The sequence below is a fragment of the Ostrinia nubilalis genome, chromosome 26, assembly GCF_963855985.1.
Source record: "Ostrinia nubilalis chromosome 26, ilOstNubi1.1, whole genome shotgun sequence".
In the NCBI taxonomy this organism is placed as follows: Eukaryota; Metazoa; Arthropoda; class Insecta; order Lepidoptera; family Crambidae; genus Ostrinia; species Ostrinia nubilalis.
Genome location: NC_087113.1, coordinates 2,541,831 through 2,613,919, shown reverse-complemented (window position 1 = coordinate 2,613,919; position 72,089 = coordinate 2,541,831). Strand labels below are relative to the sequence as shown.

At 38.7% G+C, this 72,089-nt stretch overlaps 2 protein-coding genes and 1 long non-coding RNA gene across 3 annotated transcripts; all 3 read left to right on the top strand.

Moving 5' to 3' along the window:
- The first annotated feature begins 42,489 nt into the window (after nt 1-42,489).
- LOC135084674 (tubulin-specific chaperone E) lies at nt 42,490-53,111 on the top strand. The gene is made up of 8 exons (XM_063979447.1): nt 42,490-42,926; nt 44,627-44,733; nt 46,203-46,382; nt 48,309-48,502; nt 49,093-49,310; nt 50,396-50,527; nt 51,457-51,613; nt 52,238-53,111. Exons 1-8 carry the CDS (start codon nt 42,579-42,581, stop codon nt 52,549-52,551), a joined length of 1,650 nt encoding a protein of 549 aa, XP_063835517.1. The 5' UTR covers nt 42,490-42,578; the 3' UTR covers nt 52,552-53,111.
- A 779-nt stretch (nt 53,112-53,890) lies between these two features.
- Nucleotides 53,891-68,017, top strand: LOC135084362 (uncharacterized). The gene is made up of 9 exons (XM_063979140.1): nt 53,891-54,381; nt 55,992-56,091; nt 58,327-58,933; nt 59,221-59,389; nt 63,921-64,064; nt 65,182-65,325; nt 66,244-66,387; nt 67,077-67,220; nt 67,863-68,017. Exons 1-9 carry the CDS (start codon nt 54,030-54,032, stop codon nt 68,015-68,017), a joined length of 1,959 nt encoding a protein of 652 aa, XP_063835210.1. The 5' UTR covers nt 53,891-54,029.
- A 156-nt stretch (nt 68,018-68,173) lies between these two features.
- Nucleotides 68,174-70,502, top strand: LOC135084680 (uncharacterized). Its single transcript, XR_010259924.1, has 3 exons — nt 68,174-68,206; nt 69,315-69,428; nt 70,329-70,502. It is a non-coding gene; the product is annotated as an uncharacterized LOC135084680 (long non-coding RNA).
- The last annotated feature ends 1,587 nt before the right edge of the window (nt 70,503-72,089 follow it).

The following is a 72,089-nucleotide window of genomic DNA, read 5'->3' as shown; positions in this document are numbered from 1 at the left end:
TTGAGTGTCATTTCGTCCAAAAATAACTTTATTAGTTACAAATATGGCAAAGAAAGTGCCCATACCGTAAGTCAAAAGTAATTTCCCGATCTGACCGCACCGTGGGTAAGAAAGACTTATGGCAGTGGCGTGCCCCCATTTGATTGAGACAAAAAAGTTTTGAAATTAGCTGAATGAAGGCGCTTGAATGAAGAATGTTTGTAGTGTAGGAGCTAGAGCAATGCTTTTTATTTTTATGTAGGTATTTTAAACAAGTACGTGTACAACAGGAAAAATAGGATAATAATGATAAGCGATTTTCAAGTTGCACATACCTAATTGAACAATGTAAGTTGGTATTGACCAAGCAACAATAAATTATTGTAATTGAATTTATTTATTTTATTTGGTGCACAAAACAGGGATACAACCATAACATACAAATTAGTAGGTATGCTAATATCATTTTCGACTGTCTCTTTAAATTCTACTTATGATACCTACCAGTGTTTATTTTTTATAAATCATATCATAAAAGAACATGTACTTCAAAAAGCATCATCATTTGTAACTTATCGGTAATACATTTACATTCCTTAATAATTTCCATAACCAACCTAACATCAAAATTTATTTTATTTATTTATTTATCTTTATTAAAGAAACGTAGGTACAGCCTTGTTTGACACATGCAGCTTAAAATTAAGTGGGTTACACATTGGCCTTTAAAATTTCTTCCACTGTCCCCTAGCCTATGCCCGTATCAAGAATTAGGTACAAATCCAACGCGTGGGTACACGACAAACAATGCCTACAACGGTACCTTCTCTGGGAGGCAATCAGTGTTGTTCCCACGATTATTTTCTTTACATATGTCGTACAGAAGATGCAAGATACTGTCCATTTTGCTGGAATTAGCACAGAATACTTTGGTCTCAGTATTTTATGGTATTAGTGGGAATGTTGGTAAAAGAATTTAATTAATTGGCTGTATAACATTATGGCGAATGTGGACGCGTTATAAGAAACATTTTGGCAAGCTGAAGTTGCAATGGGCCAGCTTTATAACGAAACGTAGAGTAGGGTTCTCTAGTGGAGAGTCTGGAGACCACGTCTCTGAAAGATGCCTTGAAGGACTGATGACCACAAGAAGAGCTGGCAGAGACTAAACGAAAATCCCGGGAGATCGTGATCTTATGAGCTCCTTGAAGGAGTCTTACGTTGACGACTATTATTGTATTATGTATGATATGTAGGTATGTATTGATTTAATAAAAGCGCATTATGAAAAGCTCATTTATACAAGTAGGCTCTTAAAAAGCACTTTTACACGTCCCAGTATTAACCCTACCACTGCTTAAGGACAATAAATGGACCAGTGTTGAGAAGAAGCAGCGCAAGAAACTCTGTCACTATTGTCAGCCTCTTTTTCAAGAGTTTACAGATTATAAAATAATATACATAGTATTACATAGTTATAAATATTTATGCGAGCTAGGCAGTTAAACATCCCAAAAAAAAATATCTTTGAAATAATAATCATCGACTTTATAGAAACCCATTGGAAATGTTTGGAAATTGACAATTTCTCACAAAGCCGATTGATTACTTTTGTAATTTCACGTGTATTTCTAAAGTAAATTCGTCGTGATTATGACAATTTGTCACGAAATAACGTGCGAAGAGTGAAGAATTTTCACATGCTTTTTCCCGTGACGAGTCGACAATAACTCTTATGAAATATCTCTCAATATTGTATTGATTGATACTTTCAAGTAGGTACCTACCTATTTGAAACTCCAAAAATCGCAGGCCGGAATCTATGCTTGCTTATGTTTTAAAATCTAGTTTTGTTACTTGAATTTATTGAGAACATGAAATTCCGTATTCGGGTCATAAATTCTTCTTTTTCTTTGCTTGGCCCATTCCCATTTTATTTGGCTCCGTATAATTCATGTGTCTCCAGGCATTCTTAATTAAAAAATAGACTCAACTACTTATTAGACAATTAAAATTAGCCTATAATTATTATGTCGCGATAGTGAACTAATGGTGGTGTCAGAATATCAATTCTGTATATTCTGAATGTAAAAAGAAACGCGATTTTACTTACTTTCCCAGCTAAAGTTAAACCTTGCTTAAGCTTAACTTAATCCGAAGTCTCCTAGGTCGAAGCTAAGCGGCTTAACCCATCAGGCAAGTTTGCTTAGCAAAAGAAAACTTGGATTAACATCTTCTAATCACGATGTTTACTAGCTTGTTTATTAGAAAACTTCCATTTACAATTTTAGTTCTTAAGGTTAAAAAATATTAACGTGTTCTTGCAAGGAAAGTGGTCTCGATTGCTAACTATGTATAAATATATACCACCTGAATGCGAAGTTATTAGGATTCTGTATATGAAAGGGAAAATCCTTAAAGGATTTATTATTGTCAGATTGTCTGTCTATCAAATCTGGCATGAGAATCAAAATCTATGAAACCTACTATAGATGACCCACGCTGAACTGTCCCACCAAACTCAATGACAGGGGGGCGCTACCATCGTTCAACTATATGGTTTCCAACATGGCAAAAATCGGAACCAGCGATCCGGTATTGACGGTGGCGCCTCACTGTCAATGTCATGCATAGGACAGTTCAGTATTTTGGAACTATAGAATCATGTATTGTAAGAAACAATTAGGTATTAAAGTCTTAATATAGCAAAGAGACCCCTCGTTTTGCAGAATGTTCTTTTCAAATTCAAATTCAAAACGTTTATTGCATGTCACATTACAATTTATATGTTGTTGCAAAATAGCACCTAAGGTTAGGTTCTTTTCGACTCCGCGATCCTGAGTTCTATTTCCAGGTGCGACACGCATATACGGGTAAGGTCCCATTCAAGGTAAAAAGACAATTAAGCTTCGAAGGGCATATTAAACTTTCAACGGATGTAAAAATATATCAAACGATAAAATAATTTTGCCAAAAACAAAGAGTATCAGTAACCACACGCATGCAATCGAAGTCGTCATGTCAAATCATCATTGACCTTCAAGCAATTGGTTTCATCAATGCGCGGGAGCAGGCAATCAGCTGTCTCATTAGAATTTGGCCCAACGACAATAATACAGTTTATTTATTTATGTCACTGAATAATTCAGCAGTTTAGCAGAATAATTGAGGAGTCTAGTTGACAACTACAACTTGAAATTATTGAATTTCAAGACGCAACTTGAAAGGAAGACATAATTCTAGTCCAAAACGCTCAATTTGTTTTTAAATAAATGATTTTAGTAGCTTTGCAAGAATTGCAAGCTATAAATAGTCAAATATGTATAAGTGAAAATAAGTGACGTCGTGGAGTCTTTTCCTAAAAGTTAGTCCTAGACGTAAATTATCTACTTCTGCTATTAAAATTTAAAATTGCTAATAACATAAATTAATTATACATTTACGAGTATCACATGTCCTCCATGCGTTGTATAAACATACAACAGATAACAACAAGAGGAAACCCGGTTATCTACCACAAACTAATGCTTGTTACAAATTGTTGTATTGTTTTCATGCTGTATTATTAAACATTATCTTTGGCAATTGCGTTTTGTTGTTATTGGGCTTAGTAGTAAACTATACAACGTTACAAGTTAAGTCGATGAAGCACATGATGTCGTGCCCTTAGTGTCTGAGCAACTGCACGCAGGATTTAATGAATGCTGCTGACAACGCCACTCTTGTAGCGGAGTTTTGGGCTGACACTGTGTAGGTTTGTTGTCCAGAAGAAGAATGGCAGTACGCACATTACACCGATTTGGTATCGGCCGATTCCTCAGATCCAAACTATCGGTGAACTATGTACACAGAGTGTCTAAAATGTAGAAGGGCAAAAAAGATAAAATTCAAGATTATGTTTAGTCACCAAAGGCTAACCGTTCTTCCACTAACATCGAACTGTGCCTTGAAAACTACCATCATCTGTTGGTAACGATGACCTCTAGAAACTCTAGATTATTCTAGGAACGCTAAAAGAACCGATACAACAATTTGCGGTGCATTCAACGCATACAGCCGTCTCATAATCCGTTATTACATTTTATGGTGCGTCAATGTGCACATTCTTTGCTAGGCTGTGTGTGTCATGGTTGACAGTTACCATTATTATTCCCACCTTTAGTTACCACCACTGCAATTCCTGTGTAGCCAGGATCTACAGCTTGACCGCTAATAAAAATACAACCAGTGAAGGTCAAGCTTGTCCCGGGGGAAAGTTAAACTGTCATTGGACCCGCAACGATTTTAATCAGAAGAACATAGGAGTTCGAAATTAAGAAATTAAGGATAGACTTCCCCCCAGTGCAGATGCCAACATGGCACATCAGTATTTTTTTATATTTTCCTTTCTACGTTATGTGTGTTCCTTTTCTTACTGTTCTTATATTATTATTATGTGTCATTTAGTCTCCACTACAGGAGCACGACCATCTCTAATTTACCAGAGTCAAATGGAATAGATTTGGCCTACACTTCCCGAGCTGGCAAGACGGGTTGGGGAGGCCTGATGTTGGCTTGGATATTTGTTCCTTAGTCGCTTTTTACGAAATCCTCTAGAAGACATGAGTTGTGATAGATTTCCTTTCATATTTATACAATTTTCCGTTTAAACTGGGGTCAACATTCTTGGAATTTTATTGACCGTCATAGGCGTCCGATAAAAAATATACCCTCATACTTAAAGCCGCTGTCTAGCCATATTAAGCCCGTATTTTAATTACATATGTTAAACAGGTAAATGAGGAAGTACATCGAAGGTCGTCTGACTTAGCCTAACAGATTAGCAGTTAAAATGGCAATGGGAAGGAAACTCAACTCAATCGATGGGGAAAAGAAGCTATTGCCATAAGACATTCTCTACCAGTGCCAGTGCACACTAATCCAGGGTTTCTTAACCACAGGCCCCTTAGGAAATCAAGTACAATTTTAAGGACCCCCTTAATAAAAAAGCAGCAATTATCGATTACGAGACTTTTAGTGACATTAATTTATGCTTGTTTAAAGGTCCCCATATATGCTCGCTCATATGCTGGGCTGGGGGTCCCCCAGGGGTCCACGGATCACCGATTAGGAAACACTGAGTCTAATCTAAATTACCTACAAATAGAGAGACGCGCAGAACTGCAGAGTAAAGGGCAATTTCCCACGACAATCCTGTCTTTCAGTATACAGGATCCCGCAAAACTGGACTGTCGTGTGAATAGCCAGTTCCTCTGTGGGCGAGGATTCCGGGTTCTGGCCTGATCATCACTTACCATCAGTTGAGATACAGGCCAAGAGCTTCCCCGTTGGTGATAAAAAAAAATAGAGACAGCCCTACGCAAGCCATTCCATTACATACGCTCCATCAAGGAATGTAGGTGGAAAAGATTAAAACATTCTGGAGTAAATGTAGTGCACAGCAAAAACTAAGTTTTCCTTATTGCACTAAATGCACACAACAAATATCAAACGCTTGACTCAAGTACGTGTTGTTTCAAATATTTGAATCCAATTAGAGACATGAATCTACGCTTGAGTCCAGTTTTTGGCATCGATTTATAATACGGGTCTGAAAATTTAATATAAAGATAAAAACTGATGTGACTTTTTTACTACAAGAAAACAATTCAATTACGAAGAGGTAATAATTTAGTTTAATTTCAGAGGTTGTAGGTAGGGGCTGTCTGGATCTACTGAACCGATTTTGAAAATTATTTTACCAATAGAAAGCCACATTAGTTTTGAGTGTTATATTAACCCGAATTATCAAGCTTCTGTGACAGAACGAAAATCACGCGGGCGGAGCCGCGGGCAGCAGCTAGTTGTAAATATTTTTGTATTTATTTTTGATGCACTGATGAAAATACAGTACTACTGAAAATGCGTGTTTGCTATGCCCTTACACGTTTACCTTAACCTAATTATTATTGATCGTGAACCAAAATCCTGTAGAAACCAACGCCGCTTGCCACATCAATAATCGTTCAGCAAAAACATAATGACACTTCCTTGCTTCTACAGATCGCGTTTTTCCTGTATTTTTTTCTATTCGTGTATTATTTCTATTATTCTGTTAAATAATTATTTGAATTATATTTTTAGACTAGTTTATTATAATATTAATCGATCGAAGTAAAAAAGAGAACCCAAATTATTTTAAAATATATTCAGGACTTTTCGCATTAAGGAATAAATAAAAATTTTGAACAATAAGGTCACTGGCTGATTCATCACGAAATCTCAGAAACAAGTGCTAGGAGAACTCAAATTTTACATGGGGATTCCTTTTAAACCGGAACTAAGACGGGATTTTGCAAAATCAAGCCCTAAGGGGGTCAAACGGGATACGGCCGCTAGTATCCTATCATTTCCAAATAATCTAATTAAAGATCAAAATAACTGGATGAGAGATTAGTGGAAGAACAACTACGTGTAGCTGTGTAATTTTAGTAACTTCTTGTGAAAACATTTTACAATAAAGTCTATGAGAAATTCAGCACTTGAAAACTATATGGGTACAACATGCCAAACGTATTTTTTGCGGTGAACTAAATGTTTACAGTGGCTGAGCAGTTTAATTGGGCAAATAAGAAAGTCCCATAAACCGGGGTAACGGAGAATTTTACCCTTTTTATGTTTTCGCCGTAAAATGCGGCATTTTATGGCGAAATGGCTTTAATATGACTTGTGATGTCAATAAATATTTCTTTTCTTCTACAGCATTAAGGATTAAAATAATACAAGAATCTTTCAATGGTAGTACTCTGCTGTCGGCCATTTGGTGTAGTGGTTCAGAACGGACAACTATGCCGAGATGTCCCGAGTTCGATTCCCGGCTGGGCAGAAATTGAAATGATAAATTTTACAGGTAAGTATGGGTGTTACTATGCATAATATATAGGTATGTATTAAAAAAAGTATTTAGTAGTATATCAGTTAAGCTAGCACCTATAACATAACCCAAGCATATTAATTGCTTACTTTGGGGCTTGACGGCGCTGTGTGTGTCCAAAGATATTTTTTTCCCTCTTCATTTGGCATAAACGTTTGCAGTAAATTAGCCCCTATCAGAAGTACATAAGAAGCCATTATAAACATAAGCTCTAGCTTTATGTGCTATCCGTAACAATGTTAGTAAAATAAAGTTATGTTATGTTTATAGTCCGTATCGGTATTGAATTTATATTCTTCCGCGGTTTTCCTTCTATTCATGACACAATTATAGTACATATTTGCTAAATAACAAATGATAGTTGATATAGGTACATTTTATATAAATAATTCCAAATTGTCCCAAAAACTTTTTACAAAAATTCGATTTTCTTTTCCATAACTTTTACTTACAACAGGTCACGTTTGACGTTTGACAATACTTTTTCGCGCAAATTCATATTATTATTATTATTTAATAAGAAATATTACATCATAACAAAAGCAAGCCTAATAAAACATCTTGCTAATTATTATGTATTCGTATAACTGTCACTAGCTTTATAATTGCAGGACAATTGGCAAAAGTCCCATCAACAAACCGATATCAAATTCCAATTAATATGCAACAACACAAGGAATGCATTGTTATGCCATAACCCGTCACAATGGCTCTTTGTCACAATCACATGCACTCGATAAAAAAGGCAATGATCTATAAAGATCTATAGATCATCGATCGGCGCGACTGCGTGCGCGCACGTACGACGCGCAACTAGAGACGTTGATGGGAAAATTGTAAACATCTGGCGAGAGCGGGACGGAGATATGGCGAGAGACTGAGACAGGTTGAGATTCAACAGCCACGCTATGTGATGACGTTTATAAATTTCCTGTAGAATATTACAAAACAGAAGGGTCACTTGTTTTCACGTCTAATATTTCGTACCAAATATAAAATAAAAATCTTAAGTGTGATATGCAGTTGGTTCACATAAAATTATAGGCCAAATATTAATTTTTTTTAGTGTGTAGACACTGTTTACATTTAAAAGTCAACAACGCCTTGCCGCGGCAACCATGACAACTAATTAAGGCAGACTTAGATTAATCAAATACGTATCCAAATACGTTGTAAAGATTGTTTTAGTGTGTCTTGTTGGTTTCCCATTAAATAAGTAATTAATACGTAAATTAAGTCGGTAATTCAACTAACTAGTAGCGATTTTAAACTAGACAAAAGCTGACACCAGGTTTTAACTTCACAATGCGAGCTGACACAAATCCCAGTTTGAAACCGCTTTTACGGGCAACAGTTTTCTCAACTTGCTAACCCAATGCTCAACTTTATAAGCTGGATAGACGTGACCAGTCAGTACTCAGCTGTAAATCTGTAAATATTATGACAGTTCTGTAAACGTTTGTTGTATAAGTTTGACATAAAATCGCATGTTCATGAAGGAAAAATGAATATTTTCTTCATATCTATAAAAGCGAAAGGTCACTGATTGACTGACTCACTCATCACGATATCTCAGACCTACAAGTGCTAGGAGTCTCAAATTTTGCATGGTAGGTGCTCACTAAGACGGTATTTTGCAAAATTCAACCCCTAAAAGGGGGCAAAAAAGAGTCCACGCGCACGTAGTCGCTGGCGGCCGCTAGTTTATATTAACTATAAACTGATATCAGAGAGACAAATTAATGATGATAATAATAATATGTAATGACAATTAATTCTTTTAAATTAGTGCTAAAAGTTAAAATATCATAAACATTAAAGAGGTGTCACCTCTGTAATATCTACCTTCACACACTGCTCTTTGACAGTATCATTTGACATGTAGAGCTGGTGTAATTTTATTGAGATGAATCTGCGGTGCGATCCGATGTCACTACATATTAACTACTCCGTTTGTAGTTGTTTTAACCCTTTATAAAAGCCCTGTTCCATAAAATTTACACCTTAGTGTAGCGTGTCTCTTCCTTTTCGACCTAATAAGTGTATTAGGAGAGGAGATCCGTAAACGAACTAAAGTCACTGATATAGCCCGACGGATTAGCAAGCTGAAGCGGCAATGGGCAGGGCACACAGTACGCAGAACTAACGGCCGATGGGGCAGCAAGGTTCTGGAGTGGAGGCCACGTACCGGAAAACGCAGCGTAGGACGTCCACTCACACGGTGGACCGACGACCTAAAGGTATCGGGAAGGTGCTGGATGCAGCACCAACCGGCCATTGTGGAAATCATTGGGGGAGGCCTATGTTCAGCAGTGGACGTCCTGTGGCTGAAATGATGATGATGATGAAGTGTATTAGGTCGATAAGGCACGATTGTTTTAACATACTGTGCCTTATTATAGAGGCCTTTAATCCGTACTAAGTACATGCGAAAGTAACTGTCTATCTGTAACCTTGTCACACTTCACTGAAATGAAAGTTTGAAAAAGAGATAGTTTTGGGTGTCAAAAAAGAGGATAGTAGAGTTATGCCCGTTTTCACCATCAATCCCTAATTTTTAAGTGATCCCTATGAAAACAAAATTACCATCGGGGTCACTTAAAAATTAGGGATTGATAGTGAAAACAGGCATAGTAATGGATGTCTAAAAGCGCTTTTTGAAAGCGTAATTTGCAGAAAATATTGACTTTTATCCCGATATTTGAAAGTTAAAAAGGGAAAGTTATACCTTGAAGGAAAATTAATAAAATTAATTTCTCCTTGCTAACATTTCTCCAATCTAATACTTAAGTACTAACAGGCTGTTAAAAGAAAGTAAATTTAAAATAGAACTACCTTAGGTAAATAATGTTATCACTAATTGGAGTTTAATTAAAAAAGCCATAATAGAAAATCAGCTCCATTACGGTATCTTACTCCTGCTTTTCTACGATTAAAAAAAAATAGACCATACTTCAAACAGCTTAAAGTTCAAAATCGTCTAGAGAATTTACAAGAATGAGCGCACACAAAAATGAACTTTATCACATTGTCATAAGGTGCATAATTGGATGACATGCAATATGTCACAGTATTTAGGTTACAAAGATAAAACAGTGGGACGCAGTAATCGGAAGTATGCGATTACATCATTCCAGGCTCATTTTGTAATGGGTAGGGTTCGTAAAAACGACGGTATAAGAATATACGCTGCTGACTGTACTATGCAGTCGAAAAATAACTTCTAAAATAAGAGTAGGCGCACACCGTTGATTTTTAGTTGGCCGATAGTTGTGCCCGATTTTAATTTGTATGAAGAATCGGCCAAATCGAATCGGCGTAGTGTGCGCACTCCCATACATGCCCATACTGATCAACTGCCCGACTAAACTATCGGCCGACGAAAAATCAACGGTGTGCGCCTACTCTAAAAGTTCAAAAATAATAAGTGTTGAAAATTAACTTCTTGTGTGTTCAAAAATAATAAGTGTTGAAAATTGTCTCTCTCTAAAAGTTCAAAAATAATAAGTGTTGAAAATTGCAACTATGGTCAATATCGCAAACGCGGTCGCCCCAAGCAAACTTGGCGGCGCACTGTGGCAGACAAGGCGAAGAAGATCGGCAAGACTTGGAGCGAGATCAAGCGCGAAGCTCAAGACCGAACGAGATGGAGGACTGTTGTGGACGCCCTCTGCCCCATCTAGGGGACATAGGACCTTAAGCCAAGTAAGTCATTGCAACTATAAAGTGTTGAACTTTATGTGAAGACCCCCGTAGATCTGAAAATGTTCGTACAACTTACGCGTAGCACTAGTAATGGAACTGGAATATACCTGTAACAAAAAATACATATTTTATTAGAAAAATATTAATGAAACTTAAATTTTAACAAAATAAACATAACTGGAATAACTACATGACGGTGTATCAACAAAACTATGATTTAGATAGAATTCAGCTGTCTTTAATAACGAAAACAATAAGTAGGTATCATTAGATAAAAATTCAAATTTTACGAAAGTTCACTACAATAAAAAATACTATTATAAATTATTTTAATTTTTTTTCATTCAGTAGAACAAAAGTCCTACATGGCGTTCAAAATAAAGTCCTAGGCTGGGTTGCACCATCTTACTTAAACTATAACAAACGTCAAAAATCTGTTAAACTTCATACAAAAACACCGGTTATCGTTATAGTTACGGTTAAAGTTATGTAGTGCAACTCAACTTTAATACAGTTTACTGAAGTATACCTACCTACTTTTAGTTTACGTCTGTCTGGCAAGTCTACGCGATTTACCACTTAAAATGTTTTCAATGAATCCCAGCCAGTCCCAGACGGCATTTATTATTTACAGCGATCCCAGACGAAATCTTTCAGCGGTAAATAAAAGACAACAATAGCTTCGAGTGAAAGCCTAGACGTTCCCGACCGCCATTGTGAATCTTCGAATATATAGACTCAGTTTATTTTCAGGAGAGAAAACAATAATCCTATAGAACTGCATCAGGTTCTGCACGACGCTTCGTTATTTACCAGGTTGGATATATTTACAGTCTTCTAAGCCTTGCAAAGAATGTATCTTTTGGTTTTTTTTTTTCAAATCAATTAAAAAGGAAAGCGCAGCGTTGGACGTCCACACACAAGGTGGACAGACGCGTCGGTCATAGTAATCTAATATCTAACGATTTCATAAAACATGGATGTCCGCATCTAAGGCAATATTACACACTGTGCGACGACTTCATAAAGGTAGCGGGAAGGCGCTGGATGCCAGCAACCGGCCATTGAGGAAATCATTGGGGAAGGCCAATGTTCAGCAGTGGACGTCCATGGCTGAAATGGTGATGATGAAATAAAAGATCCTATTTGCAACTAATCCCAGTCTCGCTCAAAGATTTGTAGGCTGAGTCAAGAAGAGGGTTTGCTGGAAATTGGTTCTTGATGATATCAATAAAACAATCAAGACATGTAGCTCCAGACAAACAAGGGGCTTTTTGTTTTCGAACAGATTGCCATAGTGCAGAAAATACATAAAAAAATGCAACTAAGACATAATATCAACAACAACCCAGTTGACCCAGTCTAGAACAGGTATGACTTAAGGTCCTATGTCCCCTAGATGGGGCAAAGGGCGTCCACACTCCACAACAGTCCTCCATCGCGTTCGGTCTTGAGCTTCGCGTTTGATCTCGCTCCAAGTCTTGCCGATCTTCTTCGCCTCGTCTGCCACAGTGCGCCGCCAAGTTTGCTTGGGGCGACCACGTTTGCGTTAAAACAGGTATGACCACAGAATAAGTAATAGTACCAAGGATATGACACAAGCACAAGTGGAGTGAAATCCGCAGAGGCTGAGTTTTAAAATTGTACAACCCCCAAATTTTATTTTACAGAGCCGGCAACAAAACATTTCCAAGTTGCCTTTGCAAAGGATCAAAGCCACAAGTAATGCAGCTGTTGACACAGTAATATTTAGCAGAATTCGTCAGCGAATCGCAGATTCAACTAGGTCAGACCACCGAGCGCTCTAGACCTAGTGGGGTACCCAAATTGAGTCTGGAATTACAGGGAATATAGGTAATAAGAAAATATACAATACCAGTAAAGTCTGTGTTGTCTAGTAATTCGACTGTAACAATTAATACTGAAATGTATAGGTACGCTATGTATCCGACTGCTGACATAAAAATAATTAAAAGTCGCGTCGTGGAAATCAGGGCTAAGGGGGACGTAATAACAAAAATGAGAGTATTTTCAATAATCATGAATTTTGTTTAATACCCTTTCGCCCGAAATCTTCGACGTGATCACGAGATGACGAGATCAAGCTATTTTAAACGTCTCTTTCACATAAAACCTTCGATCGACGTGAACAAGCCCCTCTAGACAAAGTTTTATGTGTCTGTCGCAGGCAAATTGTATGATTCCGCATTTTACAAACGGCGTCGTCAGTTCACAAACGCTCGCTGTTCTATGAAATGCCGAAGGCAAAATGTAAATTGCCTTGGCACTTTATAATATGCCACAAAATATGATAGCCAATTCAATTGCCGTTTACAAAATGCCGCGGCAAATTGAAGAATTTAGTTCTTTTTCTTACCACGCGAGGCGCTGCCAATCAAAACAAGAAAAATGGCGTCGAGTAGTGGTGTTGTGTTACAGAAAAATATTGAAAACAGTGCAAATTCTACGTATTCAAAGGACTTTTCACAAAAAACTATTGTTTTAAAGACATTTATTTTACGATTCAAAAATAAGAGCAGTGAAAAAGCCGTGGACAAATGAAAAAGTTTTTGAGGTTATCAGGCATGTAAAAAACGCTAAGGTGACAATGGGATCTGGTGCTCGGAGGACTGCTGCGGAATATTATATGGTATAAAAAATATGATGTATGAGTATTGGCGATGTGGACTATCTTATTCTGAAAAAAGACAGCCCTGAGAACCCAACGGAAAAAATGCCTATGGAAGACTATTATGATATGTGAACGCTAAAGTGTAACCTTGTTGGTGATCTAATAAATAAATATTGTTAGATATTCATAGTGACAGTGGACATGGTAGTCGAGACAAAATTCAGTACCAAATTAAAGATCGATATTGTCTATTTGAATAGAATTTGAATTACTGAAATAAGGTCCGATTTATCCAACATGTGTTTTATGATGGTCACCCTATTGCAACAATCATAGTCGTAATTTTATCAATTGAACGAGTCGCCAATTTGCCTTCGGCATTTCACAGAACAGCGAGCGTTTGTAAACTGACGACGCCGTTTGTAAAATGCGGAATCATACAATTTGCCTGCGACATGTCCATTTTAATTCCGAAATCACTTCGCTGTCATTTTTTCTTGTGATCTCCATGAAGCGATTGCCAAATTGTCACCAAGTCACTAGAGGGTCATTCCATCGTTTCGGGTGTTACGTTCGTACACACATATTCAACAATTTCATGTATTTTGAAATAGTATTTTAATAATGTTAGTGCCTTAATCTGTCCGTTTTTAGTTGTTTTATCTTAATAATAAAGTTTGTACAGCTTAGAATGTAGGATAACGAAATATGAGTCGAAAAGTGTGCGTTTCGGGCGTTACGAGATTTTGCCTCTATGTTCTGACTGTTGCTGCATTTACTCGAAATTTAGCGAATTTTCTTAAGGAATCGTACCTAAAACTTACAGGACTTCTAAAGTATGACATTTACAAACCATGTAACATACAATCACTGTTAAATAAAACGTTTTACTATTTTTTTATAAATTTTTTCTTTGTTTCGGGTGTTACAATGGTTTTGTTTCGGGTGTTACGAGTACGAAAATTCAACTCGTTTTATCGATAAAATCGGTGTTTAATTAGTCTCTAGGTACTACAAAATAAGGAGTACAACAAATAAACACAAATAGAGCGAATTCTGGTTTGAAATTACGAAGCAGCTTTTTAAAAAAAATATACAAAGTTCAAGTTTAATTTTTCCTCAGAATATAGCTTTTTCTATTGTTTTTGGCTTAAAATAGCATTACTTTAATTTCTAATTACGATATTTATTGGAAATGTCAAACATCGACACTTTTTAGCAATACCTTAATTTTAGTGTTAAGTCGACATTTCAAAAAAGTCTTAAATTAAGAAATATGACTCCTTTTCCGATGCCAGCGCTAGTGGGAGGTCAAAGGACCCTCACAGTAGTACTTTTTCACTTCTCCAAGCAATATACACACATTATCGACATATAAATAAAAATGTAATACCCGAAACGTTTCGGGTGTTACAGTTTTTAATCAAGAAAGAAACATACTAAATTAGTATCATGCTCAGATATTAGTTACTATTTGAAATCATTACTACCATGACCTTACTTTTACCAAATATTGTTACCCTAATCCATGTGTAAGGTACAATAATAAAACAAATAACTGTTTTTCTGTTTCGGGTGTTACATCGCCGAAGTAACAAGAAAACACACTTAAAACTTGATGATTATCAATTTTTTTGGGACTATGACGCTATCTCCCAATACTATGATAAATACCCTCGAATCATATAGTGGCAAAACGTTTCACAGATTGATAGTTTTTTTTTAAATCGTATTACCAATAATTAGAGAGAAAATGATCATTCAGACAGTTGACTTAAGTATAGACTTTGAAGACTAATAACTTAAAAATTACTTGTTTCTTTCAGATTTTTTTTGTGGCACATTATAATTTGGAATGTTTACTTTCAAAATTCATCAGATTTAATGCGAAAAGAACATATTTAGTTTTTCACCCTCGGTAACATTTGTCATGGAATGACCCTAGAGCGTGCTGCCGTTATGAACAAGTTTAATTTATCCCACTCTGTGTTATATTTTGTGGTAAGATCTAGGGCTTAGGGGCACCAGTTGGCCACCCTACTGGGTGCTTGGATGAATTTAAACCGCCATCTCTCATTCATGGACTGGCCGCATTAACTGAACAGCAATTAAGGGCGGCTTTTGAATCCGTAACCGTAGTTTTAAATTTAAGCCGCTTTGGATTTAGGACGAAACAGATTTTAGAGCTAAGAGATACATTGCTTTGTAGTCTAGATTTATTCTGGATTTCGAACTGAGTGGCAGCAAAAGCAAATTATTAATTTACTTGTATGCTTTAGAGCTCTTTCAAGAATTTTGAGCCGAACGTTAGGTGTCTGTTTGCAGGAAAATTGTGTGACAACTGTTCTGTGTTGCAGGACTGCACACGTAAAATTGTATAACAACGCCTTGGTAAAACAATCACAATTACCAACAGTTTTTGTGGTCCTGCAAACGCACGAGTAATTCTAGTCCATTGGTTCCGAAAGTGGGGGGCGCAAAGACCTTTAAAGGGGGGCGTGGGCCATCTGTAAGAAACCTGCGACCGCTAAGAGAATGCATTCCAGACTGCTCGATACTGCGCGGAATTTTTTGTATGGTCGAAAGGGGGCGCGTCTCAAATAAGTTTGGGAACCAATGCTCTAGTAAGCTTATAACGTCTTATTTGGAATAGCCCTAAGACAATTTTATTGTGGCAGTGACAGAAAAATCTACCTGTTTCCATTTATGTGGCCCTAAAGAATGCGCTGGATGCAAGCAGCTACCAGTCAATATGGAAATAATAATAAATAAATATCCTTGGACATATTACACTGCGCTTCTAGTCCCAAACTAAGCAAAGCTTGTGTTAAAAAGGATGGAGTGGACTGTATTATAGAGATAGGCCTGCCGGTGGTGATATTAATATGCAAGAAGCAAGGAAACTCCAAAAAGGGCCAAAACAGTAGGTATATTGCTCAAGCTCAAAACATTAACAGAACACGAGAGTAGCAAAGGCAACTTCAAAATCAATCAATCTAAAAAACTATATAAAAAAAAGTATTAAAACCATAAACAATATCAAAAAAGGATTGCTGGCCAAACTGCCAGCAACAGCTTGTAATATGGGTACTAGACAACGTATATGTTATAAACATACTTAAATACTTTTTTTTTGTAAATACATACATATTATACATAGAAAACACCCAGTCCAATACAAACAAATATGTTCAATGTTCATGCACACAAATGTTTGTACTGTTGTGCGGGAATCGAACCCGCAACCTCCGGAATAGTAGTCCGTTTCGAACCACTACACCAAACGGCCGTAAGCTATTACAATCTGTAATTTGATCCGGCGATCACAATTAGTCCAATTTGCGGTAATCTGATGATGAACGTTATTATCCTACAATTTACCTATTTGTGGCGAGATTAGGTACCTTTCCTTTTTGTTGACGGAATCAAGGTTCATTCAGTTCAGTATCAAAAAAAAATTAAATACATCACTTACTTAATGTATGTTCTTTATTGAAATTTATTCCATCTAGGGCAGGACTTAGCTCGTAGAATAACCGCAGAAAAGTTCTCGTCGAGGACGTAGGTACACCAAGGATATCGTGAAATACATAACCCTCCTTCTGGCGCAGTCGTGTAAAAACTCAGGAGTCACCAAGACCCTGGCAGGACTAGAAACCCTTGGGGGAGGTCCATGTCCAGCTGTGTACGTCTTTTGGTTGAAATACCCACCCTGACTCCTGAGTTCCTGACATATTGCAATAAAATTGAAATTTTTGCCGAAGACAGCATGGCGAATATAAGAAATACTTGCTAGGGCTTCGGCGAAGGTTTTCCGCGTCATTAGAGGCAGTAAGCGCCATGTGGCGAAATATTGGATTACAACAGCTGTTTTGGTTAACACCTGTAGTGAGACAGTCCTGTTGTGTAGTCTGGGAACTGGTGCAGTCAGCGTCAAATGGTTCGTGACACCTAAAGTGGCCAAAAAATCGACAACACAACCTTATTCCAACTGTAACAAAGACGTGTTTCGAACTTTTTCACTACTTTGGATGTCTGGACCTATTTGACGCTGATTGTATTAGGCTAGTTTGCACCAACTTACTTTAACTTTGACAAACGTCAAAAATCTGTCAGACTCCATACAAAAAGCACCGGTTATCGTCACAGTTACCGTCAAAATTAGGTGGTGCAACTCAGCCTTTGCATTAAATAATACCTCGGTATTATCTGTGCTGTGAGGCGGCTGAAATAGGAATTTCATTTGATTGTAAAAAAAATGGTTGACTGTGGGAAGCGCGGCTAAACTTTTTGTAAATCTGCGATATTCACGCGAGCGATGCCACGGGTAAGAGCTAGTAAGGTCATACATACATGATCACAAACAAATTAATGTGTCCCTATCCCTAGTAATTATTACTAACTAGCTTTCCGCCCGCGGAATTTTGCCTGTCACAGAAAAACTTAATCGCACGCGTCCCTTTTTCAAAAATCGGGATAAAAACTATCCTATGTCCTTTCCCGGGACTCAAACTATCTCTATGCCAAATTTCATCAAAATCGGTTCAATGGTTTAGTCGTGAAAGCAAGACAGACAGAGAGAGTTACTTTCGCATTTATAATATTATAGTAGGATTAAATGTTGGTAGCGACCTCTAGGGCGCAGCGGTGTCAACGTCAATGTCAACATTACCCGATCTAAACATAGATGGCGTTAGCAACACGTTCGTAGTGTTCGTACTAGAGGTGGGCGCCACGCCGGCGCGCCGCCGCCGCCGCGAATTTTTTCACGCCGCCGCCGCCGACGACCAGCTGTCGGCGCGCCGATACTGATACTGTACCAACTATTTGCAATTTATTCCTCTCCTATACTGTACTAATTTGTGTTTCGAACGCAGAAAAACTATTTTTTTATTGAGTTGAGCGGCTATTCTAGTTCAATAAAGTCCTAGTAACACTACTAACGGTACCGATCTATTGTGATCGCCGCTATTTTCCTTACAGTTCGTCTCCGAGTCCTGCATCCATTAGGAATTGCAGTATCTTTTGGGGGGCGATATGTTTTACGTCTTGTGGGCTTAGGATGTGTTTGCCCAGGTGTAAGCTCCGCTTGCGCATCAAAGGTCCGCAGTCGTGAGAATGTGTGGTGGCGTTTCATCTGCCACTTAGCACATCCTGCGCGTTCTTGATTCGGACAGTCCCATAGTGGACAAGTGCTTGTTTAAGCTGCAGTGTCCAGTGAGGGCTCGAACTAAGATGCGCATTTTGATCCTACTCAGTCCTATGATCTGCTTAGAGCATTTTCGGTCATAGGCTTTTATGAGAGCTTTGGAATGAGTTAATCCTGGCGTGTCTGACCATGCCTTAAAGGATTTGTTTAAATAGATGTTCTCCAGGGTCATTCAAGCGAGACTTTTGGGAATGCCACAAAAGGGTTCTGTACCATATTGTGTTCCCTCCGCTCGTCGCTTAGTTCGTCAGCATTTTCATTGCCACGATTCCCGCGTGACCTGGAACCCATTTCAGCGTTACTCTGTTACGTTCTCCTAGGGTTTTCAGTCGACTCATGCAGTTTTCTACCAACTTTGAGGTGATTAAGAGGCCTGACTGTCTGAGTTAATGTAAATTATGTGGTTGGCATAATTTTTTCGCAACTTAATGCCGTTGATATACTAATAAATTGATTGAATAACTCAATACTAACTATATTAACAGTTAATCAAGTACATTATTCAAGTTGCTGCTTGGTCTAGTAAATAATTGAACGCGAGAGGCGTCGGTCCCTCTTGCTGTCAAGAAAAAAATCCCCGCCTTCGTCTGGCAGACAACCCACACTATTGGACTATACTTTAAGCGAATCACACACACAGAGTGCAAATGGGAACCACAACCTCTGGAAGGCAACAAAGTACCTCCCTCAAAGTGTTCTCCGCTTATTAGGTCCGATAATACATGAGTGCGAACTCACAAGAAAAATCTCAGACCTTTGCTACATGACAAGCCGGTTTATACAGGGTGTTAGGTAAATGGGTATATGAGCCGACACTAGCCCATGTTAAAATGGGCATATAAATGGTATGGTGAAGTCAGAATTTTGATATCATCATTTTATTTTTTTAAATTTTCATACAAAATAAATTTTATAAAATCCAATTTGTATGAAAATTAAAATAATTAAAATGAAGATATCAATTTTCTGACTTCACCATACCATTTATATGACCATGTTAACATGGGCTAGTGCCGGCTCATATACCCATTTACCTAACACCCTGTATAAACCCATTGACACGGATAATCCAAAAAATCCACAATTCAATCAAAAAATAAGATCAAGCATTGAACTTGATCCGAGACTTGCAGCTATGATGCCTGCCTTTGATTCATCCGACCGATTTCGTTCATAGTGACCACTTCGACTTAGCTGTCTTAGCGGCGCTGGTGCGCCCGAAGATGACTTACCTAGCCGATATTCGCGGCAAACTCCTCGCACATTGAGAGTTTTACATCATCGCGTTTTGCGTCGAGTTCAGTTGTGCGCTGCTCCTTGAATTCGCGGACTCGCCCCTACACAACACAATCTCCCGCCATTCTAGGTGCTGTGCTGCCAAACCTTCCCATTGTGATTTGAGAGGGCCCATTTTGCATCTTTTCGTATGCTGCTTCTGGACTTTGGATCTTTGTACTTGACTATCTGAGGAGTTGACCGCCATGTTTCCGCTTACTCTCCTCAAGTTCAAAGTAGAAGATTGATTCCTACTACGCTAATTGAGGACGAAAGATGCAGGAGGACAAAGTGACTGACGTAGCCCACAGAACGTCTTTGGCGCAGGACGTCTTTCGGCTGAAACGAAAGTACTAACGCTAAGAGAGATGGCTAAACTAAGGAAATAGCAAAAATGAACCCTCGTAAAGCACTTGCATTTGATCTGATCACTATGAAGTCCATGGTATTGACAATGATCACACTGAGTGAGAATCTCGCAAGTCTCTTAACTTTGGAAATGATCCATAAGACTGGCAAGTCGCCTAACAAATTCTCTTATCGCTCAATTAATCTGACATTTGTATTGTTAAAATTATGGAAAAGGATCATTCTTGCTCGTTTATTCCCTTGCCTAAGTATGACCCATGTAATATAGTATACCCGACCATAAATTTTGGCAGAAACCATACCAACCATAATCAGTACAATGTTTGGAAAAGAAAGAATCCTGTACGTCTGCTTTCGCTGCGGCTTCAGCTGGGTTTATCATAAAGGACTAGGTACTCTATGAAATTAAAAAGTACCTTCTAGCACACTTCTACTACCTGCTGATGGATTCTTATCTCAGTGACAGACAGTTTAAAATCAAACTCGGTGACAAAATCTTCTCTTTTTAGCTGCAGAGCTGGAGTACCCCAGGACTCTGTACTTGGTCCGATACTCTATTTAAATATCTACTAGTAAAGTAGCCCAGACACCAGAAAGCTGCGGCCTTCTTCAAATGTAACTGTGATCTTAAAGTGACTAGACTGTTGCAAAGTCAGCTGATTGGCTGACCAAGTGGTGCATGTAATTAAGCCTCGAAGTCTCACCATATTATCATTTAAGACGTGAAATGTATCCTCCGGCCAATCTAGACCTCGACCCATTGCTGCAATCAACCGACATTAACATCCTGGACCGTAGGATAACATAGAAAGACCATAAATATAAATAAAACAGAACTGAATATAATATTCCACCAACAGTCAGCTAATCTAACATTAACTATGTGCCTCCAAAGAGCTCAAAAATACATGTTAAGGGTACTTTTATCGGCAGAACCTGATCTCAGCCAAACCCGCTATCCAAATATCAAAGTATCTATGAACAAGAGAGCTAATTTACTAGGATAAACCACTGCTCTAGTGGTTTAAACCCCAACCAACTGCAAATCACCTGATTAGTCTTGACGACAGATACTAAAAAAGCAGATTTAAAAAAAATACCCAATGAACAAAGGTCAAACAAGGTCACGCCGCCGACGCCGCCGCCGCCGAGGTCAAAAAGTCGGCGCGCCGCCGCCGGCCAATTGTATATCGGCGCCCACCTCTAGTTCGTACGTAGTCAAGCGGAACAAAGTAAATAGGTGTACATAATAAATATAACAATTAAATAATTCTTTCCACATGATTGGATACCTTATTTATTATTAACACGGTTGGGTGCGATCAGTTAATTTATTATTACAAATCTGTGACGTAAGATGTGCAATAAGTCCGTAATATAGCTCGCATCCTTGAACTATACCGGTGCAATAGCAGATAACATCTAACTTTGCTTGTAAATAACTTATGAAGCAGTCATAAATATTGAAGAAACGATTATGTTTTAATATTATCTTGCAGTTATACTATGTATATTTTTTCTGCATAACCCGAAGGTAAACTGGATGGTAATGCCTTGTGGCATTAAGTTCGCCTAGTGTTAAAATTTTAATATGATTTGACTATACTTACTGGTGCTCTTAGGTTTTTTACAAAATAAAACTTTAAGGCTGAGTGGCACCACCTAAGTTTAACCGTAACTATAACAATAACCAGTGCTTTTTGTATGAAGCTTGACCGATTTTTGCAGTTTCTTAAAGTTAAAGTAACATGGTGCATTTTGCCCGCGGCTTCGCCCGCGTGTAATTTAGTTTGTCACAGATCGTTATAAATTATAGCCTATTATGTTAATCTGGGTTATAAACAATAATACTGTAAAGTTTCATCAAAATCCGTTCAGTAGTTTTTGCGTGAAAGAGTAACAAACATCCAGACATTCAAACTTTCGCATTTATAATATTATAGTAGGATAACCTCCTCCCTTTTTGAAGTCGGTTAAAAATGACCCAGTCTTCCGCTTATGAAATTGCCGTAAACTATCAGATAAATGTATACAGGGTGTTAGGTAAATGGGTATTTAGTTTTACTTTTCAACTTTTTTCTTAACCCACGAAACAATTTACGCAATTTATTTATCACCCAAACACCTGATACCTAAGTAGGTAGAGGCTTCCGGCGACTGGGACCGCAATTAACTGGGACCGCGGTCCCAGTCGCCGGATCCGTAAAAAAGAAATAATTTTCTTCCGGCAACTGGGACCACTTATAGATAACTTAGAAAAATATACTATTCAGGCCAAAATCGGTACAGTCATACGAAAAATTTCTAAATTATTTATATGAATATGATTGACTCGTTCTAGATATGATTTTATACTATGCGCTTAGCAATAAGTAGATTAAGCTAGGCCATTTTTACATACATTAATACAAATACTAATATTGGACCGAATAGACACAGTAAAGCATTTTCTACCAGTAAATTATTATTTACTGAATTTCATGTATGTACCTAGTACAACATATTTTAATGCTTATTATTTTTCCCCTTAGAATCTACTATAAATCCACTATAAATCTACTATAAGTACTATAAATCAAACGACTGATTTTTTTTTAAATCAGTATAACCAAGCTATGGCGTATAATTTTTTCCCCAGACACTTTTATTCATTAATGTACAAATATTTCAAATAATACAATGTATTTTATCTTTTCTTTCAAGCGTTATGAGATGACGAAAGAAAAACAATAAAAGTATTCATGTGGACAATTAATCCCGCGGTATAAGTTTTGAGCAGTATGAGTTGATTAAAGCCTCGTCGATTTAAAGGTAAGGTAGCCGTTTTTAAACAAATATTTCATATTAATAAATGATGTTTTTAAATTAAAAAGGATTTTTCTTCAATTATTTATTACACCTAAAAAATTTTCGTTTGACTGTACATTTTTTGATTTCAGTTATCATTTGCGAGTGGTCCCAGTTGCCGGAAGAATATTATTTAATTTTTACGGATCCGGCGACTGGGACCGCGGTCCCAGTTAATTGCGGTCCCAGTCGCCGGAAGCCTCAGTAGGGAGGTACTTAATTCAATTCAAGGTCCCGCTAACAGTTAATTAAAACGTTTACATAACCGAGCTAATTATAGCTTTAATTTGAATTACAATGCGAGTGTTGCATTCGGTGTCGGAAAGCCGGATATTGCGAATACGGGGACATGGTGATGAGCGGAGCGATTGGCGGGTACATAAAGGTACAAGTCCAAGATGAAATGCAGACCGCAAACTGCAAGCCATCACGGATTCTATGAAATTCCCTATATGATATGCGGTCAACCGGGTGTCGCCTTCTTTTATCGCCGAATTTTCTTCCCAGTTCCAGGACAAATGGAAAGGATTTGGTAGCAATTGTCATCCCATCCGGTCGGTGTCGCGGGAAAAAAAGTTACCAGTTATTCCCTTTGATATGAATGAAGCCTCCCAATAGGTGGACTGATGATCTGTTGAAGGTCGCGGGAGGTGGCTGGATGCGGGAGGTGCCTGTAAGCGGGCGGCGCAGGACCGGTCGTTGTGGAAATCCTTGGGGGAGGCCTTTGTCCAGTAGTGGACGTCATTCAGCTAAAACGAACGATTAATGAAGTAGGTAAACAGTGGGAAAAATGTCACGGGCATGACAACTGGGTAGAGTGGGCAGTTGAGGACAGCCTTAGAAAGGATTAATGGGAATAAACACGCGATGCCCGCTTCCCGCTCCGCTCATGCGCACATACGCTTCCGAAAACGGCGCACGACTACAAAGATTAGTGCCGAATGTGGCGCAGCGCCGCGCGGACGGATGGATCCATTACGGTGTGGTCACGGCCCCTAACTGTGCATGTTTGGTGCAAAATCATAAGAATTTTTGTATCAAAATAATTTGATGGTTGATAACCTAAAATGACATCATTACACAATTAAAGAAAAAAACTGTAATCTAGCCCTGAAAGTCGTGCTACTTTTTATTTTGCCAGAATTTATATTTTAGTAGTGAAAGGGGCAGGAGACTCGGCCTGCCCCTTTCATACAAAATTTATTGGGACAATCACATTTTGACGGAACTAGGGTGTCTAATCAAGCTTATCCCTTTATTATTGTCGCACATTCCCCGTAAGTAGGTATGTCACGTAATAATGTGAAATGTAGATTCACATACGACAGTCAGGAAGAAAGAAGAAGAAAGAAGAAAGAAATAATTTATTTGCTTAAAAAGAAGGCGACAAAAATCAACGGTATCAGTCTACTGCCGATTCCAAGGTCCGGTCGAAGGAACCCTGTCGTTCGCTGAACTACTGTGGCTCCTTACAGAAGAATTTAGCCGTGCAATACAAATTACTAATATTCTTATACAGGGTGTTAGGTAAATGGGTATATGAGCCCACACTAGCCCATGTTAACATGGTCATATAAATGGTATGGTGAAGTCAGAAAATTGATATCTACATTTTAATTATTTTATTTTTCATACAAACATATTTTGTAAAATTTATTTTGTATGAAAATTAAAAAAAAATTAATGATGATATCAAATTTCTGACTTCACCATACCATTTATATGCCCATGTTAACATGGGCTAGTGTCGGCTCATATACCCATTTACCTAACACCCTGTATAAAAGCTTTAAATGTTTATTACCAAATCGCTTTCGCTTATTCCCTACACCAACTCCAACCGCGTCGATCACTGAACAGTGGCGATAAAATTGCCGATGCGTGCAACACTCCCACGCACCGCAACAAAAACAGCGACTGAGATCGGCAACTATTGCTAAATATAACCGACTAATGAGCGTGACGGTATTGTAATTGGAGATTTATTCTATCGATCTACTTTGTAATCGATTGAAATGATAAAAGTTGAGTAATATTGGCAAGAAGTTTACATTGATGAAGACCGTCACTATTAGACTAAGAGCTGGTGAACGCCAGACCTACGTCATTTTATAAAAGCTGAAAGTTTGTCACCGTATGCTCCCAATATAGTATTGGGATTGGTCTGGCTGATGTGGAAACAACTTCCAATCATTGCCCAAATATTATACATTAAAATCAGATTTTATGGTACCTATAACGTAAGTAGAATTACAGTCTATTGAATATACAGAAAAAGCCACCGTTAAAGTTAGGCTTACGTTATACAGTGTGTCCGGGCTTGTAGTGATCAAACTTTAAGGGCAAAATCTAGGGACAATTTTATCGATAAAAATACTTCAAATTTGTGGCCTGACCCATTTCTCGAAAAATTACATCGATTTAAGTTTTTAATTTTTAGTTTACACCTCTTCTTTAAAAAACAAGTGAAAGCGTGGGTAGCTTAACATTAATAGGCAAATATATTATATCATGCGATAGCCAATAAAAATATCTATTAGTAGAAGAAGAAAGCAGACACGAGTTTCATACATTTTATGAGAGTAAGAATGGATTTAATTAGAAAAATACATTACTTTATTCACTTCTTTTTCAGTTATTTTCCAACACAAGAAAAACCAGGTCGTTAAGGTATGTTTTATTTGCATTGTATTTTTAGTATTTGAGCTATTCTACAAAACCAATGTAAATTTATTAGTCTACGTCTATTAGTTTCGACGTAATTGTTGAACAAAGATACCCCTTCCCAACGGTTTCCATAGTAATCGGAATAGGTTGTGTGATTCTTTCAGGCAGTGCATTTTCAACCGACTTCAAAAAAGGAGGAGGTTCTCAATTCGACCCGTATGTTTTTTTTTTTTTCTATGTTTGTTACGCGATAACTCCGCCAATTATGAACCGATTTGAACAAATCTTTTTTCGGCGTATAGGTAATACCTCAAGGGTGGTCCCATTTAAATTTAATAATAGAAAAAACAACCCCCAAGGGTGGAAAATTGGGGATGAACTTTTTTATACGCAATATCTCCGCCGATTATAAATCAATTTGAACGATTATTTTTTTGTTGAATAGGTATTATCAAAAGGGTGGTTTCATGCGAATTTGAAGAAAATATTTCACCCCCAAGGGTGGAAAATTGGGGATGAACTTTTTTATACGCAATATTTTTAATTTTTAGTTTTTTTTTGTGTTCACGCATTTGAAGTCGGTTTTATTTTTTTTAAAAGTTAATTATCGCATGTCGCGTGCGCTATGGAAACCGCTGGGAAGCGGTATCTTTGTTCAACAATTACGTCGAAACTAATAGACGTAGACTAATAAATTTACATTGGTTTTGTGGAATAGCTCAAATACTAATAATACAATGCAAATAAAACATACCTTAACGACCTGGTTTTTCTTGTGTTGGAAAATAACTGAAAAAGAAGTGAAAAAAGTAATGTATTTTTATAATTCAATCCATTCTTACTCCCATAAAATGTATGAAATTTGTGTCTGTTTTCTTCTTCTACTAATAGATAATTTTATTGGCTATCGCATGATATAAAATATTTGCCTATTAATGTTAAGTTACCCACGCTTTCACTTGTTTTTTAAAGAAGAGGTGTAAACTAAAAATTAAAAACTTAAATCGATGTAATTTTTCGAGAAATGGGTCAAGCCCCAAATTTGAAGTATTTTCATCGATAAAATTGATCATAGATTACGCCTTTAAAGTTTGATCACTACATGCCCGGACACACTGTATACCTACCTACCTACCTAGTCGAAAGCTAGCTAACTCTTCCATGATGCAAACAAAGAAAAACAAAAGCATATCAGACTTAACTAGCTGACCTTGAGATTGCCCTTATTCCGTACAAAATACGATCTAATTTTGTACTGCAATTGTTGATGCGCCATCGTAGTACAATTTCCATCTCTCTCCAACCAATAAGAGTAACAAGGGACCACAAATCGAATCAAGGCTACCAAAATCATTAAGACCGAAATTAGAAAGGTAGACGCACAAAGACTCGTCACGATGGAGATGACTAATGATGACAATACTGACCTCTGAAGGGGTCACGACATAGTGTTATGTACCATACTAAAGAGTTAGGGATTCATTTGAGATTGATTTGGGTCATGCAAGATACCTACATCTCTGCTCCACTTATAAAAGCATTTTTATTTGACTTGACCAAAAGAGTTGTGGAAATCTTTGGAGGCCTTTGTCCAGCAGTGGACGTCATTTGGCTGAAACGAACGAACGATCATAAGCGCTGTGCCACTCTTGTATTTATTTAGTCCACAGCGTAATGCAGATTGCGGAAAGGGCGCTTTAAAACTTTAGTCGTAGATATCCGCAAAAATGAAGAAGCAACATCAAACAAACATGAAATAAAAACTCCTAAAAGCCTCAGGAGCGGCATAGCTCTTGTAGTCAAGCTATAGTCAATTTATTTATTTATTTGCTCTTTTGTACGTAAAGTAGGTAAAAATGGTGGTAAATTGAGTTCTCAACGTCATTTCAAAATAATAGGCTTTTAAGTAATGGATTTGTAAAATAACCCTCATAATTCTAAATATGGAAACCTTATCGTTGTAAAGCAAGCGAGTTCAGCAAGTTGTGACACAAACTCGTGCTGTCAATTTACCAATATTGTAAAGAAGTTGTTACTGACACAGTTACTGTGAACGAGGTTGAATTACAAAGGAAGAGCGAACACGTTTTCGATACTTTATCGTTCCATCCTTACATCATAAACGTGAAAGTGACTCGTCCAGACTCGTCATATGGTAGGTATCTTTTCACGCTTAAACCGCTGTTTATAATAAAAGGAAAGAAGATATTAGTAAGTAAAACATCTTGAGAAGCAATATAGGCTACCTTTTAATAGAAATATTAGAATTGGGGGAGGCCTATGTTCAGCAATTTGACGTCCTATGGCTGAAATGATGATGATAATAGAAATACATATATTGTTACTTCGATAGTGAGTGTAGTGGAAGTTATTAAATGAAAAGAGTGGACTGTATAAAATTAATTGTCTATTCGGTATAAATTTACAATGATATTGAGACCGTTTAATGCAAAGTCGTTGAAGAGAGTGCGTCAGGATCGTCTTCTTCTATGTTCGCTCGCGAATCGAACATTGCTCGTTCGTTCGCCGAACGCTCGCCGCTCCCTCCGGTCACGCCGCCCGCGGGCAATGTCCGTGAGTAGACATTATATTGTCATAGCGAAGTAGCCAATTTGAAATCCGAGGAACCAATCCCCGTCGAACAATGGACTGTACTATTGTGGTGAACCCACTCCTGAGTTCCTGACACAATCTAATACCTACATAATTAATTTAGCTGGGAGGCCGAGAGTTTAACGGACTAAGTATTAGTGTATGCTTTGAATTCCGATAGCTCGGCCATAATGAGAGGATGGCATCGGATCGGAGTGCCAAGAAAACACCTCAGAAGACCGTCGACGGCAGGTGGGTCGTCCCGATGCGTCTTTCCGTTCTATACATGGCCAGAACGCACCCATAGGAAACTGCTCGTGTATATTTTGGAGTGTCTCTTTGTAAGTCGGTCACTACAAACTATACACGAATTTTGCGTACTGATCGTGTATAGTTTGTGTCGTGGATGGATTCCGTCTTCGCTCCAAACTATACTACACCACTTACCGTTGACTAGAGTGTGTTTAGTTTATTTGATTTAATAAAATTATTACATTTATTAGATATTATGCTCGTGCTTTGTCCTCGAGATTAGAAATAAGAACTACCTATGTAGATCACGTACGGTGATGCCATTTTTAAATTCATTAATTTTTACATAAAATATTATTATTTTACTGAATCTACATATTATTATAATAAATCTAGATTTATAACACTAATGTAAGTGGTTTCCGAAATTAAATTGATTAGGTAGATTTCAAATTAAATAACAATTATTTATTAGTGAGAGTGAATGAAGAAAGTTAAACGTGCATTATTAACTAAAATTGTCGACCGTTCGGTGTAGTGGTTCGAAACGGATAACTGTTCCGGAGGTAGCGGGTTCGATTCCCGCACAGTACAAACATTAATTTGTGTGCATGAACATATTTTGATATTTGTTTGTATTGGACTGGGTGTCTTCTATGTATAATAAGTATGTATTTACAATAAAAGTATTTAAGTATGTTTATGTCCGTTATCGATGGCTCCTACGTATACTGGCGTAAGTGAAAAAAGTAAATTTTACAGGAGAGCCATTTTAGTGGCCAGAACCATATTTTTGGGTCATATCTTCTGACCTACTAAAACGAATTTAATGAAATTTCACATTTAGCCTTAACATGTAATGCTTTTGCTACTGCTGTTATCAATTTTTATATTTTTCTTTTATATTTTGAGATTTTACGCATTGCCCTTTTACGTCGTCACATTTCTATAATTTCATGTATATTGTTCAACGTAAAGAGACTTAAATGACAACATAAATATAATATTTTAAGCGATTACTCTCTTTATTTATGCATGTAATTATTTTAATTGTTATCATGTGCTATATCAATAATAAATCAGTTAGAAAAAGTTGTTTAATGTATCGTTATTACGTTTTAACGCAAATACGCCCATATACTGTGCTCGAGATTTAGTTAGGTCTTTTAACATAATGTGTCATATTTTTAAAAATTATAAATTACTTGAAAAAATCGAACTGCCTAAGGCGGGAATTGAACCCACGATGCCTTAGGCAGTTCGAGTTTTTCAAGTTATTTATAATTTTCAATTTAGTTTGAGATGCGACTCTTAACGCTAAAAATTAAATAACTATATAATGTGTCATAATTTATAAATAAAACAATTTGCTAAATATTTTCATGGCTTTATTTAAGATTTGGATTATAAAAAATATTTATTTATGTAAGCAACTACTCGTATAGATTGACGAAACGTATGATTGGGCTTTATACGTGGCGTAGTTTTGCACATACGCCTATTTGCCTAACATTTTATTTTGTATCTAATGGAAAAAATTTCTTTTTTCTTACTGACGTTATAGATTAGAGCAAAATGAAATCATTGCTTAAATAATTGGAAAAAGGCGTAAGCGGCAGTTTCGCCTTTATACGTAGGAGCCATCGTTATCTAGTACCCATAGTACAAGCTTTGCTTAGTTTGGGACTAGAAGCGCAGTGTAAAATGTCCAGGGATATTCATTTTTATTTATAAGCTTTTATCTCAAGAACAAAAATCATTTTCACATACATAATTCTTAATTTCAGAGTTATTCAGCCCCAAAACAAATATCTTTTCTATGGCAGAATATGAAACACCAAAAAGCTCTTTATCAAAACAATGGCACGTGTCGAAATTGATTCAATGTTTAAAGTAGACACGCAGTTATGAATTAATATGCAATAGAAAGAGAGGTAAATAAGTCAAAATGACGAGCATGCAACTAAGTACTCGCGTATACATTGTAATCGCGAACTTATTACAATACATACATGATTGATTAGTCCGTATGCGTACTGACGATGTATATTTTGGAGTAAGATAATTGACCTAAGTCACTACAAAGTATACGCGAGCAGTACGCAGCGTATGCGTACTGGTCGTGTATAGTTTGGAGGAGCTTAGTAAAAAAAGTCACATCCAAACTATACTCGATTAGTTTCACACCCTTGCGTTCTGGCTATGTATAGAATGGAAAGACGCCGTCCCGATATCGCTGGGGTCATGTAGTGGACTGTCCAGTTGAGAATCTATCCAGTTGCGAATCTGTCCACTTGCTATGGAGGGGGTAAGTCAGCGTTGCCAGTTTTTTTTTTTCGCCAAGTCGGGACTTTGTTACTTTTTGAGTGAAAATAGCGGGATTCTTCCGTCAAAAGCGGGACATAGTAAAAAAACGTATATAATCAAAGGTTTTCAAATATTTATCTTTTTATTTGACTTAAAATTACGTTTACGTGACAATAGATAGCAAAAGTAGCCATAGAAAATGTATTTTAACAAAAAAATTACATTTTAAATCAGATTTACTCTATCGTTAAATTCGTCTTTAGAATAAAAAAAGAAAAAAAAAAAACAAAAATCGAAATTAAAAAAGTTTTATTCTTTAGAATAATATGGCGTTTTAAACAATAGTCTGGTGAAGTGAGTGTCTCTCTCCGAAAAGCGGGACCGAGCCTGTCCCGCGCGGGACATTAAAATTTGATTAAAAAATCGGGACGTCCCGCCAAAATCGGGACGTCTGGCAACGCTGGGGTAAGTGTAAATTTCTTTAAAAAAAAATAGGAACTTATCACGAATTTCACTTCGTACGGGGGCAGTAGTAGCCGGCGCCTGTCTTGACAGTAACTTGGACCATTTGGGATGATTCAGCAAACCAGTATAATCTATTTGTAACAGATGCAGTTACTCATCCGACGCGCATTCGTGACTTGAGAGTAAAGCTATTATTGGAAAGCTTCAAGACAATCTTAAATGTAACAAAAAACATTAAGTGACTCAGATCACTTCAATGTTGAAGTTTTGTATTGTTTGTGTGGTATTTTTATCGGGTTTGCCCAAGTCATGGCTAACACAAGGAGCAGATTGTTTCAGGTCGTATTTTTATTTGAAACAATAAATAATTGATTTTGATCTTGAATTGTGATTTCTTCGCTATGACCAAAAAATATTTACCGGGTAAGTAAGCAGGTATTATGATGAGACTTAGAAATTACATTTATTTGAATTAGAGGCGACAATAGCCCAAAGTGTTGGTATCGGACTACTGAGTCCAGTCTTGCTGAAGTCTTGGTCGGTAGTTGGATGAAACCTTATCGTCCCTGGTCTATTGTGGTGAACCCAATCGTAACAAGCATACGATTAACTTAGCTCGAGGGGCTAACGGGGCTACCACTAATTTGTGCAATAAAAACCGGCCAAGTGCGAGTCGGACTCGCGCACCGAGGGTTCCGTACAAACCTGCAAGGTTTACAAAGTTCGTTCATTACGACAATCGAGTCATAACTATGTTTTTTTTTTCCACGGGTTAAAGGCAATTAGATCTAAGTATTTGATATGAATTTCAACTTGATAGCTCTACGCGTTCATGAGGAAAAAAGTAATAAGTTTATATTTATTAAAAAATATATATTTTGTAATGTAACTAAAAATTTAAGGTTTTCGGAATTTTTCCTATATGTGTGCTATAAAACGTTGCTTCATGCCAAATTTCAAGATTCTAGGTCGACTGGAAGTACCCTTTAGGTTTTGATTCCCTTGCGAGTACTTGCGAGTTTCAAAATATGCAGCTTAAATTGCTGTTTCTTTTGATTGCGTTGACATAGAAGTTTGATTTTGTTACAGCTTAAAGGTATTATAGACCTGAGTATTTGGTATGAATTTCAATTTAATACCTCTACGCGTTTATGAGGAAATGGGTAGTAAGTTTAAAATTATTAAAAAAATATATATTATGTGATGTAACCAAAAATTTATGGTTTTCGTAATTTTTCCTTTATCTATGCTATAAGACGTTGCTTCGTACCAAATTTCAAGATTCTGAGTTCACGGGAAGCACCCTGTAGGTTTTGATTCCCTTGCAAGTGTCGAAAATTTGCGGCATAAACGGCTGTATCTTTTGATTGCGTTGGCTTAGAAGTTTGATTTTTTCACAGCTTCAAGGGACAGTAGACCTGAGTAATTGATATAAATTTCAGCTTCATACCTCCACGCGTTCCTGAGAAAAAGGGTCTTGACAGACGGACGGACAGACGGACAACAAAGTGATCCTATAAGGGTTCCGTTTTTTCCTTTTGAGGTACGGAACCCTAAAAATCACTAAAATTCTTTCCAAAAATTCATTGGTGTAAATATTACGAAGGCATTGATAATAAAAAACAGTTACATAGAACCATACCTATTAAAAAGTAATTTAGGCAACTGCACACGTCATGACACACCCAGGATATCAGATTCCGGAAGAATCATCATCCATATATGCATTGTAATATCGATTGTGTATCCAAATTAGGGTCATACAGTGACAGCATATCACACTTCACATAGTTGTCCCAAAGTAGCTCTTATTTCAACTGAATTAGACACAAGAGTTAAGCTTAACGTGCCGTGGTTACAATAGGCTGCTACTATTAATATCTGGACAAAGGTTTGACAACTGGTAACGGTGATCAGTTTTTTGTTTGCCATAAATGTTAATGTCATTGTGTAAGTGATCAAAATAATTCGGATTGATTAATATACAGTGAACAGTCGAAAGCACATAATATGAGTGTAGTCTTACAAAACAAATAGACAAGTAGGATGTACTTTTTTTGCGAAATAGCTGTGTAAGATGCCACAATGTTTCACTTGATGTGCCTTCGTCGTCAGCAAAAGAAGCAGCGTTAGTTTAACTAAGTCCTAATCCACTAATCTTTTAAGTTTAAAAAAAAAACAATAACAAAGTAGACTCAAAATATAAGAGTTCAATAGGTGCAGACAGTATTACGAATACGTTATACTATTAGCGAGTGACTCGTTGAATTTTTGCGTATGGGGAAAATTAATGACATTGGGTTTAAAACAAATTACAGAACCGCAAATGCGTTTAACTTGGTAGAATAATGCAATTATCAATTCTAATGACAACTTAATGTTCGTACTTTTTCTATATTGATAATATTGTTCATTTGTTAACCAAGGACAATAATAGACCCCAAATCGATGCATACTACAATAGCTAATAATAAAATTCCCGCTTACAATAGCTGAATAAGCTAATAATGAAACTAATAGGGCCCAATATACTTCCCTGTGGTACTCCCGAAATAACACTCTGATGGTTGTTTACGAATACTGAATTAGGGCAATTCTAATTCCATTAGCTTTCCTAATCTCCATTTAGGAATGGCTATACTGCATTAAGCACAATAGTCTTAGTAATTCTTCTTTGTGTATTATGATGATAAAATTGTCAAAAGCGACAAGACCGTCGAAGAAAGTAAATGGGGTCGGTTTGGTCACTTTAACACTGACCACGGTCCCATTAGGGTAGCAAAACGCTGGCTGGACCTAAGTAATTGGGTTAGGTTGGTAAAGGACCGAGATATGAGGCAGGGGCAACACAGTCTGAGGAGGTTGAGGTAAATCTATGTAGTGGCTATGTGTCTGTTTAATAACTCACTTCTAAAAGTATTTCTTGCACAACAGATGTCGCCGTGTGACTAACTACCTATAAATGCAATTAGTTACTCGGTTTCACAGTTTGTCACCTAAACCGCGAAAATTGTTTAGTCATAGATTAGACCCGGAAGAAGGATATTAAGCTACCTCAAATTAATATAAAATATACCTTTAGTAATTAAAGAAGTAAATAATATTCCAGATACTTTACGAGTACATTTTGATTTAACGTCCGATAAAAAAAATTTGTCATATCGAAATCCAAACATATTATTATGAAGAGTGAAGACGCAACCAAAGCTTACACTAATAAATACATTGATGAAGGTTGAGCAAGTGTGCCACAACAATACACTTCGCTATTAAAAGCTCAACACCATAATTACCCCATTGATTACTCATTAGTCCATGGGATTGTGAAGAGGCGTGGAACGGTGTTATTTCCCGCTAGCAACGCCATGGAAAGTGATTTGATTGGTAAAAGTTCTCAGATCATTAGTGCTTAATCAATTGCTAGTCGTGTGCCGTTTGTTAATGGCTTAATTATGTTTGAGTGTATCGTTGTACTACAAAGTATCTTGTAAAGTGAAACACACATTATTATTACTGTGAGTGGGTTTACATATTATGTGATCCAAGGAGGTAGTAAGTTGTTTAATTTTGTCAAGTTAACTATGTGCTGCTGTACTAGCTACCTGCTGAAAATCAATATGGTGGCACACTCTGGTCTCTTCTGTCATGTCAAATGAAAACTTCGTGTATTTTTATAGCTTTTAAGTAGTTTCATTACATAATGTTGATACCAAATAATAAGTAACGGTTTCTAAATGAATGCTTTCAATTCTATGCTCTTTGATAAAGCAATACTGTGACTTTTCAATCTAAATGTTTAGTCTAGTTTAGTCAGACAACCTAAATGTGATGATGAATGATTTCAAATCAACAGTATGATTACCAGGGTATGAACGTTCGTAACAATTACGATGTTTCATAAATAAATCGATACAGCTTATTTAAACTTCGTCATTTCATCAGACTAGGTTGGAAACTTGGAAAACAGATCAGTAGAAACTGCTACATTATTTCTAGACTTTTCTAGACTTCAGCCAAGTTCAGGTCATATATTTTTATCTAACTGGAGCATCGACACTAAACTCCCTAGAGGTATATTACTCTATATGTCTGACACATACACGCCTTATGCCTCATTTCCAATCCAATTACAAAAGTATACTAATCAACTTTACGTGTGGACATTATGGTTAGCATTTGCCAATCTACTAAAAGTACCTTGGCATGGTGTTATCAGACATAAAAGTCCTATTACTAAAGTTGCAAAGTCCATTTTAGAATGAGTTTGTTAATGATAATTTTAACAGATAGTGATGGTTCGGTTCAGAGAAAGGCACGACTGTAAAAGGTCTGATTATGAAGATTAAACTTGGTCTAGATTTATTGGTCTGCATTTAATAAGTCAATTAAGAAATGCTCTGTAATTGCAGGTCAAAGACCGCCCAGTCTGAAAACTTTAAAGCATTTATAGCAAGGACGTGCGCGATGATGTAGGTAAAAGAAATCAAGAAATGCCTCTAGTAAAAATAAATGTAGTTCTCTTAACTTAGACTTAGTACCGTAGGTTTAGGCTCATTTGGTTTAACTCAAAATTGCGCCATAACGCAATAGAATGGAAGTGTATTTTTACAAAGTGCGTATAGCGTAGTGCGCCAACAACACATTTTGATGAAATAGTCTACCGCAATGAACGGAATTGGCGCACTTAACCATCTCTCTCTGTCTATTCCCTCTTGGCTTAATATTTCCCTGTCTGTCAGCCTAATCTCCCTGTCATTAACAGCAGGAAAATACCAAAAAACGGGAATTCTCCAACGGAACAAAGGAATCTTCCATCGCGTAATAAGCTTAACCAAAAGTCGGCGTTCATTCAAAAACATCCTCCATTTTCGAATAAAAATCATAATAACAGCGTCCCAGGGCTCTTCAAAACCATTTTAATTGCCATTAATTGTTCTCTGTGTTAGTTTGTCGAGGGGAAGTATTTTAAATTCAACATCCTAATATAATGGGGACAACGTTTAGGGACAAAAAATAGCGTGCGTTCCAATTGTATTATGTGGACCTTGAAAACTGAGTAGGGAATGTTTATTAACGTATCAGTTAATTAAATACTTTTAATTTATTTACGCTGGCTCTTTTCATTAGGTAAGTATTGGGCTGTAAATAATATGGCCCTATTAAGAGAATGGTAACCTTCAATACTGCTTACGCGAGAACCTACAAAAATTTACTAAGATGAGAAAATAAGACTTAAAATATCTCAATTTAGAGAATCGTGTTACAAATGGACAGATAGCAGTAACTAAAGCAGCTAAAAACTCATACATAAATCGTCGCAGTATTAACCCTGCAACTGCTTCGACACAATAAATGGGCCAGTGCTGAGAAGAAGCAGCGCAAGAAACTCAGTAACTATTGTCAGCAGCAACTGGTATTAAAAATAATAAGACCTGAAGACACGTCCTTTTCCGTAATACATTGTAATTTGGCACTTCGCTTGAAGTTCCTAGCAAAATTCTGCAGATCTGTCTAGAAGCCAAAGAATGTCACGGGACTGAGGTCCCTTTACACAATACATCATCAATCAATGAGGTTTATGGTGTAGCAAAAAACAATTCCGCCACTTCGAAAGTTTCCAGAATCGATTCACATTTCAGAGCCCTTACTTTATGAGTCAAGAATGACTCACGAGTCGAAGTAAACACTTCGCCAGATGAATCGTTTCGAGATCGGCTTTGGATTGAGTGATTTAGTTTTTGTGATTTTTCTGTCAGTTATTTCTTGAATCGACGACGAAATCGTAAAAGTAGCAGGAAGGTGCTGGACGGCCGCTACCAACCGGGCAACATGGAAAGCATTGCGGGAGGCCTATGTTCAGCAGTAGACGTCCTATGGCTGAGATGGTGATGTTGAAGTTAATAAGTGCCACCAGTGGTCTAAATTGAATAAAATATTTTTGATTTTGATGTTTTCTTGAATAAGACTACAACAGTCTTCTCGTGGATGTCATAAGAGGTGACAAAGACCTCCCCATTCCATCTGGCCAGACCGTGAGCAATGTAGGTCAAATCCTCCATTTGCCTCTGGTAAGTTAGAGTGGAGACTGGAGACTTTATTACTTGCTGATGATGGTGTTATTTCTTGATTATGTATGTCTTATGTAACAACTTGAAAATCTTCTAACACAAAAATGTTAACCATGTTAGGTCAGCTGGGAACCCACGCCACTTCCCACTGTAAGGGCGTAGGTACTACTACATAATTGTTACAAAACGTCCTCCTCCGCTTCTGTTTGTTTGCGATAAATTCAAAAACTACCGAACGGGTTTACATGCCGTTTTTCCCTATTAGATTAGAGTGATTCATGAAGAAAGTGTAGGCAATACTCATAATTTGAAGAAGAAAAAAATAGGATTGTTTTTCCATATTTTTGAAAGGGAGAAACGCGATAAAATCTTCGTGACATACTGTTTTCCGCAGGCAAAAGCTAGTTAGCAATAAAAAAGACAAGCTGTTATCATACCTTACCAAAAACGATTTTTTACAGACAAGCAAGCCATCGCCCAAAAATTGGGTCAAATCAAGTATTATGCAAGTTAATGGTAATCATTTTATACATATTCAAGGTATTCAATAACTTCAACGATACAGCCTCAAGGCAGATGTGAAAGTTTTTAATACCACGAGCCAAATGAGCCTTCAATGGACCAGTTGATGAAATGTTAATCATTGGCAGGTGACTTGAATGATGATTGAGACGAGCCATCTGCAATTTAAAGTGAAATTAACGCGAAATAAGGTTCGTGATGAGCTACTTTCCTGTGCAAAATCATATGGATGCATTTATTTATATTTATTACAGCACATAAGTAACAAAGGTTCTACTGGTTCTACATACAAATTATACTTATTGGGTTCTCTACATTTAACGCCGCTGTCGCTGAACCAATTTTGGTAGAAAAATCTTACATTGGAGAAATACAACAATAGGCTAGGATGTCGCAAAATAGACTTAAATGGGATGAACACACACATGAGATCAATATTTCTTTATGAAACTTATATCATCATTTTATGAAAAATGTACTAATGTACATTTTTCGACTTGTTTTGATGCGATAAAAACTTCCTGTGACAGCGCAAATTCCGCCGCGAAGAGCCGCAGGCTATAACCAAGTTTATTTTAAAACGAGTATGAAACTGAAGTCCCATACTCCATAGCGATAGCGCCTCTTATACTCCAAAGATGATACACTAGCTTTTGTCTACGATTCAGCTTCCGTGGATGTTAATTCATGTAATAACGTCGTACACTAAGGAACTAGAACGATTCTGGGCAACAATGTAAGCTTTTATACTTCTCCCACTATCGTCGCGAGAATCGAATCGGGGAACTCTGCAAGGCGCAGTTTTGGGCCGGCTTGTTTAATGGAGGACCCTCGTGAATTTGTCAAAATATACCAAGAAGCTAACAGTCCATCTTTCATTTCGCATCCCATCAAGCAGCTATCGGTGAACGGTTGGCGGTTCGAGTTCCGCCAATCAGACCCATCGTCACATCCAACGGGGTGCTTCGGAACTCCGCAGTTCATTCTTTATGGCGCGGACAAGTTATTATATGTACAAACTTTTATAGGTATCTCCATTTTATTCTAGATCTTTTTAGGGCACTTACATGTATAATATGTCCCAAATACATCCTACCCTACCTATCACTATGATGAGAAATGTTGCAAGAATCTCTGTCACTTTCGTCAGCATTGTTGACCTCTAAGCACAACTGCATTCAGTAGGTATTTAGATGAGCAACATTAATTAATAAATAATCAAGTGTTTACATTTTCTAGACTGGTCACCTTTATAATTATTAAGGTGACCTGATTGGATTTTATCCTGGTATGCCTACTAAGAAATATGTTCACATGTTAATGCATATGTAAAAATCTAGTAAGGTAAAGTCAACAGTTCATGAAACTATATTTTATTTGCATAAGTTTTCCTATGATGTGGATTTCAACACGCCTGCAGATCTTAAGGCCTAGAATACGCGCCGCAATAAGCGGTTATCAGGGCCGTTTTAACCTACTAGGGGCCCTTCTCATCTGGAGAAAGATCTTTTATGAGAACAGACGGGAGCCTCCTCAATCGCGAGTCCCAGTGCCCAGTGGGAAAAAGAGGTCTGGCGGTTATCACGCCATTTTATCGATTTTGCTCATACATTTTGACGTCGATAAAGTATATCACGACTAGCAATAGCCCGGCTGGTCTTTCAATCTGTCACGCTGCTGGTTGCGTGCGTATAGCCCGCGTAATGTATGTAATGATGAAATGCGGGAAGCCCGCATGCGGATCAAGGGAGCTACTCCGAAAACCATAACCCGTAGTTTCGGATGCTGCCATCCTTCTCATGCATAGCGAGATGACAGCATGAGCGACGGTGACAGATAGACCCGAAACTACGTAAACAGCATTTTGGAGTAGCCCCCCAGATACGCGCGCGTGCCTAAATCCGCATCACAGAAAAAAGGCATTAACGGCCATTAAATCTGTATGAAGTGGTGCTGAATTTAGCTTGATGTGCCATCATCCATAATATTTAGCCTAGGCGCAGACCACCGACTTTTAGTTGGCTGATAGTTGGGCCCGATTTTAATTTGTGAAGAATCGGCCGATACCAAATCGGTGTACTCAACTATCGACCAACTTCTTTCATAGCCACGATAGCCGAACGGTGAAGGGGTCGGAGTGGCCGACTCGAGATCCGAGGAACGCGGGTTCGAATCCCACCGCCGCTCGACTATTGTGGTGAGCCCACTCGTAACACAAGCTTATTTAGCTTAACACGAGGGGCTAATGGGACTATTAGTAATTTGGGCAATACAAATTGCTAATAATGTCGGTGGTCTGCGCCTAAGCTTAATTTTACTTATGACAGAGAAATGAATGTAACTTCAAAGAATTGATTAACTTGGTCAATAAGTTGTATTTAGGTACATGTCACAACTACAAACCTGTTTATATGTCACAAATATTGCACACTAATGTAAATTGTGTTATTGTATTTTACAAGGTCAGCTTTCATAATTAAGTATGTTAGAAATGCGAATTGCATCAGTACTAATTTCATTGTGTGTAGAAATGTTTTATGTAAATAAAAAACATACAATCGAATTGAGAACCTCTGCTTTTTGAAGTCGGTTAAATGAACTCAAATACATAACTTATTAGTAAATGAGATTTACTAACTGGTAATGTATAATCTCTAATAGTAGGGGATTATCTCTGAAACAAAGGGTCAATTTAACTTTAGTATAAAAATAGATTATAGCAATAGAAGTTTAAGTATTCAAGATCCTTCTGCTTCTTTAACACTGCTAGGACAGGTAAGAAAACTATCTGAGAATTTGTAGAGAATGTAAATGTCTATTCTAACAGCTGTGACATTTATTTCTTCAAAAACTATAGTAAAGTATGTCAATAGACCATGTAGACATCAAATATCACGAAACTGCAACACATTATTGAGCTAAGTGTTGGTAGCATAAAGGTTAACTAATATCCATCTTCACATAAACAACTTCAACTTCTGCTCTTCATAAAAATGAAAAGTTTTCAAATTCTCAACCAGGGTCTTTCACAATTCCACTTCGATTCTATCTTTTCATTATTTTTCATTTAAGGTTTTGGCTTCATTATCTGTAAAATATTTACACTTATTTAACATGCAATTAATGTTTGTTTTACACAATGATTATAACAATTTACCTATTAGGTAGGTATAAGGAAGATTTATTACATTAATTAGGTAGTTTTAATGTTTAGATAGAGATTATGTAGTTATTAACAATCAATAAGTTTATTTATGTAGTTTGGTTAAGTAAACCTATGTTTTATAATTAGACCAGCATTGATTTTCTTGATAAATCATCCAAAATCAGTTTCCTATAGAGGTTCATTTACCTCAAGGCACAGTAATCACTCACATGATATGATATCACTGTTATCAGATAAGAGTTATAATTACAAGAATACCTGATAACAGGATGCGACCGAAAAGGGTGGGGTGGTATGCTTTTATTAGTCATTGCCTAATGCCTAATAACTTTACCCCACGATGGGGAATCGTCACCCCAATTTATGCGAAAACTACGACTGGGGGACAGTCCCAACTTAATTCGATTCGATTGACTTTCTAGAAACTTACAAGGTCAAGCATAGGTCTAATTTAATGAATAGAATGCAATTAGAATAAAACACATGCTTAGAAATACACGAAAAGACGTCGTGTGGGGTACCCCCTGGTAACACGCCGAAAAATCAATATCGCGACAAAACAACACAAATTTCCGTAAATATATACCAAAGAACTTTTCGTTTACTCGTTTACTTCGCATTTTATTACGGTGTCATTCATAAAACACCGTAATTACGATTGTAACAAACTAATCGATGAACCTCGACGTCCGGGCGTGCGAGCACTGTTTACGTTATTATATCGCTACAGAAAAAGCGCTGAGCAACTAAACAGATGCTCAGCGAACCAGTAAATACTCCAGGCCTTAAAATAGCTCGATGCGTGCATTAACATCCATGTAATTATTTATTTGTTTTGCTAACGAAAGCACTGGTGCGATGAACTCAACGGTACCTACCTCATTTTGACGATATCCTTTGTCGAGACAAATCCGTATGCACTATTACACAGCACGAAACAATTGTTCACTTAAAAACTGCATATTTTCACAGACACAAACGGACATTTCTACATTATCGACTCGCATTCACGTCTGGGATACTTCGGTGGGTAGCCATATTTGTCAAAAACACTTTTACGTCCCGTTTCCCGATTTTCGAAGGATGAGAGCGAGAGGACGCTAGCACCGCACCGAGACAACGAAATCAACGAATGAAAATAAATGGATCATTGAACTGGGCCGGGTACAACTAAAGTCCGAACTACGCTATGGTAGCCTTTGGAAAAACGTTGCGCCTATGTTCACTCTTTACAAAACTGCTTTTGAAACTACACGCCCCTTGTTTCGGAACGATTGCGTTTTGCGCGACTCCCAGAAACGGTCGGTTAATACACTGGACCAATCACAGTGCGTGGGATGAGAAAATTTGAGACATACACTGCCATCTATTAGCCATTTTGTTAAAGTTTTTGACCTAATACGAATGAGTCATTGTTTTTAGCTGGCAACACTCATGCTAATTTGCTGAACATTTTGCTTATAATATATTCTCAAATGGCAACATTGTTCTATTTTTTTACGAAGTCGTCAAAAACTGACATTGACAGATTGACAGAAGGTAGCGTTTCGGGAAAAAGTCAGCCTGTTTTTCTTTTGATAAACAGTTCCTTTTTCGAAAACATAAAAATAATGGTGGGCGCAATGCCTGTTAATTTAATACCAAAATTTTGTAACGGTACCATGGACAGTCATAATGGTACTGACGACTCGGAGTTTCAAGTGCATATTGGTAGTCGCATCAAGTCGAATGATGATTTTGGTACTGTGAAATATATTGGTGAAGTGCAGGGGTATAAGGGTATTTGGTACGGGGTAGAGTGGGACGACCCTGCTAGGGGAAAGCATGATGGTTCAGTGGAGGACGTGCAGTACTTCAAGACGTCTAAACCAGGCGCTGGGTCTTTCATTCGAACGAACAAGATCGCTCCATTCCGGACGTGTGCTGAGGCAATCAGAAAGTACTACGGCGATCGAGAGGTATGCCTGATGCTAACGAGTAATTTCCTGGAATGTGAACATAGTGAAACTCTTTGGTAATGGCTTGATTATACAAATTAGGTCATATACTCCCACTGTGCAGTTTTATTGTCCTCCTTACTTGATCCTTGCGTGGGTGTACCTGTTTGTAAGTTACCTAATTTCGCATGTTTATCTTTGTTTTGAAGAGTTCTTGTACAAGTTGCTACTGGATCCTACCTGTAAATAAGGAAAGGTACACACATAATGTTGTACTCGGTGACTCATTTATGATTGTACACACACTTGTAGACTGGGAAATTTTTTGTCATATGACATGCAAGTTGTATTGACATACCTTACATATAAATTTTATGTACTGTAAATGTATTACATTGTCACCCGCAATAAACATATTATGTAGTTATTTAGTAACAAAGAAAGTTTTTCATATAAAGAATTAAAATGGCATTATATTAATTTATTTGCTGAAAACAAATTGACCTTTGACATAGAACTTTAATATCCTTATTTAATTAACATCCTTTCACATGTTTTGTTGACCTTTCTTGCAATATGATTATTCTAATTGGAAAAAATATGAAATTAATAATAACAATTTTACCAGTGAAAGCTGAATTGCAAACCAAGAAGTGATTAAAACATTATAAAGATAGTTTTTAATATTAAATAGAATGTTTAAAAACTTTAATTTTTTAACTCTACATGCATGTATAGCCTGACCAGGAACATAAAAACCCTCGCCATGTTGCGGAAAACTAATGGTACTAATTTCTTTTAATGGCAACAGTAACTGAAAACTTCATTGTCATGTCAACTTGCATGTCAGTCTATTGCTGTCAAAGTGTAAACAAACTTTATTTTAAATGTGCGCAATTGATTTTGTGAATTAAATTGCTAAAATTTTTTTATAGTCGTGAAAGAAAAGTGGTTTACAATGTGTTAAAGTGTTTGTCGAAGAGAAATACTAAGGGTTCGGACAATATTTTCATTGAATAATGTTTCCGACAAACGTTGTCAAATTGACTGACATGTTTATCGCATAGTACAGTCCACTATGAAAATTAGCTGTGGTTTGTTTCAACTACCTATTTTAAATTTTTTTGTCACTTTCTAAGTGTTGAATTTTATGGAATTGGGAAAGAAGTACCGAGTTTGAAGCGGTCATGAGCAAACATTGCAGTTGAATATTCAAGTTCTGAATTTGATTATTGATGAATAATAAAATAAATCCTACTAGCTCGATTCATGGTTTCATTTAATTTATTTAAACCAGGTTACCTATAATAATATTTTTACGTTAATTTATGAAAATATCAAATTAGCCCGTAATCCTGAATCCTGATACATAAAGTTAGCCTATTAATTAACACAGGTACGACTGTACTCAGTGTTGCACTATCAAATGCAATTGACGCGCCTCTATGCCAGGGTTTTTATGTTCCTGGTCAGGCTATACACATTTTTTTTCTGAATTTGATATGGATAAATTCTTATTTGGCCCTAAAAATAAAAATATTCTATGGCTCTACCATACCAATTGTTATCAACAAAACTAAAACTAATAATAAGTATAATAACATATTTATTCCAGTTGTATGTTTGTAGGTACTTACTTATCCACCAGATTTATATTTAGAGCTAACTCTAGTAGGATATTATTTAATAAGTTTGTTTCAAAATAGACAATGTTTTTACAGGATGAGACAGTGGCGGCCCACCGTAGGACTGTCATAAATGAGTGGAAGCGAGAGATGGGCGCTCCGTTCATTGAAATGGTCGGATTTGAGAAAATACATCAAAAACAGTAAGTTGGCATGTCACAATCCATCCTACTTTGTACATTCTTATGTAATATTGTGAACTCAGTTTATAATCTAACCTAACTTTACCCATTGTTATTTTATAAACTGGCAGGGAATGAATCTGAATGATCATGCATTTTGATACATACTATATCAGCAAACTAAAATGGTTTTCGTTTGACTAATTTATGTGGGTCTCATTTCAAAAACCATTCTCTCATTATGATCTCCTAATAGATAGAGAGAGAATAAGTACTTTTTGTAGCGATGCAGTCGCGCTGCTGTAGCGCGTTAGTAGCGCGTTGGCATCACTTCTGTAGTGCGTTGCAAATGCGACTAACGCGAGTTAGTAGCGATACCCGCGTTTACGAAACGCAAAAAAAAAGTCGCCGTGGGCGAGGGCCCTAAGATCCATTGACTCGTTAGTAACATCAACTGGTGAGCGTAAATACGATACGCCTTATTGATAATATTTATTGTTCAAAGAGTCCATCAAGTTCAAATTCTCTTTGGCTAAGAACTCACGGCGCGATTTTCACCCGCGCCCGCGGCGGTTGTGGAATTGCGGTTTTATTTCAAAACTCACTGAATCGGTTATTTGCGCGGTTTGCGGCATACAACCGCGCCCGCTGCGGTCGCAAACCGCGTCGCGAGTTGTGGATTAGTTTATACATAAGTATCTGCATTCTACAGAAGCTGCGGGCCCGCAACCGCCGCGGGCGCGGGTGAAAATCGCGCCATGAGTTCTTAGCCTTTGTATGTAAAAATTACAAGCATGAATCTTGATCCGCAACTAGGGTTGCCAGGCGTCCGGCTTTAGCCGGATATTTTTGGCTTTTTAGGGACTTGTCCGGCCAAATATTGCCTTGTCCGGCCTGTCCGGCTTTTGTTAGGCTTTTTATTTGGTTGCCGCGCCAGGCGAAAGTCGAGCCACAGAATCATATTTTATGTAGCGCACGCATCAGGATGTCGGTTAGCAACCGATGATGATAGTAGGTACTCAGTCATGACCTGACACTAATTACACCACATCCCCCCCCCCCCCCCCCCCGTCACATGTCCGGCTTTTAGGGTAAAATGTCCGGCCAAATGAAGCACGAAGTCCGGCTTTTGTGATTTTGGACCTGGCAACCCTATCCGCAACCGCCTCTGTGGTCTAGTGGTAAGACCACCTGCTTCAGACGCAGAGGGCCCGGGTTCGATTCCCAGTGGGGGCAGATTTTTCTGTTCGGTTTGGTTGGTGGAAGTCCGCCTGGCTAGCTACCACCATCTTACCTAAGTCTGTCGCCATAACAACAATGTCAACAGCATTATTGTGTTCCGGCAGATAGAGGTAAGATAGCCAGTTCCTCCGTGGTTGAGGAATCCGGGTGAAGCTTGCTTCCACCATCGGCCTGATCATCACTTACCATGAGGTGAGATACAGGCCAAGAGCTTCCTCGTTGTGGATAAAAAAAAATCCTTTTTTCAGAAAATTCGACCGCCTTCTCGAAGTGTGCGTGCACGATCAGAACGTGTGTAAAGCGGGTGACGTGGCTGCTCTATGCCCCAATGTGCGCAGTATAGACGTGTCGAGGAACCTGTTCTCCAGCTGGCGGGAGGTGATCCAGCTGTCCGCGCAGCTGCCCGACTTGCGGGAGCTGGACGTCAGGTCAGTGCTGGACAGCTCTAGCGGTTAACATAGTGTCTGGAGTATGGGAGCTTGGGAGCGGCGGAAGAACATTTGAAGTCTCCCTGACGTTTGACTTTTAGCAAGCTGAAGCGGCAATGGGCAGGGATTATAGTACGCAGAACTGACGACCGATGGGGCAGCGTAGGACGTCCATCCACAAGGTGGACCGACGACCTCATAAAGGTAGCAGGAAAGCGCTGGATGCATGCCGCCACCAACCGGCCATTGTGGAAATCATTGAGGGAGGCCTATATTCAGCAATGGACTGGCTTCTATCCTCCTATGGCTGATTTTTTTTGTCTTTTTTTTTATGCAACACAAAGCAGGTATTTGACCGCAATCGCACCTGATGTTAAGTGAGATGCAGTCTAGGATGGTACATATCTGCCCTGTAAGTGCCTATTCACTCTGTATCAAGGTTCTGGAGTGGAGGCAACGTAGGACGTCCACCCACAAGGTGAAAAGGTAGCAGGAAGGCGCCAACCGGCCATTGTGGAAACCATTGGGGAGGCCTATGTTCAGCAGTGGACGACCTATGGCTGAAATGATGACGTTTGTCGTCACAAAACATCGTTTCCGTACAAACGTGTGCAAGGCGGGCGACGTGGCTGCTCTATGCCCCAATGTGCGCAGTATAGACGTGTCGAAGAACCTGTTCTCCAGCTGGCGGGAGGTGATCCAGCTGTCCGCGCAGCTGCCGGACTTGACGGAGCTGGACGTGAGGTCAGTGCTGGACAGCTCTAGCGCTCAACTCGGAGTCAAATTACTTGACAATCTTAGGCTGAGTTGTACTATAGTCTGGTCCGTGAGCACGTAGAATTTTGACCAATGACCCCAAGCTTCCCATCCTTATCGCTCGCGCGTAATTATGTTGCTATCGCGCTCGCACACTCACTGTGGGTGCCAGTCGCACAGTCGCGACAGCAATATAATTACGCGCGAGCGATAAGGATATAGCTAGGGGTCATCAAAATTCTACGTGCTCACGGACCGGGCTTTACCTAACTTTGACCTTGACAGATTTTTGACGTTTGTCAAAGTTAAAGTAAGATGGTACAACCCAGCCTTAGACTTTATGGCGTCTTGATCTTATAACGCCTCTTGGTCGCCGCTTAACTCAGTGAGAGCCTGAAGAATGGGAGCGGCATGGGAGGGGTGACATCGTGACATTGACATTATGACATGACAAAGCATCTGAAGAACATTTGAAGTCTCGCTGACGTTTGACGTTTAGCAAGCTGAAGTGGTAATAGGCAGGACACATAGTACGCAGAACTGACGGCCGATGGTATTATATTATATGGTTGTACACATGACATGACACACTAGCTTCATACTGTAATCGAAGTTGAGGATGTTAGTGTTTGAGGTTTGTAACTATATGGGATCACATCTCTGGTATTTATTTCGCATGCGTGGCTGAAAATTTTGGAATATGGTTAAATCTCAAAACTGTGTCACTTTTTATCAAAATAATAGTCAATCATTTATTGCAAAGAAAGTAATAAAAAAATCCTATAAATAGTTCTTTAGAAAACGACTTTTTAACTTTTGTCAGCGTTGAATCCCAATGAGGAAAGTTATTGTATTTGAGCAGTAGAGTCAACTCTTATTACCCACTACTCTACATTACAAGTATACAGGTGTCCCAAAATTAGCACGTCACATTGACACATAATATGTCCATATAAAAGTTTCATAAGTTTTAAAATATGACCAATTTTATTTATTCATTTCCATATAAAAGTTTGATGAGTTTTGAAATATGACTCATATAAGTTATTTTTAAAAATGGACTTAATATACATACTTGTTAGATGCGTCTTAAGCTCATTTACATCTGGTGTCAGTGTGACGTGCAAATTTTGGGACAGCCTGTATAATTTGGTTTTGTTTACCTTACAGCAAAAACCGCATGGCCATCGACATGCCAGAAGAGACTCTGATCCAGCAATCGTTCGCGTTCGCAAACCTGGAGAAACTGAACATCTCAGTATGTGACTACGAGTGGTCCGACTTGCTAGCTCTCTCGCACCTCTGGCCGAACGTTCAAGAAGTCATCGCAGCTTATAATAGGATCAAAAGTATTACACCAGCAGGTAAGCACTTTGATAGCAAACACTTTTTATGAGTATAGGTCGCTCAACAAAAGTTGAGGCGAACACCAACAACATTACACATTCAAGTTCAAATAACGAAAACAATAGCCTCCTCGCTCATATACCCATTTACCTAACACCCTGTAGAGTTAGACCAATGATTCTTAACAAAGTAGTCCAGACCCCTGCCCCTTGAGTTCCCGGGAGACAAATGAAGGGTCCTCGAAGCAATTTATCTGGTTTTGATAGATGAGAACAAAAATGTTAGCAAGGTATAGGCTTAATTTCACAGTGGTTAATGATTTTATGACCTGTATTTAGGTTAAAAATGGTACTGAAACTTCTAATAAATTAGACATTTTGAAACTTCAAAATTCTACCTTAACCTTACCTAGCGAAACCAGTAAAATTGTGTTCTATAAGAAAAAAAACTTTTATTAAATAAACTGAGTTGTAGATCAGGTAAAATAATAACTCATTCAGTCGAATGCAACTTTGAAAATGGAGGACATTAATGCCCGGTTTCCACCAAAGCAGAAAAGAAAGGAAATGTGTATGAATAACCTTTGTTATTATTTTTGTAATTCCAGTAACAACTCTCCGTTCACTCACAATACTCCGCCTGGATGGTAACCCAATAGATTCGTGGTACGAAGTCATGAACCTGGGCAGACTGAAGAACTTACGAGTGCTGAGTCTCAACGACTGCCGCATACAGGAGATCAGGCTGAGCGACGACCCGGAAAACAAAGTGGACATATTTGAGAACTTGGAAACGCTGTTTTTGAATAGAAACATGATTAAAGATGTGAGTATACCTAATATTGTAAATATCACACTAAAGGCAAAAGTTTGTGAGTGTGTGTGTTTGTGATTTCTTTTCTTTAATATTTGGTATGGAGTTAGCTGACACCCTGGATTAACACTTAGGCTACATTTTATCGCGGGCAACACCGCAGGGCACAGCTAGTATGTTATATTATAGTGCATTAGCTGACCTGGCGAACTTCGTACCGCCTATGTTCATAAGAAATAATGTAAGATTCAAATGGAGGGAGGATTTTTCAAATCGGTCCAGTAGCTTCAAAGGCTATTCAAAGTCAAAGTTTCTTTATTTGTTTAGACTAATCAATAGTTCTTACAAATCGTCATTTTGCTCTTAAGGAGCCTCTACATGTCTCATAATCTTTTTTCCCTACCAGCGCTTCGAGACCAACATTTGGCAAGTGCTGAGAAGAAGCGCCGCAACAAACTCAGTCACCACTGCCGGTTAATATAAATAAATAAAACAACAGTCAAATCTTCCCTCTTTATAATATTAGTGTAGATAGATGGTGTTCCCAAAAATCTATGATTTTTATTTTTATTACTTTAATTACTACCACGATAGTGATTCGTGATTCAAGAATCACTCTATCTATTGATGAAAACTGCAATAACCTTTCCGTAGTTTAAAAGATCTTACTATACAAACAGCGGGATTGAGTTTGTTTCAAACTACATATTATCTAAAGAAGTGGGTACGGTTCAGGTTTCGCTGAAGGGACTATGGGAATGTGGCACTTTATGTGTATTTGGTGGGATTTTGTTACAAAATCATTGGCTGCGTTTAGCCCAAAATAGTGCTTGTTACAAATTGTTAGCAAAATGGCGATCGCCATGATAACCGCCGAAACTTTAGCATGTTTTCGGCTAGGACACGTTTGCTAAACTTCAAAAGTGACGTTTCCCATACATTTTTTTGACAGTGACAGCACTTTCCGCTAAAAGGACACCATTTTACTTACGAGCGCAAGCTAGCGCTATTTTCTGCCAAACGCCAACATTATGTTTGATATTCTGACGACTAAAAAACTTTACTTTTCATTTAATAATATTTTGTTATTTTTTCAGTGGCGATCAATAAGTGAACTGGACAAACTAAAAAAGCTGAAGAGACTATACTTCCTGAAGAACCCGATACAAAACACAGAGGACTACGACACCGGCTCACAACTGATTATAGCGAAAATTGGAACACTGCAGGTAAAGTTTCATCAAAATCCTTTCAGTAGTTTTTTCTTGAAAGAGTAAAAAACATACATCCATACATCTTTATTGCATTTATTATGTATGTAAACCCCTTTGCTTGAATTTGTGTCTGTCTTGTTGGTTGTCCTAATTAAATAAATAAATAAATAAATAAATTATTAGTAGAAGGATAGTAGGATTATAAAAAAAAAATATTTTTAATTATTAATTTACATATTGAACTGTTTTGTCGCGGGAAGAACCTGGATTGGGGCAGCGCAGGACCGTTCATTATGGAAATCTTTGGGGGAGGGACGTCTTCGTCCAGCAGTGGACGTCATTTGGCTGTAACGAACGAACTACTAAAGAAATTGCAACTTCCATACAAAATTACCTCACGTCCGATATGTGTGAAAAATGTCTCAAAGTATAGATAAAAATGAGAATTAATAAATTGCATACCTCCCACCGTTATCTTTACTGGCATTCATACTTAGAAATTGCTCCAAATGTTAACCTAACCTACTACTCAAACGACCATAAAAATTGAACAAATTCGGTGTTCACTAAGACGGGATTTTGTCAAATCAACCCCTAGGGGGGTAAAACGGGGTCCACGCGTACGAAGTCGCCATAAATTCACTAGGCAACATTTGTTGATAAACTGTTTATGACTAGTGTGTTGTGACTAGTTTACCATACACACAAGTTTCTGAAACTTGGCCGTCCACACTTGCTCTCCACTCATAGCGGAGCACGGAAACATGTATCATAAACAATGTTTCATCACCTATGTTTATGGCCTGTTTATAAACTGTTTACAGAGATGATAAAACATTGTTTATGAACAGTTTATAAACAGTGTTTATCAACAAATGTTGCCTAATGAATACATGGCTTTAGTGATAAGTGTGTTAATAAAGATTTTTTTTTGAATATTGCAGGAACTGAACGGATCAACAATAACGCGTGAGCTGAGACGCGGCGCCGAATATGATTACATGAAGCGAGCCGGCGCCGATTGGAAGCGAGCGCAACAAGACCCCGCATTAAAATTGGCCTTCCAACTGGAGCACTGTCGCTTCGAGCAGCTTATCAACAGTGAGTCCTCATCACCATCGTCATTGCATGAGCTGAACCATAGAGATTGTAGTGTTTGTATCTACGTACTAGATACAATACGCTGTCTCACGTACACAAGTGATAGGCAGTCACGTGACGTCGTTACGAATGGGACGAGTCAGTCGTACGGCAGACGTCAGTGACTACGGACGTGACGCAGTGAAACGCTTGGTGTGATGGTTAGCCAGTGTGCAAATTTAGGTACTCTACATAGATATAAAGAGATGCCAACTGCAGCAGCGCGAATGAATTGCTATAAAGTCGCCGTGGGCGAGGGCCCTTAGTCCGTCGATTAACTTATCAAAAAATACTCGACACTCACTTTTCACTTCTTCAAATTATTGAAAATTAAAAGAGATAAATCACCCCAAAGTTAAAAAGGCCCGTGACGGCGTGCTTAATAGTGTAGCACTTTGTGACGTCACGCGGAACTGCAACGCATCATAACTTCGTAATCACTTCTTTGATTGACACATAAAAATATACGTGTCCAATATTGTTGAATAATGTAATTGACGGACGATAGATTCAACGAAACTTTACATTAAAAAGTATTTTTCTCCATTTTATATCACCCACTAAAATAAACCTTTTCTTCAACAGAATACGGCATTCCAGAAGACAGCTTGCTAGTAAAACAGACGAAAACAAGCACACTCACATCTCAACTGCTAGAAATCACACTCCGCGACGACACCGGCAAATCATTCAAGAAGAAATTCCCCGCGACCATGGCAGTGCAGAAACTGGTAACACTGGCGCAAAGACTGTTCTCCAAATCTGGCAACACTGGAACGAAACTCTATCTACTCGATGATCAAATGAACGGCGCCGAAATACATCTTGATAATGTTATGAAGGATTTAGCGTATTTCTCGATTAAAAATGGCGACATTATAGTTGTGAGATTCAGATAAATTTATTTTTTCTATCTGGCAAGGTACGGAAGGTGTTAGGTTTGGGTTATAGATATGCTTTTGGCACAGATTCTACTGACTACGAGAAACTACCTACGTAGCGTAGCTTATTAAAATTTTACAATTTACGCTTATAATGAAAGAAATATTTATTGTCTATGACTAAAAAATACAACACGCAAGTTTTTAATTGTGTAAAATGCCGAAAATCATAAAAAATATTGATATTACTTTGTCTGTGCAACATCCATTGTAGGCAACGTTTAAACAAATTTGCCTACCAAAATGAGAGTGCGTTACGTTACGTTCGAATTTGAGTCGTTAGAAATCATCAAATTCAATAGATAAAAACAAGTATGATTTTTGAGTACTATGAAATATTTTTTTAGTTTATTAGCGAAAGCAAATCTATAATTTAGATCAGTATTATTATATTTAATTGGCGCGTTCCTCTTACATTTGTCACTTACTGAGCTTTGTAAATAATGTTATGTCAAAATTGTACCTGTATTTATTGCGGATATTGTTTCCAGAAATAAAATGTCCAATATGTATTTTTATTTGTTCGTTTCATTTTCTATTTAGCATTAAAAAAATATTCTGAGAACAGTAACTTTATTAAAATCGGTTTAGTAATTTTTCACTATTTTGAGAGTGGAGACTTCTCCATCGATCGTCGAAATAGAAAAAAAAGTTATTGTTACAGAACCGAATATAACCGAATTTTCTTTATTTATGATCTTTAGTTATTCTCTCATCAAGATTATAATTATTTTATCAACAAATGAATAAAGTATGCATCAAAGAGTTACAAGGCAAATCGCTGTTTACTTACATTGTAAAGAAAACCACCTGTAACCTTGAATCGATGTCATTGGCTGTACTTGGATTGAATTTTATTCAAATATATAGTTCCAAAATACTGGACTGTCCTGTCGATGACATTGACAGTGGGGCGCCACCGTCAATACCGGATCGCTGGTTCAGATTTTTGCCATGTTGGAACCATATATTTGAACGATGGTAGCGCCCCCCTGTCATTGAGTTTGGTGGGACAGTTCAGCGTGGGTCATCTATAAAATATGGCGTACGTGTGTTAGATAGCTTTTTGATTAATTTAATGAATATTTCGTTTACAGTGCACGCACAAAAAAAAATTTTAGAGTTAGAGAGAAATAAAGAGTCTAATTTGACCGGAAGTAAATATTTTTTAAAAAGTAAATTGGCGGTAAAACGTAAAGTGTCAAAAAAGTTTGGTTTGCGAATTTAAAAAGTACACCGCGCGCATCGAGTACGGACTGTTTTAGCACTGGCCACATCGCCTCCATCTGTGGCCCCCATCGCCATTGGAAACCGTTGTGTCAACAAAACTTTTTTGTTTACGAATGTCGTGTGTCGAGAAATTCAAAGTCAATTTGAATTTGCCATGTGAAAAGTGTGAGGAACTTGGAAAATATCGTGTATTTTATTAGTTTGTGATGGGTAATTGTATGGCGAGCGTTTTCCGGCGGCGGCGTGTTCGCCGTCATATAGTTTTGATTTTGATCGGCCTGGACAACGCTGGGAAGACGAAGACTGTAAATAACCTGGCCGGCGAGAGAGACGACAAGGTTCTGCCCACAGTGGGCTTTAAGGCTGTGAATTTAATACATAAAGATACACCTGTGACTATATACGACCTTGGGGGAGGGCCACATTTTCGCCAGATATGGTCTCAGTACTACAGCGAGGTACATGGTGTGATATTTGTTATCGACTCGAGCGATTTTTCACGGTTGGACGAATGCAGAGTTGTGTTGGAAGAGGTTTTATCGCACGACAAAATATCAGGTGAAGTATAGTTCACATATTTATCGTCATAGTAACGTTTTGCAATATCAATTTAATTATAAAGTTATCTGGACTGATAACCTTTGGAATATACTAGTTAAATTCGTATTTACCTATACGCTATTGAATGTTGTAGTTTTTCTGATATCATTCATAATGTTGATCTACCCTCATTTTTTATTAATACCTAATAACAATATACCTAATTTATTTTATTATTTTCTACGGTACAGAAAACAAACGTGTTTTTGTATCCGTTGCAAAAGAAACCTTATGTGAATTGAACAAAGTTGATCTGTCTTTAAAACTCGCTTTAAAAATCGCCGATTGTCAATGCAAAAGGGACCCTGTACAATATTCACAAAGACGACTTTGTTTTCAATAGATTGCGGGGGTATATCGTTCAAAGGGCACGTGTGTAAACTCACAATAATTTAAAGACCTCCAAAAACTACAAGAAAGTATTTGTTGCAACTATGTAAGATAAAGCTATTAAGATATGTATGTTTGATCTAATTATTTTTAGTATCAAGGATATTCATAACACAACATTGTAGTAATTATTATTATATTCTCACTTGATTCGTTTTACGAAACTATGCCTAGTCAAAAATATAAACATACAGAAAAAGGCTTATTTTTAGCCTGACGGCCCACAAGCCACGTTTTACAAAATTACGTCTAAAATGCAATTAACTCAAGCATTATTTCATTCTTGAACGTTTCTAAAAGACCATTGTTGGACCGAAGTTTCGTAGCAGACTTATCTACCCGGAAACGGATCGTAACTGTATCAACTCAAGGCGATCAGTATTCTTTGTATGAAACTCCGTACGCAACGCACACTTATCCGCACCGTAACGTAAACGCCTCGCCTCGCTTCGCGGCGAAAGGCGATACGGTGTTGATCCCTTTCCGGGTTGATAAGTGTGATTTGACCTTTAGGGTGGATTCGACCAAACAAGAGTAAATATTAAACTCAGAATAAATCGTCAGTTATTCGACATTTTGACATATTTCCCACTAGCTTTCCGCCCGCGGCTTCGCCCGCGTGGAATTTTGTCTGTCACAGAATCGCGCGCGTCCCTGTTTCAAAAACCGGGATAAAAACTATCCTATGTCCTTCCTCCAAATTTCATCAAAATCGGTTCAGTGGTTTAGGCGTGAAAGCAAGAGCGTGTCTGTCTGAGACAGAGTTACATGCGCATCCCAACTAATATTATAAATGCGAAAGTAACTCTGTCTGTCTGTCTGTCTGTCTGTCTGTTACGCTTTCCCGCTTAAACCTCGCAACCGATTTTGATGAAATTTGGCATAGAGATAGTTTGAGTCCCGGGAAAGAACATAGGATACTTTTTATCCCGGTTTTTGAAACAGGGACGCGCGCGATAAAGTTTTTCTGTGACAGACAAAATTCCACGCGGGCGAAGCCGCGGGCGGAAAGCTAGTTTATAATATTAGCATAGATACTGAAACTGTCAATGTGCCAGTTATACCAGGAGTTATTCTCGGATAAAAGTTTGGTCGAATCGGGCCTTAATCGCAATTCGACGACCGTTTGAAGTAGGTCGCGGGTTCGATTCCACATTTAACAACATTGATTCTCATAGGTAAACCGGTTCTGGTGCTGGCGAACAAACAGGACAAGACTGGAGCTCTAGACGACATAGATGTGGTCGAAAAACTCAACATTGAACCTTTGGTGAACAAGTAAGCCTTTACCTTTATTGTAGGTTTGATCACCTGGATTTGATCACCCAGATGGACTATTGGACATTTTGATGTCACCCATGGATAAGAAGTCCACTTTAATCACCTAGGTCAGGGGTGGCCAACCGGTCGATCGCGAACCGGTCCAGTCGATCGTGGCAAAGCAAAAAATACTACATGATTGTGTACTAAACTATGCTGTTTTATCATTTAAGATTTCAAGAAGTATGTAAGTGGTAGATCACCCTGGGTTTCGTTAGTAAACAGTAGATCTTATGTCTAATCAAGTTGGTCACCCCTGACCTAGGTGATCTTATCTAATGGGTGATCAAAGGAAGTTTCATTAAGTCCACATTACAAATAAATTTTTTTTATTTACTACAAGTATACCTTTAGAGTGGGTGTTCTCCTTTTAACCCTTTCACGCATATGGGACACATTTGTCCCCACATAGTTTTCACGATTTACAGTAATACTGGTTAAGTAAAACCATTTGTAGTTTAATATTCTTAAATTTTATTATTACCTTTTATGATTATGCGCTAGAAATAATAAAAAACTCGATTACATGTATAAAAAAATACTGGCACAACATGTGAAAAAAAAATTCGTTAGACGTCAAAATTTAAAATTATTTTTTTATTACTTATCGGCTTTCTGCCACTGTGTTTCTTCCAATTTTACATTCAATGGTAAGTATAATTATCGTTTCATTGCATATTTTCGTTTATCTTCGTACGAATTAGGAATATTATGTAAAAATCTAATTGGGACACGGGTGTCCCTATATGCGTCAAGGGAAACTTGGTTCTTACTAAGGATATTGTTTGCGTCGTTATAATTTGTATGTTTATATTGATTTTTTATTATAATATTCATACATTTATTTGTAAACCATTTGTCTTCAAATCGATATAAAAAAATTCGCTCAGGAAATTCGAAATTCTGGATGTCATGAAGTCATGATAACTAATGATAGCGACAATGAGGATGGTTTCCTCCTGGATAAAAGGGCGTCTACTGCTACTCTGCTCCCCTGAGGACTTCCACAACGATCGTTTCTGTGCTGCTCGTATACATGAATGTATACGAGAAGCACAGGAACATGAGGCTTGCCACACTGCGTCTTACTATCCGTGGGCGCCACTTGAGAAATTTTCTGCCCTCACTTCTGCGAGCGATGTGCCCTACCCACTGCCGCGAAAGTTTGACAATTCTGCGGGCTATGTCTGTTACTTTGGCTCTCCTGCGGATCTCCTCATCAAACTTTGGGTGACTTTGAGCCTTTTCATGAGGCCCATAGTGAAGGAACACGTCTCCGTTCCGTACGCCATCACTGCCAACACACATTGGTCAAAGACTTTCTATCAATGGGTCTTGAGACACTGCAGTATTTTTGATAAGAAGATGTCGCGAAACTTCTCGGATGTTGTCCCCCCGAATAAGATTCAACGATTGTAGTCACGGCACGGCTAAGACCTTGGAAGACCTAGAATCAATGCTATATGGCCTCAGTAGAGGCTCTCAATAAATGGGATTCAAAATAAATAAGGACAAGACGAAAAAATTATGTCAAATATGCGCGTTACAGCACTCCTTTGAAGGTTAGAGACTCTACACTCAAAGTTGTTCTTGGAACAAACAGTCAAATTAGGTAGGTCTACTAACTTCAAGAAAGATGTCTATGATGAGATGAGGATCAAACATACAAATACGTAAGATAAGACGCTATCTATTTTAAATTTCTTATTATAAATATTAATATCATGCTTATTGATTAAATTTCATTTGTATTTTTAGTTTGGTTTGTATTTATTTTGCAACAAAAGCGTCGGAGTATTTTATTTCCTATATATGAGGCAATGTATACCTTAACGCATATAGGGACATATGTGTCCCCTACTGAAAAACACTGAAATACACAGCACTTATATTTTCGGTACTACTTTTATGTTAAATTAGACTAAAATAAATAGATATAACAAAAGAAAAAATAATTTTATAGCTTGGATTAGCTATAAGCGTGTAAGGGTTAAGTAATTTTACTTGTGTTAGGAGAAACTTTGGTCACCTGGGTGATTAAATCCAGGTGATCAATCAAAGTGGAATAAAACGTATGTGTAGTTTAATTTGTCATTGCATTTAGCAGTAAATGGTTGCAGTCTCGCTTGTTGTAAAATGGAAAATGTTTACTAATTTGTATTTATTACATTTTAAATAAATACCTGATTTTAGATACCGCTGCCCAACCCTCGTGGAATCCTACAGCGCACAGACCCTAGAACAGTCCAAAAAAGCCAAAATTGACCCCGGACTCCGCAAGGGCTACCAATGGCTCCTAAACTACATCATACGGCGTTACGGCGACATAAACTTACGAGTGCAAACCGACATACACGCTGACTTAGAGCGCCGTAAGCGAATGATGACCAAAGCCTCCAATAGAGCCTCCCAGACCTTTACGGCAGTCAGCGATGACATAGCAACGCAAACGGGCTTCGAAAACCCGAATTTCGATCCCAAATCGCCGGACATTGACAATATAGAGCGTGAGAAAGATCTGGAACGCGGTGTTATTATAGTAAAGCCTATAACGAACAGCGTTGATACTACTATGACTATAGAAAGCATGGATTCTGATAATACTAGTGCCAAGCCGAAGCTGTCGCCTTTGTTTGGACGAGCCAGTAATAGCACGGTTGAGACGGTAAGGATAGAATTGGAGTCGAGGAATGAGTATAGGAAGCTCTCTCCGATCGTGAGGAAGAAGTCTGGGAATCAACACATCGATTTTATGAACAGACCGCAGTCCAGCCCCACTTTTAAGAAGAATTCTAATAAGGTACGTCCAAGTTCAACGCATTTAACCTTATGTAAGTATGACAGTCCAATCAGAACAGACCCAAGCTAAAATTTCCAAAAACTACCATCTACACACATTGCTGCGCAGAAACTGGGTCACCATCGTCAGCTTCTTCAATAAGGTTTACAATATTGATTGACCTATTTGACCTCTGAATAAAATTCCACACACAGCATAGTTCTAGCGTATTTTTTACTGTTTATAGCCGCCACAAGTGAAATCCCAAGGTTCAGAAAGTTTTAAAATAATTTTCATAATTCACCCAGACGGATTCAACCAGCAAAAACTCCTCGTACGTGGAGGATGAATCCAAAGAGCAGTACCCGGCCATGGATCGCAATGCCACCTGGGACGGGACGGTAACGAAGCACCGCGTCTTGGTCAACGACGTTGAACTCTCACAGATGCACCGGGAGATCGTGCTGACTGAACGGGGTAAGTTCTAGTTAAAGGTCACTTCTGTCCGTTTTCACCATCAATTACTAATTTTTAAGCGACACCTATGAAACAAAATTCTTGGCGTTACCATAGCGGTCACTTAAAAATTAGGGATTGATGGTGAAAACGGGCATTCATCTTCTAATTTGTTTTGTTTCACAAGGTGGGTCGGTCTACTCTTGGAAATGTGCTTATAGGTTGAACAGATTTCCACTTGCTCATGAAAAGTAAAGTCGTCACTATTGGACATCTAAATTACAGATTCGTCGTTTTCACCAAAAGACGTCCACTGGATCCAGTATTTCTATAACGATCAGTCCTGCCCTGCCTATATTCAGGTGATTCTCGTGGCTTTTTCTAAATCGTCGGTCCGCCGAGTGGGAGGCTTGTCCAAATTGCGTTTTCCAGGCCAAACAAACCCAATATTTTTTTAAATAAACGCAATTTCTTTTCCTGGATCGCATCTGAAATCAGGATCCATCCATGGTGTGATGTGATAATAAATATGTATAAAAAGCTTTAGATAATATAACCTTTTGACTTTGTAACAGCCCTCTCTTTCCCATGATGCTTACTCGCTCTGGGCAAGACTGCTTTCTCTTCAAGGTCTCGTACTTCCGGGCCCCCGGTCCAAACCCCCAAGGGCCTCGGATGGTATAGTCCGGTCGCCGAGCACGTAGATTTTCGTCCAATGACCCCAAGCTAACCATCCTTATCGCTCGCGCGTAATGGACATGGCGCACAATTTTTGTTGAAGATGCCAAAAAAAACTACAAAAAATTATAATGAATACTGTATTTTTACTTTTTTGATATCTTTAAAAATGACTGAAATATTCAAGCTCAAAGTGCGCTCTTCCGCTAGGAGCGATTTTCCGCGCGGATTTTGAAAATGTGACGTAGTAACATGAAAAGCTGCATGTAAGATATTATCTGTGTACAATGGTTAGAATGGTTAGTAGGGGAGCCGAAGCGGGGATTTCGGGACTTACTAAAGAGTGGCAGACTAACTTACAAGGAAATACTTTGTACCTGGTTGATTACCTTTAAGTATGAATTTTTGATATAAAACGGCATTGTTCTTATGCCTCTCACCCAAAAAATACCTCAATTAAGCCCAAATTTGAGACCGCAGCCAAACTTTGAGTGACGATGGAAACTAGCTTCTTCATTGATAAAGACTTATCATTTACCATACCTTATCATTTTGTATTCCATTTTCAAGTCACTTTTTTTTGCTTACTGTTTAAACAAAACGTGGGATTTTTTTAAATCTCAGGTCTTTTGATGTGCGTTCAAAAGAACTGAGATTTAAAAAAATCCCACGTTTTGTTTAAACAGTATATATTATAAGAATAATATTTAAAAAAACCCTCTTTCTGGCGCAGTTAGGTAATAAACTAAATGTATCCAATTTCACTCCAACTTACTGTCAACTCGCGCTTTAAAATCAAAGATGGACTTTGAATTATGCCTTATTTTACAATACACATTGAAAACAATATGACTTGCTTGAGCTTTTTACTTTCCACTACACAATACACATAGAATAAAATTCGAACTATCGCACATTTTTTCTTTTTAATTCTAATTCAGTAAAAAATGTTTTTGAAACCTTCATTCAAAATTCAAAAGTTATTATCATATGACAGAACTTATGACCAGACTATGTACATTGAATAAAATATTTTTCTTTTTATCATCAAGCTTAGCAGTCTAATAAGTTACTATGACACTCGAGTTAATCCACATTCAGCACCATAGCCTCCCCTTCTACAAGGCCCTCTACAAATGTCAAAACGTCACTTAACCCTTTAGCACCGGTTCTTTTGTTTTTGAGAAGATGTACCCAAATTTTTATATCAATTTATAGTCCAGTCGTTTGGTACAAATTAACGTGGTTACCTGGAAAGTGTTCCGGGAGTTTTAAAAATTGGTGAATAAAATAGATTTCGCTATGCTCTCTGTTAGTCTGTTAGTTAAGTGTGATTGCCGCGCTCGTTGCGAAATTGGAAAAATGCTGCCTTAGAGAAGATTTTTGATAGTTACATTCTTTCCTATTTCGTCGTTACAGCCAAATGACGTTCACTGCTGGACAAAGGCGAGAGGCCTTTGGGTTTTCCATAGGTTTTTCATAATGAACAGTCCTGCGCTGCCCGCATTCAGGTTCTTTCCGCGACCTTTACCAGATCGTCGGTCCACCTAGTCTAGGCCTGCCCACGCTACGTCTTCCAGCCCGTGGTCGCCACTCAAGAAATTTTCTGCCCCAATGGCCATCGTCTCTACGAGCTATGTGTCCCGCCCACTACCACTTGATTTTAGCAATTCTGCATGCTATGTCGGTCACTTTGGTTCTCCTGCAGATCTCCTCATTTCTGATTCGATCACGCAGGGAAACCCCGAGCATAGCCCGCTCCATCACCCTTTGGGTGACCTTGAGCCTTCTTATGAGGCCCATAGTAAGCGACCACGTTTCAGAACCTTAAACTTTCCTATTTATTTCACGACTAGCTTTTGCCTGCGGCTTCACTCGCGTGAAATTTAGTGTCACAGATCGGCATAAATTATAGCCTATAATGTTAATCTGGGTTACAAACAAAACAATAATATTGTACAGTTTCAATAAAATCCGTTGAGTACTTTTTGCGTGAAAGAGTAACAAACCTGAGACACAGGAATCTTCCTAGTTCAGGTATCAACCCACCAACATTCTTACTTTTTGTTTTTCCTGATTGTTTGTTATCATAATATTATCTGTTATGTTGGTGAGAAATAAACATTACTTTACTTTATTTTAAACTTCCAGACATCCAAACTTTCGCATTTATAATATTAGTAGGATACAATTATGTAATGTAGAAACAAACAAGACAAAAAAAAATGTTTACTTCAGCAACGCGAATTTTTTTATACTTCAGCTTAGATTAATAAAACCTAGATAGATAGTCAGTGCACGAAAGGTGAGGCAGATTTTAGTGAGCCAGAATGGCTTACTCGTAAACGTCACATGAACTGTCAAAGTGAAAAATTGGTAAACACGTCCGACGACTTTTAATTAATTAAGACGGTTTGTGCTGTGAAAGGGTGTCTAAATACATCAGAAAAACTAAAGAAAGTGACCAGTGTTACAATGACATTTCATAAGTAAGTACTACGATTCGACGCGTATTTTGCTTGAATTTGGCTTTCAAAAATTAAATACGGGAATGATACCAGTAACAAGAAAATTTATTTCCCAATTGTTCGCCCTACAAATACACTTCCTTTTTTATGAAATCGAGACTTTTAAGTCGATTTATCTTATTGTAATTAGGTAGGTACTTTGAATTCAATAAATAAGTAAGTACATGATGCGTTTTGTTTTTGTTAGTTATAAAATAATTAAAAACGTATTAAAAATTTCCCTACTTTCGGGAAAATCGCCTTCACTGTCTACACTCCCCAACAAAATTGACACTAATGACATAAGATTTTTGCCTCACTCTTGACGAAGCGTTTGTATGAAGACTATCCATCTAGGTTTTATTAATCTAAGTACTTCAGCATATTTAGGACACCCGGCAGCGTGTCCTGCCATGATCAAAGAAAAAAGAACTCGCAATTTAGCAGGTACATTAATTTGACTGTTTCACAACTCTAAATCTATTTAACTTACATTACATGAAATTTATCACATTTATCAAAGCTTCTTAGCTTGTCTATGTCCCAAAAATTATAAAATGAAAAAAGTAGTTGTCAAAAACCTTTTTAAGGCGGATTTTTTTCAATAAGGCGGGCGCTATAAACGAGGTCACAAAATTCGGAAAGAACATAGCGAAATCTAAATAGATTCACCAATTTTCAAAAATTCCGGTAAACTTTCCAAGTAAAATTAACAAATAACTGGACTATTTACTCGTTATTGAGCACAGAGACACAAACTTGGTTATTTTTCCAGAAAATTTATATTTAAGTGCATAAATGTAAAAATGGCTTCATAGTGCACAAAATTGGCAATAGGTGGCATAATAATGGTTACTTTTTTAGCGCCTAGTTTGAAATGTGATTGAACGATGACAACTAACAACAGTTGTCAGTTAGGTAAAAATTTATTTTAGTTGGAAAAAGACAAAAAGTGGTAAATGGGTTAACGTGCGGGGGCTGCAAAATCATGTTGTGACGTCACGCGCGAATATTGGAAATTTTTGAAAATTTTAAAATGTCCGTAAACTTCTCGAGGCTCTATCTTCGGTAATACTGGATGGATTGAGGTGAAATAAAAACTAGTGTAATGTGTGTGATCTAAACTTTAAATTAAGTCATAATTTAACTTAATATTACAACTTATGCGTGTTGTCCATTATATTGCTGTCGCGCTCGATCACTCACTGCGGCCGCCCGTCGCACAGTCGCGCGCGATAGCTCTAAAATTACGCGCGAGCGATAAGGATGGGTACCTTGAGGTCATTGGACGAAATTCTACGTGCTCGGCGACCGGACTTTATAGTTACGCCACTGTCAATTGCCCTGCAAAACTTCGTCTTCCGCAGACTACACCAGCAAGACGGCTTCTTCAGAAGTGGTGCTGCACGCGTCCACGCTGCCGCTGAGCGCGCGGCCCGCGTCGGCGTCGCAGCTGGTGCGGCGCCAGCTGGAGATCTCCGCGCAGCACAAGCGCCGGCTGAGCTTGCGATGTGAGTAGTATAAGAACTGATGGTTCAAGGGTTCTAGGGTGGAGAAAGAGCCTTCCTGGAATGGAGACAGCTGGAGACAGGGAATGCCAGTCAAAGTGGAACTGTTGGAGAATGAGCTTGAGATATGAGTATTGACAAGAACTGAAGGTTCAAGGTACATCGTAAATGAAGCAGGAAGGCGCTGGACGCAGACCGCTACCAACCGGGCAACATGGAAAGCATTGGGGGAGGCCTATGTTCAGCAGTGGACGTTCTATGACTGAGATGATGATGATGATGAAGGTTCAAGAATTCTAGGGTGGAAAAAGATGAGTCTTCCCAATCCAAGGTCCCGACTGGAACGGAGGCAGCTGAAGATTATCCGCACGACGTAAGAGGAGATTGAACTTGAGATGTATTATGAGTAAGGACAAGAACTGATCTTTCAAGGGTTCTAGGGTAGAGAATGAGTCTTCCCAAGTCCCTACTGGAGCGGAGACTGAGCTTGAGATGTGAGTATTGACGCAGGATTTATGACAGATGGGTTTGAACGTGCGTTGTCAAGAACTCAAGACAGATGGGATAGAAGGAGTGTTGTAAAGATGACAGATGGGGCCGAAGGAAGTTCCCGTCTTCCGCAGACTACAACAGCAAGATTGGCAAGAACTGATGGCTCAAGAGTTATAGGGTGGAGAATGAGTCTTCCCAAGTATCTACTGGAGCGGAATCTGAGCTTGAGCTGTGAGTATCGACGTAGGATTCAAGACAGATGGGTTTAATTGAGCGTTGTCAAGAACTCAAGACAGATGGGATAGAAGGAGTATTGTAAAGATGACAGATGGCCGAAGGAAGTTCCCGTCTTCCGCAGACTACACCAGCAAGATTAGCAAGAACTGATGGTTCAAGAGTTATAGGGTGGAGAATGAGTCTTCCCAAGTACCGACTGGAGCGGAGACTGAGCTTGAGATGTGAGTATCGACGTAGGATTCAAGTTACATGGGTTTGAACGAGTGTTGTCAAGAACTGAAGACATATGGGAATGGGATAGAAGGAGTATTCTCAAGATGACAGTGACGAGTCTCGATAAGCGATGCTATGGTGTAGTCTGCTATGGGGCCGAAGGACGTATCTTCCGCAGACTACACCAGCAAGCCGGCCTCCTCGGAGGTGGTGCTGCCCGCGTCCACGCTGCCGCTGAGCGCGCGGCCCGCGTCGGCGTCGCAGCTGGTGCGGCGCCAGCTGGAGGTCTCCGCGCAGCACAAGCGCCGGCTGAGCTTGCGATGTGAGTACTGATGGGTCTAGGGTTCTAGGGTGGAGAATGAGTCGTCCCAAGTACTGTCTGGAGCGGAGGCAGCTGAAGCGCACCATATAAAGAGGAGAATTCTAGGTAATAGAGTGGAGAATGAGCCCCCACTGGAATGGAGACTGTTGGAGATATCCGCGCTGTATGAGCGGAGACGGAGCTTGAGTTGTGAGTATTGGCAGTATTGGTTCAAGAGTTCTAGGGTCCCGACTGCAGGCAGCTAAAGATATCCGCGCAGCATAAGAGGAGACTGACCTTGAGATGTGAGTATCGACGAGAACTGAGAAAAAAATCTTTAGGAGTAGGTTGGAGAATGAGCCTTCCTGGAATGGAGACAGCCGAAAATATCCGCGCAGCATAAGACGAGACTGAATTTGAGATGTATTGTGTGTGAGTAAGGACAAGAACTGATCTTTCAAGGGTTCTAGGGTAGAGAATGAGTCTTCCCAAGTACCTACTGGAGCGGAATCTGAGCTTGAGATGTGAGTATTGACGCAGGATTTATGACAGATGGGTTTGAACGAGTGTTGTCAAGAACTGAAGATAGATGGGATAGAAGGAGTATTGTAAAGATGACAGATGGGGCCGAAGGAAGTTCCCGACTGCCGCAGACTACACCAGCAAGATTAGCAAGAACTGATGGCTCAAGAGTTATGGTTTGAAGAATGAGTCTTCCCAAGTCCTGACTGGAGCGGAGACAGAGCTTGAGATGTTAGTATTGACGTAGGATTCAAGACACATGGGTTTGAATGAGTGTTGTCAAGAACTGAAGACAGATGGGATAGAAGTAGTATTGTAAAGAAGACAGATGGGGTCGAAGCAAGTTCCCCTGTCGAGACTCAATAAGCGATGCTATGGTGTAGTCTGCTATGGGGCCGAAGGACGTATCTTCCGCAGACTACACCAGCAAGCCGGCCTCCTCGGAGGTGGTGCTGCACGCGTCCACGCTGCCGCTGAGCGCGCGGCCCGCGTCGGCGTCGCAGCTGGTGCGGCGCCAGCTGGAGATCTCCGCGCAGCACAAGCGCCGGCTGAGCTTGCGATGTGAGTACTGATGGGTCTAGGATTCTAGGGTGGAGAGGTGGGAAGGCTTATTCCCAAGACCACCCATTGAAACGGAGGCAGCTGAAGATGGTTCAACACAGAAGACTCAAGACAGATGGGGTAGAACCCTATTGACAGATGGGGTTGCCAGTCAACAGTAAAACTACTGGAGATTGAGCTTGAGGTCACTTTAGTGAAGTACTTAGACAATAATGTTTTATACTTCACTAAGCGACTGGCCTCGAGAATGCCAGCTGGAGATCTCCGCGCAGCACAAGCGCCGGCTGAGCTTGCGATGTGAGTACTGATGGTTCCAGGGTTCTAGGATGGAGAAGCTCCCCTGGAATGGAGACAGGGAATGCTGCTTGCTGGTCAACAGTAGAACTGCTGGAGAATAAGCTTGCGATGTGAGTATTGAAGAGAACTGATGGCTCAAGGGTTCTAGGTTGGAGAATGATTAGTCTTCCTAATCCAAGGTCCCGACTGGAACGGAGACAGCTGAAGATATGTGCACACCATAAGAGAAGACTGAGTTTAAGATGTGAGTATGGTTGTCAAGAACTGAAGACAGATGGGATAGAAGGAGTATTCTCAAGATGGGGTCGAAGGAAGTTCCCCTGTCCAGACTCGATAAGCGATGCTATGGTGTAGTCTGCTATGGGGCCGAAGGAAGTTCCCGTCCTCCGCAGACTACACCAGCAAGCCGGCCTCCTCGGAGGTGGTGCTGCCCGCGTCCACGCTGCCGCTGAGCGCGCGGCCCGCGTCGGCGTCGCAGCTGGTGCGGCGCCAGCTGGAGGTCTCCGCGCAGCACAAGCGCCGGCTGAGCTTGCGATGTGAGTACTGATGGTTCTAGGGTTCTAGGGTGGAGAATGAGTCGTCCCAAGTACTGACTAGAGCGGAGGCAGCGCACCATATTAAGAGGAGGCTGAGCTTGCGATGTGAGTAGTATAAGAACTGATGTTTCAAGGGTTCTAGGGTGGAGAATGAGTCCCCCTAGAATGAAGACTGCTGGAGACATGGAATGCTGCTTGCTGGTCAACAGTAGAACTGTTGGAGAATGAGCTTGAGATGTGAGTATTGACAAGAACTAGGTACATCGTAAATGTAACAGGAAGGCGCTGGACGCAGGCCGCTACCAACCGGGCAACATGGAAAGCATTAGGAGAGGCCTATGTTCAGCAGTGGACGTTCTATGGCTGAGATGATGATGAAGGTTCAAGAATTCTAGGGTGGAGAATGATGAGTCTTCCTAATCCAAGGTCCCGACTGGAACGGAGACAGCTGAAGATATGTGCACACCATAAGAGAAGACTGAGTTTAAGATGTGAGTATGGTTGTCAAGAACTGAAGACAGATGGGATAGAAGGAGTATTGTAAAGATGACAGATGGGGTCGAAAGAAGTTCCCCGGTCGAAATTCGATAAGCGATGCGATGGTGTAGTCTGCTATGGGGCCGAAGGACGTATCTTCCGCAGACTACACCAGCAAGCCGGCCTCTTCAGAGGTGGTGCTGCACGCGTCGACGCTGCCGCTGAGCGCGCGGCCCGCGTCGGCGTCGCAGCTGGTGCGGCGCCAGCTGGAGGTCTCCGCGCAGCACAAGCGCCGGCTGAGCTTGCGATGTGAGTACTGATGGTTCTAGGGTAGAGAAAGAGTCTTCAGAAATACCGACTGGAGCGGCGGCAGCTGAAGCGAGCTTGCGATGTGAGTATTAGCGAGAACTGCGGTTCAAGGGTTCTAGGATGGAGAGGTGGAAAGGCTTATTCCCAAGACCACCCATTGAAGATATCCGCGCAGCACAAGCGCCGGCTGAGCTTGCGATGTGAGTACTGATGGTTCTAGGGTAGAGAATGAGTCACTTGGAATGGAGACAGGGAATGCCGCTTGCTGGTCAACAGTAGAACTATTGGACAATGAGCTTGCGATGTGAGTACTGATGGTTCTTGGGTAGAGAATGAGTCACTGGGAATGGAGACAGGGAATGCTGCTTGCTGGTCAACAGTAGATAGAACTGTTGGAGAATGAGCTTGCGATATATGTATAGTTTTAAGTTCCTTTGTTCTATTTTTTATTTTTGTGTCAAATAAAGTTTTTCTTATCTTATCTTATCTTATCGATGTGAGTATTGATCAGAACTGAAGGCCCGAGACTTCTAGAGTGTAAGGTGGAGATTGAGACTGAGTCTTCACAAATCCTGACTGAAATGGCGGCAGCTAGAGATATCAGCACGGCATAAGCGAAGGCTGAGCTTGAGATGTGAGTATTGCCTTTCAGCAAAATGAGCCTTCCTGGAATGGAGGCAGCTGGAGATATCCGCACACCATAAGAAGAAACTGAACTTGATATGTATTGTAAGGACAAGAACTGATCTTTCAAGGGTTCTAGGGTAGAGAATGAGTCTTCCCAAGTCCCGTCTGGAGCGGAGACTGATCTTGAGATGTTAGTATTCCATAGGAACCATGAACGATGGGGTCGAACAGTCCTAGAATGGAGAATGAGTTTTCTCTAGTAATTGCCATACCTTTACGTTCTAAGTTCCAACCGGAGGCAAGTGAGTGGCACAAGAATTCTATGGTGGAGGATGAGCCTTCCAAGTCCCGACTAGAACGTAGGATTTAAATGACAGATGGGTTGTCAAGAACTGAAGACAAGATAGAAGGAGTATTGTCAAGATGACAGACGGGGTCGAAAGAAGTTGCCGTCTTCCGCGGAGAGTAAGTCTTCACAAGTCCCGACTGGAATGGAGGTAGCCGAAGATACATGCACCTCTGAGATGACGTGGCCTCCTCAACCCGTCAAAACCTTTTGCTTCTAATAAATTAGTTCTGCAGTGAAAACTAAATGACCTGATGATTATGTCATTTGTTTTTGAAAATTGAATCTGAATAATGATGAGTTGCCAAAAGAATAAAGACTACGATTGTTTCCAGACATGCAGCGCAACAAAACCAGTCCTGAACGCGTGTCTATGCTTATCTACGAGCCGAAGGCACAGAGGCACCTCGACAAGGGAGACTTTGAACACAGCGCAGTCAACTAGACAAGTAAGTTATTCTGCTTCTTCTGTTTTTGTAATTTGTTTTAACGGCAATTAATTATAATGGCAACGAAATTGGGTTATTACTTAAGAGACATTCAAATTCAAAATGGAGTTAAGATAACGATCCTCTATGGTTGAGGATTCCTAGTGAAGCTCGCTTCCACCTTCGGCCTGATCATCGTTTTCCATCAGGTGCAGGCCAAAAGTTTCCTTACATAATATCTATGTTATTATTGAGATTTTTTAAAGTAAATTAATTTGAAAGAGCTTCAATGAGGGCTATCGTTTTTATACTTAACAGTTGGCATCCGTGGCGATTGACAGGACCTTACTCGCGCCATCTTGATGAGTGCAAATGCGATAGTCCTCCTACCACTTTAGCGCTCACCAGTTGGTGCCACTGTCTTCGCTACTAGCAAGTGACAGGACCTTACTCTACAGTGGCGCCATCTTGATGAGTGCAAATGCGATAGTCCTCCTACCACTTTAGCGCTCACCAGTTGGTGCCACTGTCTTCGCTACTAGCAAGTGACAGGACCTTACTCTACAGTGGCGCCATCTTGATGAGTGCAAATGCGATAGTCCTCCTACCACTTTAGCGCTCACCAGTTGGTGCCACTGTCTTCGCTACTAGCAAGTGACAGGACCTTACTCTACAGTGGCGCTAACTGGTGAGCGCTAAAACGATAGCCCTCATTGAGTTGAACGTTGCTCTGCTCCGTTCGGTCACTTGCAATCGACTGAATAAGTTTATCCTAGTTCGGTACAGCCTGTTTATAGACCAAAGGTTAACTGGCAGAGAATGCCCAATGGCATTAGGTTCGCCTTATGTTACCAATTATATGGCATTAAAGATTAAATAAAATAGACGTTTATGACTAACTTATGTTTCTGTTGGTTTCAGGTTAAATAAGTTGATTCAAACGAATTTATTGATTTAAGATTCGGCGATTTAGTACGATTGTACTGTAACTTGTTTTAATTTAAGTATATTATATTTAAAATTATTTTATGGAGTACTGTTAACAGGGTATAGATAGATTTATTCTACGAATTTAGCGACATAATTAAAATTCGGTCTGAGTAAAAAATATTTGAGAAACTAAAAATGTAAGTCAAAAAATACATAGTAACCTACTACAGATAAGTTATGTGTTATTTTTCATTTATTTAATGTAAAAATTCGTGAATAACTTTATTTTTTCAAAAGATTGCCCCAAATTAACACCTGTTCAAATTACGTTATTGATTTAAAAAATATTTTTGTTTCACTGGTTCAAATATTATTAATATATTCTAAAATTACTTCAAAGTATATTTATAAGTTATTGTTACCGTTCACTAGTCTTAATTTTTTTTATAAATTATTAGAAACCAAAAATATGTTACTGATTGTACAGATGATTATGTACAAATTATATGACTTTGTTTATTGTAAAATAAATATTAGACAATAACATATTATGTCAATATTTTTTTGTAAAAAAAATAGTAAAAACTATGTCATCTATACTAATATTATAAAGCTGAAGAGTTTGTTTGTTTGTTTGTTTGTTTGTTTGGTTGAACGCGCTAATCTCAGGAACTACTGGACCGATTTGAAAAATTCTTTTTGTGTTGGATAGCCCGTTAGTTCCTGAAGGCTTTAGGCTATTTATCATCACGCTAAGACCAATAGGAGCGGAGCACCAATCAAGAATATTTCAAATCAGTGAATTTTTTCCTTTTGAGAGCTGACGCTGCGTAAACGGTTAAAGTTTCGCAAAAATCATGTATGACAGGATTGTTCCCCTTTAAAAGTTCTTTAAAAAAGTCCGCGGTAGCATATGTCTATCTTTTAAGGTTGGCTCATAGTAACCATTTTTATGCAAAAAAAATCTGTTTTAAAATAATGCATTATTTGCGAAGGTGTTTTTATAAACATGATATTAATCCTTATCCAAATAAATAAATTATTCACCACAAGTATTTAATTTTAAACATTCTTGCCCTTTACACCATTCGATTTCAATAAATATCTTAGGAGATATCGCAGTTTTAAAATCACATCGCAGCAAAATAATGATCAAGTACTACGCGCGCTACTGATGGATCAATGCACAGCCTAAACCGCTGATCGTAAAGACCTGAAACTTGGACGGTGTGTTCTTTGTATGACGTAAGCATCTGATAAGAAAGGATTTTCCAAAATTCTACCCCTAAGGAGGTAAAAAGGAGGGGCAAAATTTGTATGAAATAACGAGATTCCTTCGTCCAATCTACTTAAAATTTTGCATAAGCATTCTATAATAGAATTAATGGAAGACGTGTTTCGTATTTTAGTGAAATGCACCCCCTAACTATGTTAAAAAGGGGTAGAAAGTTATTTTAGTGGTGATTTGCTTCAAAGTTGATATTAATTACTCATTAGTGCATTTTTTTACAATCATGACGTCATGTTAACGACTACCATACTCTAGGGGCCTCCACTTAACCTCGGAGTGGGTGCCCGCTGCGTGCGCTCGCCCAACAATGCATAGTAATGCATGAAAGTCATGCCGCGGGCACCTGCTTGCGCTGTATACATAAACTCATTTTCGCGCGAGTTTTGGCGGAGGCCCTTGAGGTAGTGGGAGTAGTCTTGAGGAAAAGCTCCTTCTCCCACGGCCAGTGGCATGCTGGAAGC

What these genes read in the sequence shown, in the direction of transcription:
- LOC135084674 (XM_063979447.1), top strand. Translation starts at nt 42,579, where the DNA reads ATGGTGGGCGCAATGCCTGTTAATTTAATACCAAAATTTTGTAACGGT. An exon ending in AGTACTACGGCGATCGAGAG is followed by an intron (nt 42,927 to 44,626) that starts GTATGCCTGATG and finishes ATGTTTTTACAG; the next exon opens with GATGAGACAGTGGCGGCCCA. An exon ending in GAGAAAATACATCAAAAACA is followed by an intron (nt 44,734 to 46,202) that starts GTAAGTTGGCAT and finishes TCCTTTTTTCAG; the next exon opens with AAAATTCGACCGCCTTCTCG.
- LOC135084362 (XM_063979140.1), top strand. Translation starts at nt 54,030, where the DNA reads ATGGGTAATTGTATGGCGAGCGTTTTCCGGCGGCGGCGTGTTCGCCGT. An exon ending in TTAAGAAGAATTCTAATAAG is followed by an intron (nt 58,934 to 59,220) that starts GTACGTCCAAGT and finishes TAATTCACCCAG; the next exon opens with ACGGATTCAACCAGCAAAAA. An exon ending in GATCGTGCTGACTGAACGGG is followed by an intron (nt 59,390 to 63,920) that starts GTAAGTTCTAGT and finishes CGTCTTCCGCAG; the next exon opens with ACTACACCAGCAAGACGGCT.